This window comes from Indicator indicator, chromosome 15 (assembly GCF_027791375.1).
Source record: "Indicator indicator isolate 239-I01 chromosome 15, UM_Iind_1.1, whole genome shotgun sequence".
Taxonomy (NCBI): Eukaryota; Metazoa; Chordata; class Aves; order Piciformes; family Indicatoridae; genus Indicator; species Indicator indicator.
Genome location: NC_072024.1, coordinates 12,391,912 through 12,464,000, shown reverse-complemented (window position 1 = coordinate 12,464,000; position 72,089 = coordinate 12,391,912).

Here is a 72,089-nt window from a genome sequence, read left to right as displayed (position 1 = left end):
TTACTTTCAGCACAAATCCAAAACGTAGCTTCATACTAGCTACTACAAAGAAAATTAACTCTATCCCAGCCAAAACCATCCCAAATGTCACCCTCATTTCACATGCAAATCAGCTGTCTGTTTCACTCTGATTTGTGTCTGACTTTGATGAAGATTTGAGTGTTTACACAAATAAATATTTGAGAGAATAAATCTAGTGTCCAATCTCAAAAGCAGTATATTTTAAAGCCGAAAGAGAGTATTTGAATAATATATGTGTAAACCAGACCATTTTATACCTTCCCAGTAGTTCTTGCAGTGAAGGGAATGAATTTTTTCCCACCATACAGGTGAATGCTATTGAGTTCAATAAGATCTTGTTGAATAAGAGTGTATCTTTCAGAGCACATCGGGTCTCTAAGAAAAGACTCCAGGTGATGATAAATGCATCCCTTCCCTTGACAAAGTGTGCTAATGGTTGTTCTCCACTGGTGCAAAGTGAAGGTATAGCTCCTATTGAAGGTGGTTTTCAGTATCATTATTAGTTAGCTTTTCATACTCAAAAAAAAAATAATCAAAAGAATTCTCCTTTTAGCTCTCCATGACATTCACAGCTCCCTCAGCAGACGGTCTAGTGAGTAAATATAAAGTAGCAGACTTTCTAACCACACTATTTACTTGGTTCTTTGCAGTGGCTCTGAATGAGCCATTAAGGACTGTTGTGTAAATATAGGATTATGGGCTCTTTAAACACATGCTATTCACTTGCTCTGCCATTATGGGGATCTCTCACTAGCAGGCTCCTACTGACAAAGTCTTTGTTAATCCTCCTTTCATAGGAAAGACAGCAATGGCTCTCTGCTCCTTGCTTTGCCATGCACCTGCGTAACAGCTCTGGTGCTCAGCAGGTCCATGCTCTGGTTCTCAGCAGGTCCTAGCTCTGGTTCTCAGCAGATCCAAACTCTAGTTCTCAGCAAGGTCAAGCTGTGGTTCTCAGTAAGGTTAGGCTCTGGTTCTTGACAGGTCCAAACTCTGATTCTCAACAAGGCTGAGCTGGGGTTCTTCGTGGGTCCAAGCTCTGGTTCTCAGCAGGTCTAAGCTCTGGTTCTCAGCAAAGCTGATCTCTGGTTCCCAGTAGGTCTGAGCTCTCTTTCTCAGCAAGTCTGAGGTCTCTTTTTTGGCAAGTCAAGGTGTTCCAAGGTCTCTTTCTCAGGAAGTATAAAGGTCTATTTCTCAGAAAGTCTAAGCTCTACTACTTAGCAAGGCAAACTTGATTGGACCTATGTGATCTTTGAGGTCCCTTCCAACTCAAACTATTCTATGAATCTATATGAAACTATGAATCTATGAAACTGTACTTCTTAACAAATCAGACCCCTACTTCTTAACAAGTTTAACCTCTACTTCTTAATATATTGAAACTCCTTAACAAATATAACCTCTACTTCTTAACAAATATAACCCTACTTAACAAGTTGAACCTCTACTTCTTCATACATTGAAACTCCTTAACAAATATAACCTCTACTTCTTAACAAATATAATCTCTACTTAACAAGTCAAATCTCTACTTCTTAGCAATGCTATTAGATTCTACTGGCTAGCTACAGACCCTCTGCACTCTTTCTAGGATGTGCTGCACTGCAGTCCAATGTCATCATCTGCATCTGCACGTTTGGAGCTGAAGATGCAGGTGGGGCAGTTGGGTGTCCTTGGTGCCAGGAAAGCTCAGGAGTCTGCCAGTGTGGGCAAAGCGAACTGTGGGAGCAGGAACACACTGGATGGAGGCTATCTGCTGTTTGGATTCTGGGTAGTGGTAGAAGGAAGAGGGCCTTAAGAGCAAACTTCTTGCTGCTTGCTGCTTTGACAGGCTCTGGAAGCTTGAGAGCATCTGGTCAGGTGCTGCCAAGACCAGGAGCTGCCAGTCCCTTGGTGGGTATGGTTATCGCAGGTAGATATACTTGCGTGTCCCCTGCAGACTTGGGGGTCTTCTGACTTGTGAGGGTTGTGGAGGGATGTTTTCATTCAATTCAAGTGCATCCAGGGCTTTCCTTTTGACACCAGCTTCTCTCTTGCACTTCTCCAGGAGGTGGGGATGCTCTCGGTTAAAGCTAGGGCTGTAGTAATAGCGTTCCTAAACCAAAAAAAGAATAATCAAAGGAGAAGAGTTAGTTGACACCATTTCAAGACTGAAAGTCCCAAAGCTATGAGAACTGAGTTTCAAGACATGAACATGGATACTGAAAAGGATTCTGAGGGGCATTTGAAACCTAAAGCTTAGGGTAAAACATTTAGTGATGGTTCTGCTCAGTCACCACCATATCAGTTGTTTGTTTGTTTGTTGGTTTTTTTTTTCCTGCTGTCTGGGAGCAGAGCAGTGCAGATTTTCAAAAGCATAAGAACTCCTTTCAAAAGCCAAGTACCATGACTTTTCAGCAACTTCAGTGAGGATATGAGCATGTACTTAATGCTATATGCATCTTCAGCATTCAGCAGGTGTCACAGGAAGGTTTCAGATTTAGTACAGTAGCACACATAACAAAGATGTTAAAAAAAATTTGGTTACACTGAGTGTGTCTCTCTGTTTAACAGGTTCAAACTGAGCAGATATAACTGACCTGTATTCCATTTGTATTTCTACTAGTCAGAAAGACAACTCAAACCTTCCTGGAAAGACCTGAGAAGGAAACTAAAATCATATTTCTTACTACCATCCCCATCTCTCCTCTGTTGCAAGGCCTGATTTGATGTAAAGGTCCATTTTTATCCCCAAGACTGTTGTGTTGGTTATGTGCAGAGCAACTGCTGCTGTACCTGGCTGTGAGCAGAATATGCTGCTTCTTCAGCCAGGAATTCAGGCAAAGAAGCAGATCTTTGGGAATCCTGCTGTATTTCAGTGAATCCATAGAGCTTCATCAGCTTGAGGAAACTCTTCATGCTCTTCTTGGCAAAAATCTGTGAAGGTCCTTCCCTGCCTAGGACTTCCTCTTTGAAAAGTTCTTCATTGATTGCCACACATTTTCCATCATTACTCCACCAAACAGACCGAAACTGATCGCTTTCCAGCATTTTCCATAGTTTCTGAGGAAAGCTGAAGGATAAGAATGATTCATTTGCTCTGCCTTGTCTGTTGTTGGAAACAGAAGGGACCTCTCTGGTCTCACGTCTGTCACTTCCAGATTGGACATCTGACGACTCCTCTATCATTTCTATGGCAGTTTCATGGGGTGCTGTTTCCCCCTGCCCTGAAGTGCCAGCAGAAATCATGTCTGCCGACTGCCAGCTCATCCAGAGCAGAAAGAGATGGAGTTTCTGCAGGAAACTGGACTGAAGTTTCCCTCACTGGCTGTTGCCCAGAGGAGCTGGACCTTGTTGCTCTGGGGAGCCAGACCTTGTTGCCCTGGGAGCAGGACCCTGTTGCCCTGGGAGCAGAGCCTTGTTGCCATGGAGAGCCACACCTCGTCCTGCCAGTTAGCAAGCAGAGGCCAAGTTGCACCAGTGGGATACTCTGGCATGTCACGGTGATGCTGCATAGCGCTGACATCACAACATGATGTCTTGATGATGTTTGAAAATGATGTCTTGGCAGAAAGAAGCAGCCAGAGGAGTCATTGCTGAAGAGCACTTGTTGCTTTTCAGTCCCAGAGCCACCAGTGGTGTTGAACAGCTGTAGCCAATGTGGACCATGATGTCTGGAGGCATCCAGGCTGTGGGTCTGCAGGGAGAAGCAGAGAAGGCTCCAGCATTGGGCATCCCAATGTCTGTTCAAGAACTTTTTTAGCTGGATACTTGACACTTGAAGCAATGTCCTTATACTCTGTGTTGTCATTTCACTGAGAGGGTGTCTGTAAGGAAATATGATTCAAGATATTTTAGGTAGCTAATTTGTGCAATGTAAATGCAAATCAATTCACAATGAATTTTCTAGGATGCTGTAATTTTTAAATCAGTTCTATCAAGTCAAATCAATAAAATCTACTAAAAAACTAAAATCTTGTAAAGACAAATTCACTCTTTGATCTTCTGTTCTTATTCATTCTCAAAAAAAATACACTTTTACTAGATGTGCTACCTTTTTGTCTGGGCTTTACATCTTACCAGCAGCAGTGGGAAGACACAGATCTGACCAGCTGAGTACAGTGAGGAACAATTCTGAACACCAAAGAGAGCTGGGAAAGCTCTAGTTATTAGGAAGGGTAGAGGGAACATCATGGACCCCAAAACAACAGGAGACATTCCGATGTCTGACATGACATTTTGGCTTGTTAGTCCGTCCCTTCACAAGAAGATTTCGTTTTGGAAGAGGATGGAGAATGAAAAAAAAAAAATATATAGGCAAGTTATACATAGTGTGAGAAAGGGATATAAAACCAGCTTCCACCATCTGATGACACTGACTCTTTTATACCTTGTGTTGTCTAAACAGCAAGGCAGAACAGAGAACATTCCACCACCACTGCAGTTCAGAAAAAGTGCAAGGTCTCTAAAGAATATACACAGCATGGGAGCTTGTCCTTAACCAAGATCCCAGAAGGCAGCAAGTTTCTCTATGCTGTGTGCAGTAGGAACTGCAAGCTACATGATCTCATGTTAAAATATCTCATCACCTGAGTAAATCACTTCCATTTCTTCCCTCCATTTCTGGAGTGGTCCTGAGTTTCCTGAGCATAAAGTAAAATGCAGGCCAACAGATCCCGTTTTTCTCCCTTTCAGTGATTCAAATATTTCAATGGGAATGGTAAGGCTTATGCTTCACAGGAGCCTCTCACATCTTAATAATAATCAGATACTGAGCTTCTAAAAAGACATGCTAAGTCTGAGCCTGGGGCTGGCTCCAAAGGCTGATGAACTCAAATGAAATATTACAGAGATTTGGATTAGACGCTCCACAGTTTGACAGGCAGGAGAGAGAGGGGCTAACTGTTCCTTGCTCTCCTACAGATGTAAATTATCTCGAAAGGGAAGTGAGGATAAACCCACTATTTTCCTACTTTCCAGGTCAGTCCTTTGACCTGGTAAATAACACCCTGGGACAGCTAGGGCCATTTGTACCTCACAAGGTGATGTCTCCTGATATCTTGTGCATAGGCCAAACTGGGGATGGAAGTATAAGCCTTAGAGGGTGTGGCAGTTTAGGCTGGGTGCCCCCTGCCACTGCTGCATGAGATACACCTCTGGTGTCCCAGGTGCCCACCCAGTAGGGGTGGACACAGGAAATGGCGTATTTCTACCCTTAAATCCTGCGCCCTATAAAGCCATCTGCAGAGTCATTCTCTTGCTCTTTCTTCCCTCTCTGCTCCCCTGGGAGATGTCCTCTCTTATCGGGTAATGCTGGGGGGGGGGGGGTATCTCAGGCCTCTTAGGCCTGTCTAGGCCTAATGCCCGGAGGAGAATGGAGGGGGGGCAGTCTCAGACCTGGCCAGCCTGAGACTTGCCTAGCAGTGGGAGGGGGGGGGGGGGAAGGAAGAGCCCTGAGGGATTGGGTAGACCCTCAGGTGGGAGGAAGGGAGGATTGGGAAGCTTTTGGGAATTCTGTGAGGGGGTTCTGTATGCCTTAGGATGTTCTTTTCCACTATGCTTTGTAGTTTGTAGTTTTCTGTAGCTTCACCAATTTGCTTTTCCATTTAAACTTTCCATCACTCTCCAATCCGTTTGTGTGTGTCATTCTTTCGTCCCTTTCGGGGCAAGAGATGTTCTGGCTGGCCTCAAACCAGCACAGGGGGTTTTATCTTCAATATGCTGGAGGACCATGAAATAACTAGTAACCCTCACTATTGCACCTGCTTTCACCTGTGTCCAGGAAGGCAAATTTCTTTTCTGGCTCTAATTTACCAAGGCTACAAACACCAAGCCACAGAAGGTGCTTTACTTAAAGGTAGCAATTAATAATCCTACTGCTTTTACAATTTCCTCTTTTAAGTCTTTGAGTCCTTTATTATGTGTCCTTGGCAGATATTTCAAGGTTTTTGTCTTAGAGATCTTGAGGTATACAGAGATTTGAGCTCTCTGTGGCATGAAAGTATGTAAACACACAAGCTCAGAATAACACATCTTTTTAGTTAGTGGCTGCATAATCCATGTCATCATTTGAACTGTATTCTTACCCTGAAAGGTAATCCTTGATGTCCCTTCCAACGTGGTATTCTATGAATCTATAAATTTGTTTGTGCTTCTTATTGTATTTCTGGTGGATTGTAGCATGTATGTAGGGTGTAGTACCTGAACTAATAACCTCCAGCTAGCTGAACATCACAGTATCTAGCCTTAGCTTCAGTTGCTTTGGATAACCTATCCAGGACTGATGATGCTGGTGTATGGTCTGTCCATGGAAAAGTGGTGGCTAGGATTTTATACATAATTGAGTCTTTTCTTAGGGGAGAAGCAGACAAAAAAATATATTTATGAAACATGAATGTTGATTAGGTTAGATAAGATTCTTGCTTTCATGATACCTGCTGGGTGACTTCTAATGGCAAGACATGCTCAGGATGTCTCTTTTTCAACATAACCTAAAGATAGTGAGGCCAGATATTTTGGGATGATGCCAGGCTGATGTATTTACCTCAGGCTCAGCCACAATCCCTTGCAAGCTGTGAGCACCACGGTGGCATTTGCCTACAGTGCAAGATGCCACTTGGAGCTCTGCAGAGAACTTGCTGGGACAATACCGATTCTCCCACTAATGCACTTGTTTGTTTAAAACTATTTTGGCCTGACTTTGTCAGCCTGTTTGCTAGTGGTCCCAGCAAGGATTTGGATTAGATAAGAAGTCTGGCTGGACTTTTCACTTTAGCTCAGTGACTTGGCAGCCTGGCATCTAAAGGAGTAAGCTCTCTAACCAGCCAGTGAACAGCATGCTTTGTGTCACAGGGAAACCTGACAACATCACAGCAATTAAAAATATCTTTGTGGCTACACTAAAGTTCCATCATAAGACCTATTCAAGCTTTTGAAAACAGCTCATAAATTTTACAAGGGAGGAACAGCTGGAGTTGGCATCAGGGAGTGCTGTTGTTTTGGCTCGCAGATACAATAATTCCCTGGTAATAGAAAAAAATAAATAATCTGCTACACACACTCGCTAGTCCCGTGAATATGTTTCCTCACTTCATTTTTTTTCATGGGTGTTTCGATTTTCTGTGATTATTCTGGAGCTGAAAATGTTTAAAAAGTAAAAGGGAAAGAAAAGGTGATTTCTCCATTGTATGGTAAATAATTTCTGACCCTAGGAAACAAAAGCACAAACAAAGCAACACAAAAAGCCATGAACGCTTTGATCTACAGAAGAGAAGACTGCCTGGTATTTAAAGAAGAAGGAACATAAGCAAAGCTCATTCTCTAAACTCTGATTAAAAAAAAAACATTTTCTGTCATTCTGAGTGCTGTGTCTGGAGTCTCAAGAGCAGAACTATCTGTATGGATTAAAAACAAAAAAAAATTAAGAACTTACCTATTTTAGGAATAAGTTAGGGATGGAAAAAAACCCAGCTGATTTGAAGTATCATATACATTATTTGGAAACATTCATTCTTACAGAGTATTTTTGCATTTTAATAGGGAGCAAAATAATTGAAAAGAATGCGTAACAAAATAAATTGATTCCTGCTCAGGATATAGTTCCATAGGTCCTATCTAGAGGATCCTTGAAGACATGGATGAGTCACTACACAGAGAAAGGGATTAGCCTGCAAAAAGTAGAACTTGTCTTGCATAGAGAGTTTCTCCTATCAAATGATGTGTCCTGGGATGTGGGTTCCAAGTCACACAGGTGTGGTGCAAGATATGGTACTTCTGATACATCAGGTAATCTTTTTACTTCCAGGTTGCCTGGCCTGGTGGTTTGCCTGGCCTGGTAGTTGCCAAGAAACATATTGTAAGCCCAGCATCCCATCTCTGGTGCTGGCCAGTAGCTGATGCCTAGGGAACAAGATAGAGGCCACATAACTACCTTCCTTCAAATGCTGCCCTGCTTTGTAGTTCAGTGAGCCCAAGGTGGCTTTTTCTAGGCAATCTTTTGCACCCATGTAAACTTTCAGCATCCACAGCGTCCATGTGGATGTCTGTGTTCTGCAGCTCAGCTCCACATGAACTGCAGAACCACTTCACTATTTTTATGTCAAATACGCAACCTAGTAACTTAGTACTAGGAAGAATTATTGACCCCTGCTCACCTTCTTCAAGCCACTGGTGATTTGGTCAATCAAATCTGGGGTTTTATGCTTCCAGAAAAACTGACTTTTCAGACAAGACATAAAACCGGGAATCTGTCTCAGGTGGTCAAGGAACAAACTGAGATGGGAAGTCTTCAGAGGGCTGCTGGAGTTGAGTTGTTTATGTCTCCTTTGCAGTCTCCTGTCCTTCTGAAGCTATCCCACTCTGGCGAGAGAATAGGTCCTGCTCGGAGAAATATCAAGTCTAAGATATGGATGAGGCAGAATGCACAAAAGCTGAGGCAAGTCTAAGTAGTGATGGACCCTGGACTTTTGTGGACAACTGAAGGAGTTCTGGGAAGATATGGGGCTGATTATCTTTCAAGGAAAGGGATGAGCAGCTGTTCATGTTGAGGGAAGGTACGATCCAATGGAAGGTGCTTCAGTCTGAAGCTCCAGGATGCCTAGGATCTCAGCCAGCTGTAACCCTGGCTGGCTGGATTGAATGGGCTTTCACATTTTTTCCCTGGGGGCAAAATAGAGAGGCTGATACTGATTCACCTTCAGAAAGTGCTGCAAAAGCTGTAGATGAAAAGTGAAATGGAAAAGTTAAGCAATATTAATTATTACGAAGCCACAAGGTTCTCTAAATAGAAAATACTACAAAGTACAAAGTGCTATCATATTTTTATTAAAAATGTTCTAGCCAGGTACTTTCCTCCCTTTCACTGAATTCATCCAACTTCCTTCCTCACTGAAGGAAATTGAATCACTTGCAGTGTTTGGTACTGAAATCTTTTATTATATTCTAAAAAAACCAAAAAGATATTAATAATATACATCCAATAATTAAATTGCCACTAGAAGGTGATAAGTCATGAATGGAACAAACAAAGAGAATAAAAGGGAAGAGGAATACAAAGAAACGTATTATATGACCAGCATATGGAATGTTAAAAGGAATAAAGAAAACATAACCCAGATAATAAAGTCAGAGTAATGACTTTGACAGTTTATGTTCAAGGCACCATCTGGGCAAAGAAATGCTTCCTCAATTGCTGGTGTAACTCCTGCCCTTCTGAACTTCAGGGCAGAATTTTCCTCTGATCTGCATTTTCAGAAGTTCTCACTTCATTGCAGCTAACTACTGCCCCTGAAGGTATTTTGTATCTACAAATTTCAAGGAGGTCCTCTTGTGCATCTTTTGCTTTATCCTGGTTTACTTCTGGTTTTGTGGGAGAATAGCAAAGAGGTAAGGAAGTTTTAAGGGCTGGTGGGATGCCCCTAGCTCTGTTCAACCAGTTTTCAGGCCCTGGTGCAGGAGATAAAAGGCAAAGGGCAGGAGGGCAGTGCTGACAAGATGGGCTGGGCTGCTAGTGTATCTTGCTGTTGTGCCTTGAGGCAAAGCAAGGCAAGGCAAGGCAAGACAAGGCATTGGTCCTATTGTGGCTCATGCTAGAGAAGGATTTTAGGGTCAGATCCTTGCTTCTGGGCAGGTTGTGCTTGCAGCAGAGACAAGTGGCTCTGGGTTACTTTGATACCTTTCATAGGGCTAGTAGGAAAAGGGAAGTGAGGCCTGTTTCAGAGCATGTGTTATAGCAGCTTCAGGATATTGCCAGATTTCCAACTGAAACTCTGCTGGGGCTCTGCCCTACAAGTTGGAGCAGTAGGACAGGCTGGTTTTGCTCCCCTTTGTTGCCTCTTGTCTGGGAGCAATCCCTTTGTGCTTTGAGACACAGCAGCCAATACTGCAAAGCTAATTTTCCAGCTCTCAGTCCTTTGCAGATATTCCCATTAAGTTAGGATCCTTAGCTGACTGCTTTAGGGCATATTTCTTGCTACTTTAGGCTTCTTAATCTTAGTGCTTTAGGCTTCTTAACCACAGCAGAAAGGCAGGAAGAGGGAGCTGGTATTAAGGATTATTCAGATAACCACAAGCTGCATAAATCTCCCTTCATCGAAATGTTTTCTTCGACGGTTTTTCATCTGAAAGCTTATGGAAGTGGCTAGAAGTAACTGCTCAAATGCTTCCTGTTGCTCAGATAAGCCCTGTAACTCACCCAGGTTTGTAAAGCACATCAGTGGTGATGAGCAAAGTCTAGACTTCAGGTTTTCTAGATCCATTAGGATATTGTGCTTTTGCTTGGTACATGAATGTGAGGGATGGGCTCCCTTTCAGTTGAGACAGTGCAAGGCTTATAGAGCAAGTCAGACCCTGGATTTCCAGAAGCCCATTATTATGCTGAAAACTGCAAACTGAGAAGCAGATGTAAAGCAGCAGTGCACACCAGCTTTCTCTCAATGGCAGCCAGGAGTGGTGCTACAATTTGGTACTTGGCACCACAGGTGATGTGGTGGGAGGGAGTGATGTACCTCGGTGTCCTGTGTTCTGCAGCTGGCTTTGCAAAGCAAAGTGGGGCTGCCCCATTCACCTGGGTGTGGGTCCTCAGCCCTGCCAGCTGTGGCTGGAAACCTTCTGCAGCAAGTTTTCGCTTGTTTCAATTTGTGTTTGAGATTTGAGGATGAAAGCCAGGAAGATGAAACTTAACCACAGGAGAAACCACAGGAGAGCCTACAATGACAGGTCACGTTAGCTGAACCAGATTGCAAGGCTGGTGTCAGGTTGGTTACAGGGAGCCAATGTCGTTTTTTCCAGTGTGGCAGACAGTAAATGATGCAGGTGGCTGTTTGCCCAGGCAGAACTTAAAAATAACAATCATTCCCAAATGTGTCTCCTTCCACTTGTGCTAAGATGTTATTTTGCCAGCATGTGAGAAAGGCACAAAGCATTCAGACTAGATGACTTTATGACCACAGTTTCTCTTGGCCTTCACCCTGACCTGAGCAAGTAAAAAGCCACTGAATTCTGGAAGGCAAAAGAGAAAAAGGCAAGGGAGAAAAAGGAAAGACGCATTAGCTAAAGTGCTTGTGAGGTATTTGGTCCTTTGAAACCCTTCTCCTGAGAGGAGCTATAGCCCTAGGAGGGCTGGGATGTATCTGTTTCTGCTTGTGCTGAATATCCCAAAACTTGGACACAGGAGGAGGTAAAATTGTTTATGTAACAATTGCAAGCCACAAAACACCATTTGTTTTCCTCATTACTGAGACTTCTGAGAGCAATATAGGTCTTGGTACAGCCTGTGCTGCACACCATGTGCTGTCTTGCTTTGTTTCCCTCAGGCTGTCTTTGGGTTTTTAGGGTGGAGCTTGAGGTGGTATGAACCTGGACCCCCTGGCAGGAGGGGCAATGCCATCCTCTGGGTGCTCACTGCCTTTGAACACCCTCATGCTCTATCCACTGTGCTGCCTGCGTCGGACAGACTTCAAGACCTCAAGGTCATGAATCATCCATGGAGGGGACAACGACACAATGAGACCCCAGCAAGTAGATCCCTCCTTAGAGTCCATCTGTGAAGACTGTAGCAACATCAGGAGACCCAGAAAGTGAATCTGGAAGCTGGTACTGCTAAAGATCCAAACAAAAGGCACACTGCCTCTGCAGCCTTCCTTGCATTGGCAGGGCTCTTGGTAGTGGGAGGCAACTTCTCTGCTAACTTATAATAAATGATACTTTTAATTGAATTTGGAGCAATTTCTCTTTAAGAGAATTCCCTTTTAAAAGAATAATAACCCTTTTTCCTTTTTTTTTGAGCTCTGAGTATAGGCAGAGAAGGCTGGGCTTGTTTTCACATTTTAACTCTGAAACAGTATCGGGCGGCACCATCTGATTCCTTTTCTTACAATTCTTTTGTGTCTTTCCTTTTGTAAGCAAAAATGAACACATTCAGGCATGAGACAAAGAAGTAAAATCAGATTGTATTACACATCTTTGGCTTATATGGTGCAATGCAAGATTTTTCTTTCCCCCTGAACTCCTGAAATTTCAGATAGCCTGAGGAAAAAATACCAGCATGGACAAAAAATGAGACTCAGCTTTCTATCTAAATGCTATTTGAAAAAAAAAAAATCCCATAAATGTAAGTAGCCTTTTTTAATTTTTTTTTTCTTTTATCATTCCTCAGCTCTGTTTTTGGGTCTTCTCTTCTATGAACTTTCAGATGAGCCCCTATCTTATGAAAGTGATGTGTTGTTAATGGAGACCATCAGCAATTCTAACAGCAGGAACTAAACTGAGTATTTCCTTCCCCCAAACAGCTCTGCTAATTTACTTCTGTCTAAAGGAAAACTGAACAGATATTCTTTCAGTAAATTGTAAATTCATCCCAAAAAGTAGAACTTCAAGGGAAATAAAACTGCTCAGGTTACACTGAGAAAATTATTTAAGCTGAATAAAAAGAACAGAGCAAAGCTGTATGCAAGTGTGACACACTGCATTTCAACACCTTCAAAGGGAAATAAATAGTTGGAAATGTTGCAATGTTTCATTCTGAAGTTATTTTTAAGGGTAACATTTTTGTCTTAAAATGGCATTTCCCATTAAAAATGAATCTTCAACAAGTCTTAAAGAAATAAGGGTCAAATGTTCAGAATAATTTGTTGCAGCTCAAATGCAGCATTTCAAGTTTGCTCCCAAATGATTTTTTTTTTCCCAGAGTGTTGAATCCTCCCCCCAGCAAATGCTGTTTTAATTTGACTCATGCATACTTTTCCCTCATGAAATTTTAGATTTTGCAGCATAACAGAAAAGCCACTTTTTATCCTTCCACCTGCCAAAGCCTTGGTTATCCAGCCCTCACACATGCACACCAATGCTGAAGCCTGGCCAAAATCATTCTCTGCTTCTTCATTCCCCAGCACTCCAATGAGCTTTGCCAACACGGCATAATGCCAACCTGTGCTCCACCAGTTTCCCATTCTTCAGTCCCAGGTGAAGCTGTTCCAGCGACCTCATTCCTGAGCTGCTGCCCATTCCCCAATGATCAGTCCCAGCACATTGCCTGCAGCACGATTCCCCTGTGCAAATGTGTTTTCCCATACTCAATCCCATGCACTTCTCACCATACAAGAAAGTAAATGTTGTTCACAACAGCTTCACTGGTACCAAAGCTGAGTGATGCCATGTACGGGATTCAGTGGTTTTGTGACATGGGGTTAAGAAGATACCCCTATGAAGTCAAGGTCCCTTTGACCCTCTAAATAGGACCTCTGGCTTTATTCCAATCATGGGACTCATCCTGCCACTGCTGCATTCCCCAGCCATTTCTTGCCTCTGCTCCAAAGGCACCACACTGCACCCCTTCACTCCAGCTGAAAAATCCATGCCCTTTTCTAGTGCCTGTCAGCATCGCTCTGAGTTCTGGACAAGTCTCACTATGGGGCAATATGCAGCTCAGCTGCATCTGCTCTGATCCAGCTGAGATCTGGTCCTTAGAAGGGTGAAGGGTGTATATGTGAGGGTATGAGAAAGCAAGATTAGTCATTCTAATCATAGTTTAGGAGCTGTTCTTAGGATCTAAGACAACATCAGCATTTTAACCGTGCTCATTCTGAAGTAAAATTCTGGCTCTTTCTAAAGCACCTTTATGCTGTAGTGATGGTGGTGTCTTTTTCTCTCTCTTCCCTGGTTCATTCTAGGCAGGTATCTGGCATTTTATCTCCTCATCAGCACATCAGCAAAAGTGTGGGGATTTCAGAGAAAGCATGAAGTAATTTTTAAGTTGTAGAAGTTTTGCAGACATAAATTTTTCCTTAGTAGAAAAACACGGTATTTTTCAAACACAAAAAGTAGTTGCTCTCAACCCAGGGGGTACCTTTTAAGAGCCACTTCCTAAGTTTTCCCATCTCTGATTATACAGTCTTGACATGAACCAGCACAGTTTTCTACAGCACAGTCTCGCTTCAGGTGGCAAAGGGCAGTACACTCGCTCCAGCATTGGTAGAAGTTTAAGGGCAATGGTTTTAAGCAAGCACATTAACAAGCAAGGAGGGCTGCTCTGCCACACACCAGGATAAAGGGTTATTACTAAGGCTCTGGAGATAACAGTCATGCTGCATTTTTTAAATTTTTCTTCTTCCCCCCCCCAACCTGGATGCCCACAAGCAGCTGGAGACTCTCCAGTTTGGGGTTTTCAGGGAAAATATAGATTCTAGTCCATTGTGAGAGCACCCCAGCCAAGTCTTATCATTACTCTATGACTCAGTTCCCCCAAGGGAATAGTGTTCTCTGATGAAATGATATAAAACAAAAGCTGTAGAAGTAGCCAAATGAAAAATTAGTGAGAAAGCAACTTGTAAAAATGAATCTGAAACTCCATTACTATGTGCTCTATGGCTTATGCTAGCATTCTGTGTGGTGCAAGGATCAGGTAGTACATCCCACCTGATGGGTACCTCGGTGATGCTCTAAGAACAACTGACTTCACCTCTGATCTAGTTTCTTCAGTCTGATGTTTCAATCCTGCTCCTGATGAGAGAAGATATTCCCAGCTCTAAGCTTTAACACAGCTCATATCATTCAAGAGATGCTGCTGTGAGATTGCTACCCAAGATGAAAGAAATCTCACAGGAACAAGTAAACCTGAGAGACTTCTGCAGAGCAAGGCAAAGCCCCATAAATAGTTGGGTGCTGCAATGAATCAAAGCTGCACTCCTCATCCTGTTCCCCCCTGATCAGTAAAACTCAGCAGTGTTAGCCTGCCTCTGATCCCAGGGTGCTTCTGCTTGACAGTAGCTGCGTTCACATCATTGACATGGAAAGCTTGGATATGAGTAAACACAGTAGTCTTGGGTGCACCTTACGTTTTTAGTGGACACTTGCAAAACCCACCATGTGTTTTCACATCCTCCTTCAGCAGGTGAAGATTTCTCTGGCTTCACAGAGGTGGACAAGAAAGAACAGGGAGTGAAAAATTCTTCCCAGCTACCCCATGTCCTTTCACAGTAAAGTGATAAAGAGAAGCTAAAAATAAATCCCTCTTTTTTTTTTTCTTTTTCTTTTTGCATTTTTATATTTTTCCCCTGTTGAGAGCCAGTCACAGTCCAGGAGAGAGAAAAGCTGTTTGCATCCCTTCCAAGCACTGTGGTCTTATTGTTCATGCTGCACTCAATGTCCAAAATATCAAGGGGTCTGGCAAGGGCTGCTGAAGGCAACTTCTGTGCAGAGATCAGCAGCAGTGAAGCATGAAGGAAGAGCAGCCTGCACTGGCCAGTGAGGCAGAACACGCCAGCACACCCCTGACAGTGCCCTCCCTGCCATTATTATCACACAAGGGGAGAAAAAGATTTCTGTCAGCTGCTCAGAGGAGAATGTGAGGGCTGTCTTTGCCTTCTGTCACCTGTATCCCTTGGTTTGGGCAGGTGGTGAGAGCCTATTTACTGATGGAAAAGAGAGATTAGTGACTGCTGCTGATCCAGGAACGTTGCTTATTGATTTTTCTGGGGTACCTGGAGGTGGATATTGTGTGAGCAATGGTTTCATTGAATAGACACTGTTGTGCATTTGCCATCCTGGAGCACTGCTAATGAAAAATGTGTTGACAGACTGACTGCAGGTGTGCAGCCACCTTCATTGTTGGATAAGAAGCTTTCTGGAATTGAAATAAATAAATAAATAAATAGATAGATAGATAGATAGATAGATAGATAGATAGATAGATAAATAAATAATATTGTCATGACCAGAAGTTCTAGACATTTTGGGACTCTGGAGACGTATGCTTAATTTAGCCCTGTAGTAAGTCCAGGTTGCATGCTACTACAGCTGACTGATCAATGGGGGAAGCACTTACACATGGAATGACAGTCTGTGTACAAAGCAAGTGTGCAATTGTGCATTTGTGTTGTAGGTGGATTTGCACATCTCTAGTACTATTCAAGTGCTTCAGTGATATACCAGTTCCCGAGCACACACACGGAGGCAGATGTTGTCTACTGCCACCATCCACAAACCTGGTACTCAAACTCCTGTAGCCCCAGGTTGGTGAAACCTTGCACCAAGTTTTTGTAATGGTCTATACCATACAAGCTGGCACCTGTAATTCCATATCTATCCCTATCTGTGTACAGATGTCTTTCTTTTGTGCTTTTTAAAGAGCTGAACAAAATTAATGCATTGAATTGGGGTGGAAATCTTCCCGCTTTGGTCTACTCAGCCTCTGTGACTGTCTGCAAGTGGTACAGGCACATGGTATCCCTTTACCCATCTTGAAGTGCAGCCACCCCCAAGCCTGGGCTTAAAAAAATGTTTTCTCCATGCATTACAACCCTGCACAAAAGTGTAAGACAGGAAATGAGGGACGTGCCTTCCAATTTATCAACACACTCTGTTACAGGAATGGTAGATGGTGAAGGGGTGAACTGATATATGGCAGGAATTGAATTCCTCTCCAGAAACAGGCAAATTAAGTCAAAAGGAGAAAACTTGACCCAAACCTTGTTTCAAAATCTAAACTTGAATCAAATATCCCCCCGGTTATTTTCCACATTCACAAGTTTTCTTTCCCTGTCTGTTTATTCTGAGTGCTCTCTGATGCACATAAAAAGCAGTGGAAGCCAGTGAACACGACTGCCAGGAGCTGTGCCTTTCCAGCTTCATGACCAAATCTTTTGAAAAACCTCAGCTGAATGGTCCCCAGCAAATCCTTTTCAAATGCTCTGCTTGACTCCAAGCCCACCGGGGTAGGATGGAGGAGTTGAGTAAATGCCACAGGGATATGCAGTGCAGAAGGAACCAAACAAGAAAGCTGCAGACATCCTCATCAGCAAGCTACAGAGGTCTGATTAAATCCTTCCAAGCAGCCAGAGATAGTAACACCATGAATAGAGCTTCCTAATTTCATTTCCCCAGCACCATGGAGCAGGTATATTTCTATACACAGGTGCAGAACCATTGCTGCACTGGCTTTAATAATCAGAGGAGATGAAGGCAGAGCTCACCCTATGTGTCACTGAAAATTTGGGAGTTAAATTCAAGAGCTACCAAATCCTTCTCGCTGGTGCTTCTGCAGTGGCACAAAGAGGAGGCTGGTGGACACTGAAAATGATTGATGATATTGCTGACTAAATGGAGAATGATGATTTATGGACAAGCCACTGTCCAAGCCATGCATATTATATTGGAGAAAAATAAATGGATTCAGTTTCAGACCTCTTGGAAGGTGCTGGCCAAAGCCTTTCATTTAGTTAGCCTCTTGGATGTGGGCTGTCAAAATATTTTAACATCTGCCTGTGACCTCCAAGCATTTTCCTTTCCCTTCACTGCCTGTTCCAGCCCCAGACCTCCCTTGCAGTCAAAACTGACAGCATTAGCCATTAGAATCATTCTTTGAATTAATTACCCAGAAATATGCTTTCAAATCTTCCACTCCATGTAACAGCAAATTAAAGGGCAGCCTTGGTGGGGTTTTACACATCCTGCTTTAGCTGCCCCTTTCCAGCTAATGTGACTATTAACACCCTGGTTGCGTGTCGGCTGCTGCTCTCCTTTCCCTGTTCCACTCTTGATGAGAAAAGAAAAAAAGAAAAAAGTGCTTTTATTTCTCAAAATTTTAAAGTAAGTTCAGCACAAAATTGATGAAAGGACTAGAAGGATGGACCAGGAGACAAAGGTCCCTGCTGAAACAGTGCCTGGCCTTGTATCTGGGTAGAGACCCTGGGATATTCATTTCTGTCATTCAGGTGCCCCTGCAGTGACCTGGCAGTTTGGTTTCCCATTTCTCCATTCCTCACTGCCCTTCAACTTTGCTCTAACTAGCAAAAAGCATGTCAGACTGGTAACCAGGCTTGGCAAGGGTGATTATGTGACCAATGCAAATGATCCTGTAGCAGCACTGAGGCCTCTCCTTTTCTGCAAGCACAGGGACAACGCTTATCACGGCTGCCTCCGTCCTGTTGGCTGTTGCTTGTTGCTCAAAGTTTGTATGTCTCTGGAGCAATACACAATGACACATCAAGCTCTGGCCTTCTCCAAGTCATTTCTGTCCCTTCAGTCACCACAGCTGAAAGTCCTGTCCCTTCAGCCACCACCTCTCTGCTCAAGGCTGGAGGCACACAAAACATGCACACAAGTAGTGCCCAGGCATGTATGAACCCAACACTAGTTCTGTGTTTGCTCTTCCATTTAATATGCATTTTTCCTGTTTTAAGGATCAAGCTAAGAAACCTGGCAAGTAGTTTTCATCATTAATTTAGATGCTTTGTGAAATATTTTGCAGGTATTTAGAATTTTTTAAGGGAAGCGTTTAAAATTCAGACTGAGTTGAATGCCTAATTTGTATAAAGAATTACCACAGAATTGCCACAGTTCAATCCTTACCCATTCCTGCCTATAAAATTAGCAAAGATCCTCTCCAAAGCAAGGAACCTGACAGTGATTGGCATGCTTTTCCTCTCTGTGCTTTCTTGAACCACTGAGATCCGTTGCACTCTGCTGATGGTTCAGACACAAACACCACTTTTGTCTGAAAGTGGGCAATTAGCTTTTCCTTGGTGGGTAACTCTTCCCCCACATGCTCTGCCTGAGAACCTCTATTCCCACACAGATCCAGTAAAACCAGTCTCTGCCTCAGCAAGGGGGCTCCAAACAGGGGTGGAGAGGAATAGACAGGTACCTGCAAGCATGGGCTGGCCTCAGGGAATTAGTGGAAACCTTTGGGAATGAGACCTGCAGCTGCAGCAACAGAATAAATGAAGGGCATCACTCCTGCCAGTTCTGCTAGGTGATGTGATTGCTAGATATGGTTAAAATAAATTTGGCCCACTTTCTTCTTCCTCACATTCCCTCCACCCTCAATTTTTGTTTTTCCTAGAGCAGACTCTTGCAAACAGTCCCTCTGCAAACACTTCCTCTGCAGAGCTAACGGAAGGGAGCAGGGCTCCCTGAAGCAGAAGAGAAATCAAAGGAGTTGGGGAGAGAAGGGAAAATAAATAAATAAAAGGGCTTGTTTATCTTTTTATTAATAGCAGAGCAGTGTTCCCAAGGGGATAGGCCAACTGTGACTCTAATCCAGCCATGCAAAGCTTCATCCCTGACTGTCTGGTTTGTGTTTCTTCTTTTCTCTTCTCTTTTCCAGGGTTAATTACTGGGAAATACAAGTGAGACATTTGATTTTCACCTCCCCAGATCTCTCCCTCCTTTCCCTGTGAACCAAACAACCTGAGTGTTTGCCCTCAAACCACAGAGCTAGGATAGAGCTGTCCCAGTAACTGCTGCACCTGTCCAGGCTCTGTGACACTCCCAGGCTATATGTGAAGGACAGGGCCAAATCCACCGCATTGCATGGTACAGTTGGTTAATGACCACAGTGGGTGGTTATAATTTGTGTTTTTCTGAAGGAACATTCAGCTGGGTCAATGACACTGCTCTGCTCTCACCCAGGGAAAATGCACCTAACCTATGCATTCCCTGGCAGTGAGATGGCCTCCTGACATGTCTTGAAAGGAAAGCAGGAGGAGCTAGCTGTAATGGGCTGATAGGCTTTGAAATGCATCTCATTTCAAAGGGAGCATAGGAGCCACTGATATTAATGGGAAAAGTAGCCCTGGCCTGCTGTATCTTTGGCAGCAGTGCTGAATGCTGGCCAGTTTAATGACACTGTCCTGCTGCATTGATGTCCCCCAAGGACTTGCTCACCATCCCCAAAGCACTGCCACAGCAGGACCCTCCATGATGGAGTTTCTGAAGCATTTTTTTTACTTGGGCTCTGGCTTGGGAGCTAGAAACTTTTATTTTGGGATATCTGAGGGAGGATTTTCAAAGGCTTTTCTCATCAAAAGTCAAAAGGAATGAAGAACCTGACCTCCTTGCGTGCAGCTCAGCCTCTCTCCCCAAGGTGCTCTGTCTTCCCTTTCAGGATGGCAAAGCCTCATCCATCCTGCTTGGTAATGAATCTGGTTTGTAGTCATAAGGGGGTTTCTTGAAAGAAGCATTCCCAGTGGTCACCTGCGATGTCCAAGTCCACCTTTAACTATGGCACAGCTAGAAGCTGCAGGAAAGTTGATGTGGTAGAGACAAGGTCAACCTTGAGATGTGTCACAGAAGTTATATTAATTAAAGTAGCAGTATTTCTACCAGGGTCTCACAGCATCCTCCAATCCACCTTTCCTCAGGTGACCAATCTCATCACAAAGCCCTGTGGCTTCCTGACCAGATTATCAGCATCTGACCTTCTGTGCAAGCACAGATGGCAAGTGGTTTTGAATGAGCATTTCCCAAATATGCAACGGGAAGCACAATTTCCCCCAAATCGTGGTGAAGGGGGAGGAAAGGGCTGGTGCAAAGTCTTTTATAAAGCTCCTAATTGGGAAAAGAAAAAAGCAAGGAAGGATAAGTGTCCAGGTGGGGAAAGAGGAATGAAAAAACCGCGTCTTAGTTCTTGGGATACAGTACATCTCTGAAACTGCTGAGAGGGATGTAGTCGTCTCTGCAAATCAAGATGAGCTGGCTGGCCAATGAAGCATGCCCAGCATTTTATTTCTCATATTGTTTGGAGATATGGATTCAGCTGAGTGCATTCAGCAAATAAAGATCAAATAACCTGCTGTGAATAATGTTTTAAACCCGGGTTCCTATCAGGATCTAGTTATAAGCCCATATACTCCGTTGGATAAAAAATAAGTTACACATGGCTGGAGGCAGTATTACTTTCTATGGAAGATGAAATCTGTTTAGAAATAGAAAATGCTTAGTGATTCCCCCCTCCTCTTTTTATTTTTTTGGAAGGGCTAAAACACATAAAGCTGCCTGACAGAAAGAGTGGAGGAGGGTCCACCAATATTTCACCCACCACCTCTGGATCCAAAGCTATGGATTTATGCTAAAAGAGGGGGTGAGCCCCAGGAGAAGAGGTGAGGTGGAGCCCATGTTACCAGCCAGTTTGGCTGTTTTGCCTAGAATCAAGCTAACCTCTATTGCACTAAGCTCCTTAGCTGTGCAGAGAAACAGGCCCCTGATGAGCTGATCCTTTGCTTGTGTGATGATAATCAACATCTTGGCTGCCAGCCATGGGGAAAAACCACTGCTTGCTGCTGTTCTCTCTTTTTCACATGCACACCTGAACCAGCTCATGGCTTCCTGGCACAGGGGAGTTTCTGCTGAGGTGTTTGGGCCAGATGCATATGCTGATGTTTGCTTTTGAAGAGTCTTGCTTACATGAATGAAGGCATTGATGGAGAAAAGTACTTTTCTGCAGCAGCACGGCAATGCAGCCCCTTCTCTTTTCAAGGAGAGTCAACCCCATTGCTGCACATGGAAAAACATGCTAGAAAAAGAGAAAATGGCTACTGACAATTTCATAGTTATTTCAGAACTGCTTCCCTTTGACCTTGCTCTTTTCTTTGACTTTCTGTGTCCTTCTCCTTTCTCACGAGTCGAAGCTTCTGCCTTCTAATGGGTCTCAAAGAGTTGCAAAAATCTGCATAAACTCTCAGTATTCCCTCTTCAATAGTCCTTCAGCTAGACAGATGGTTGAAAATTTTCTCTATAAACTGTTGTGTTTTTTTTAAAGACATGTTTATTGTGTGAAGTATCTGCTTTCAGCAAAAACTTCAATTATTCCTCAGAAAAACAAATATTAAAAAATGAAAACATTTTGACTACAACCCTAAATACTTCAGCCAACAAAAAAGAAAAAAAAATTCCAATCCCCAGTGTGTTTGGGTTTGTATCTCTATTAAAATACTTTAATTTGGGAATGCTGCCACACAGGGGAATTTGTCAGAGCAATTCTCATTCTTATTCCCCACCACCGACCAGATGCCCTAAATCTGCTGCCTCCTCTGTGGTGGGCCCTGGCAGTGGTCCTGGAGGCATTGCATCCCCTCTCCAAGGGAAGAAACCCTCAGATGAGCACGAGCAGGAGGTCTCACCTATAAAGACAGTGAGAGCCTGAAGTGGTTGAAGTCTAACTTGCAAGGGATTCCACAGGGACATAATTAATGTGAAACATCTCTGCTTCAGGGTCTGATTCTACTTTAGAATACTGAATTTAGGAAAACCTCACAATTTATGTTTCCATTGAAGGAACAATGCTTGGCTAGATTTAGTTGCCATGATTTCTGGTTAAATCTGTCTCTTAATTTAATTTCTCAGATACCCTTTCCACCTTGAGCCTAGGGATTCAAACGTGGGTGACCAGGATGTGTTTCCTTTGTTTCAAGAGCAGTGAGGGAAGCTTAGCCTCTAACCGTCACATACCGCTCTGCAGCTAGTGAGTAATGACTCATGGAGTGCTGAGAAGATGGGGAAGATGGGACATATTCCTGCTCATAAGAAAGTGATCATATTTTGCATATGCATGAAGTTCAAAGTGTTCTGCAAAAAAAGAAAAAAAAAAAAAAAAGAGAAAAAGGAAAGATGGACAGTTTTCAAGTCTCCTGCCAAGTTCTAAGAACACAAGTGGGAAAATGGGACACATTTCTTCACTCCTTCCAGACAGTGTGACAGGTGGGAAGGAGACAGGGGCTGCAGGTGCACTTGTCCCTACTGACACAGGTTTATTCTGCCCATGCTCAAAGATGACCAGCACCCATCTCACTGCAGTACCCTGGCATGGAGCCCAAGCAGCTAAATAAACCCAGCCTGCCAACACAGTGCATTAGGTCTGGCCCAGTGCCATGGTGATGTGGTCATGCAATTTCTGGTCAGCTCAGCATCTCCTCAGTGCTTGCTTGCATCTCCTCAGCAGACCCAGGGCAAGCTATCTTTCATGCTTTGCTCCTCGTCTTTCAGCCCACAAAGGTTTCATCTGCATATTTACAAGACAAACTGACTTTCCTGATTTGCCATGAAATAAGTTTCCTGATGAATAAATGGAAAGTGACTTGAAAAATTTAAGAAGCCTCAGAGTATTTCTCCTAATGCAACTCAGGCCTAAAATGTTTCTGTTGGGGTAAGTGTAGATGCATCCTTTGCTTCTAGTCTGCAAGTTAAAAAGAAACCTCCAATTTTCCATCAATAGAGAGAGCTATGAGGCCTGGAGAAGTACAGCACTCTTGATTACAGCTTTGCTGAAAAACATTGTTCTGAGATGCCTAGAGACCAGATAATAGGCACTGGTTTAGTTTAAAATAAGAGGCATTTCATGAATAAAGCTTCCCAGCATGCAGAGACAGGGGAATATTGAAACTGTCTGTTGGTCCTCTCTAGACTTGCCTGTATGGATTGTATTGCCATTATGTTTTCCCCAGAAGTCCCACTTTTGGAGAAGCAGTTCCATCAGGCACTCACTGCAGATCCAGCCAGTCAGTAGTGCTAGCTGAGAGAAACTTAAATACAGGGAGAAGGAAAATTACTTTTTTAGGTTTGTTCCTTGTATTACTGGGTTAAGTAGCGTTTTCTTGCCTTTCTTCACTTGCCACTGTGTTGTCTAGTTAGACATTGTAAATGCTCACTTCTGTGTGCATTTTACCTTCCAGTCTGTTTTCAGCATGAGTGGTTTGATCCTCAGGCATGTTTTACTGCAGGAATATAGTTTTTCATAAAGGTATGGCAGTGGAATAGCTTGCAAGTATCCAACTTTCTCATACTGCAGATCACCTACAGCCTGGCATAGTTTGAGAGAGGGTGTTGTAGAGGTCCTGAGAAGAACTGACTGCTTAATGAAAGGAAAGGTTTTTCCTGGCATGCAGGGAAGTTTGGGGAAAGAATGTCCAACGGTCCTGGGGTATCTGTGACTCCCATGGAGAAGAGGTTCTCAAGTCTCCAGCTGTGAAACACTGAAAAGAAAAGAAGTAGAACCTGATCCTGGCATAAGGTTGAGCACAGAAAGCAGTGAAGGCCAAGCACATAGCACCTCTGTTCCTAAACATAGATATCTCTGGGATTAAAAAAATAAAATTTTTTCTTGAGTCAGTAATAGAAGTGACTGTCAGTCACACATCCAATATTTTCTACTGAGCTTCAAGTGTGAAGATTAAGAAGCCACCCTCAGCCTCTGAGGGCAGAAGTCACCACTTTAGGTGCTTAGAAACATGCTTAGAGACAGCAAAAAGCAAATGCAATGCAAGTTTTGGTACAATCACATGTACCACCAGCTTCAGCCAGAGCTGCTTCATTATTTGTATTGCACTGGTTTTGCTGCATGTGGATTACTCAAACAGACCTTGAAAGCTGCTAGCAACCAATTGCATTTGAACATTTCAGATTTAATAATGAGGATCTTCTGCTTTTCATTAAGGATGTGCAGCTTCCAGACTTCCTGATATGAATCCAGAGAAGCTGGCAATAAAGGGAAACCAACAGCCCATGCATAATGGAGCTGGGGTTTATGCCAACACAGCTCTCTCATCTGTATTTTTTGTGACTGGATATAGGGCTCCCAGGGGACTAATCATGTTGGACAGCAGGTTCTCTGCAACATTCATGCTGCTTCCCCATGCACTTCATACTTGACCAATGTCAGCCTCAACAGTCCCAGTTCTTCTTGTCCCGCCTGAAAGATTCACTTCAGTGCCTCTACATCCACTGAAATTGCTCACCATACAATTTTCTCACCTCTAACACAACCTTCTGTCCCTCTAGTTTGGACTCTGAATTCCTTTCTGAGTATGCCAAGCTGCTCCTTTACCTTGTACCTGAGCTGCCCCAAGAACTCTTCCACAATATTACTCCTGCCTCTTCTCTGCTAGTATCTTGCTGGTTTTCAGCGTCTAGGTAAATATGATCTCTTGTGCTTTGGGATGAGGGACAAGATCCTGACTTTGTGGCCTGGGGAGGTGGTGAAAAATACCTTGTTCACACTGTCTTCTTAAACTATCCACTTCAACAGAGAAATCTCCCAAGTGTGTGTTTCCCATGGAAGAAATTTATGTGCTTTGTTTTGAACATGAGGTTTCATGCTCAGTTCAAATGACTGTGGTTTAATGCCTTGCCCACAACTCAATGCCTGTGACATTGTAGTTTCTTTCTTCTGAGTTTCCAATATAATCTAAACCCCATGTTTCCCTTGCCAAGGAATTTTGGTCTTCCTCTCAACTCAGCTACGATCACGCCACTGCATTATGTGAAGACAGAGCAATTGAGAGATCAGAAATTGGGATCTTTGCTCAGCTTTTCTGCTTACTGGGTTGAGTGACTATTACTATTTTGTGGGCCATGCCTTCCTCTCTCTCTGCAATAGAGTTCACATCTCCTTTCCCACGAGCTGCAAGAGTGACAAAAGAGCATGACAGACATGAGGATACCTGTTAGCCCATAGCAGGCAGCCAAAGAGGCACAGACACTTGCTTGGAGAGTCCTGAGGAATCACAAAGCACTTGGGCACCTATCTAAAAAAATGCTGATGCCCAAAGGATTGTCTCTCTTGAGGAGGAAAGCAAAAATATGACCCTCAGTTTCTGTATTCAGGGGGTTGGATTCATCTCACTTTTACAAGGCAGACATTTCCATTTGAGCTAGGCACCCCAGGCTCCAATTATAGCCAAGATGAGACACAGGCACTCATCCTAATGTTCATATTAGGATGAGATGAACTGCACTTTAAAAAGGCTATTATTCTTTCTAGCCTGTAAAATAAACCTAATACAAGTGGATCAGTTCTCTGGATAGGAAGATGAAATGAATCCCATCCCAGATTTCTGGCTGTACCTGTGCAGCATTGTCCACCCTCCTACAGTCTGATACTGATTCTGTTATTAAAAAAAAAAAGAAAGAAAAAGAAAAAAAAATCCACAGTTGTTATAAACTGGATTCCTGAATTCAGCTTCTGGTTTTTGTTTTTTTTTTTTTTTTTTTAAGCCAGATCAGGCAGCTGGTGATATAAAATACCTAGTAGATGTCTTTATAGATTAAGGCTCTTGGAGCATTTCTATAGCTGTCTTTGTTGTTTTGTTTTTCCTGCCACAAACAGCAGGCTAATTTTTGCATGTGAGCTAATGCTACATCCCACCTCAGTTTTATAAACCCCCTTACATCTTGAGAGACTAGTGGTCATTATGAGAGACAGGGATAGAGGCAGGATTTCTGAGATTAATTTATCATGGCCTAGGGTATGTACCAGCCCAAATGTACGTTCCTCAGTGGGAATGAACTGCTGTGTGAGCCACAGAGCAAAACACACCCTCAGTCTGATACTATGCATTACCTATTGAGAAGTAAGTCCTATCTCTGTCCTTGGTCCATGTGGTACCCCAGTTCTGGAATCTACTAATACTCCAGGGACGTCTTTAAGGTCTAGAGACTTCCTGAGTCCAGGAGTCTACAGATCAAAGGCTGAAACCCATCATGCCAGGCTAACAGCCTCTTCTCAACAGATGTCTCTTCTCAGTACCTTTCTGAGTTTAGAATATTTTGTCTTGACTGTGAGTAACTATAACCTGTACAAAATAGCCCATACATAGTCTTACCAGTGCCTTGTACAATGGCATCAGAGCTTCCCTGTTTCTCAGGGAAACATTTGTTCTGATAAGATTTCTTCTGTTCTGACTAATAAATCTGAGCCTTCCAACAGACAGATGTCCAAAGGACAAAGGTCCCCCTTTCTCTCCCTATCTCTGCAGTAGAAAAATCTTACTTCTGTAGCACCCAGCTCCATAACTTTGCACTATTTGTATCACATTTCCATCTAGTTTCAGTTTGCTTTCCATGTGTGCAAACAAGTTCCTGCTCTGCTCTAGCTCCTGTGCTGCCACAGCTCCCACATGCCAGATTTTGTCACCCCATCAGTTCTTGGCCACCCTATTGGTCCTTCCCCATAAAAACTCATCAGAATCCAGCCTGCAGCCACAGAGTTAATTAGTGACTGTGGCAATGCAGGAGTTAATTAATCCCACCAAGCCAACAGCAGGAGTTTCCTGATTTGTCATTGCTGCTCTCAGCACGTCTGAGGAGATGCTCCCACCAGGACAGACCCCATCCTGGCCAGATGCCACTAATGGTGGGGTATTCACCTGCCTCAGTGCAGAGCTGACATTTAAGCTCTTCCTCCCCTCTGCTCCCTCATGCAGCTCTAAATTAAAGATCAAGGGCAAGAGGGGCATCATTAAACCTAACCCTGGAACAAATGACACACATCTCTCACTGCTGAGCCCCCACATCCTCAGCCTTACTGGCATTGTGTCAGGTCTCACAGCACTTCTCATCCCCACAGAATTCACTCCTCCCACTTGAAAATCAGTAGGCACACAGTTCCTGCTGAAAAGCCTGTTACTGACACTGTCTGCATCCTCACTTGCCATCAAGGGTATTGGTGTATTTGGATTTTAGCCATTGTGCATCTGTAAAGCCCTGAGGATCACCAGTCCATGGTGAGCTGCAGAGACTGATAATCTGCAGCTCCTGAATCTCCTCTTGCAATCTACTGGCTTCCCTGGCAACAAGAAAAGGTGTTGTATTGAAAACTGGGAGCAGTAGAAGGACAGAGACCACAGCAGAGGAAGGAGAGTGTGGGAGAGCTGTCACAGTGCAACCATGCAGGCAGGCTGCTCCCCGCTCACTCTGTGCCCCCAGCTTTGGGACAATAGAAATCTCAGAATCCTAAAACTGTTGAGGTTAGAAGAGACCTTTGAGATCATGAAGTCCAACTGCTCACCTAGAGTTTACAATCCCACCACTACTGCTAAACCACTACCACTAAGCCATGTCCCTAAGCACCACATATTTTAAATATCTCCAGGGACAGTGACTCCACCATCGCCCTGGGCCTGCTCCATTGCTTGATAACCTCTTCTGTGAAGAATTTTTTCTGAATATGCAGTCTTATGCAATCTGATCTTGCTCTGAGTTACTACCATCTCAGGTCCCTGAATCCAGTTTCATCCCTTAAATCTACACTTACCCCCTGCTGTCTGTTACAGATTTACAAAAGTTTCCTTCGTTGCACCTGCTTTCTAGCAGGTTTATTACCAGCAGCTGCTAACAAGCACTGCTGGCTTGGTGGCTTGTCATAATTCCTGTGTTTATTTCCTTGGATTTTTGTAGGGCTGCCATTTTGTTGGCACTAAAAAAAAAATCCTGATTCAATCCATTCATTTGAGTAGCTGGCAAGGAGGACCAGGCAATGCATAAATTCTCTTTGAAAATGGAAATACCTATGCTGAAAAAAAATGGAGTTTTTCAGCCTGTAACCCAGGCAGAGCATCTCTGTGTTAGCTACACCGACACTGAAGATCAGCTCTGGTGCCCATTCATGCAGCCCTGTTAGTGAATTTGGGATTGTTGGAAAGAGCCCTTAGGATTTGTTTAGTTATCTTCCAGCCGAAGTTGGCAATCTCAAATCTGTGAAATTTCCCCTAATTTATTGACACTTACGGATCTTTCTGTTCTGCAGAAGCACTGCTGGTTTTAATTAGTGCAAATTAATCAATAGCAGGGGGGCCCATGCAGAGTTCCAGTGGAAGGCAGATGAGGAGCACCAGTTGCATGCTAAACATGGTGATGTGTAAAACTGACAACTGGAGACAAAGCATCGTGGAGCTGCAGCGTGCAGCAGGGCAGGTGCAGCAGGCAGGAGCAAGCACAGCTCTGGGTCCACAGCTCAGTGTATGCCACTCTTTGCTTTTAATTATGATTTTGAAACTAATAATGTGTGTGTGTCTGTGTCTGTTCTCCCCTTGTGCCTGCTCTGCACAGACTGAGATGTTTCACATCCTGCTTACCATGGCTTGGGGTAATTTGGGTGTTTTTTAACCTCAAACTGTAGAGCTGTATTTGGTCTTTCTGGAAAGTGTGCTGCAGCTGGGTTTGTGAGCCAGAGAGGGACTGTTACAGTCACACTTGCAAAAAGTAGATGTGCATGCATGTAGAGGTCTGTACACGTCCCTGGTCTCCGCTTCCTCACTCATCCCTGCTGCTGCTGTGCCAAGTTCTGCAGGTATTCTCGCAACCAGATGTCCTGGGCTCCTGGGCTTCCAGGTCCCCTAGAAAACCTGATGACTGTTGACCATTTCAAAGCACAGCTCTAATGCTCACTGCCAAATCCAAGGGAGTGATCACCACATCACTGCAGAGCTGCCAGGGGAGAAAATCAGGGAGAGTCCGTGGGAAACAGTGGAGCAAACACTAACCAACTGAAAATGCATAACTTGTTTGAATTAACACATGCATGGCTTATGTACTTTTAGATGCCTAGTCAGATACAATTCCTGGTTTTCTCTACAGGTCACAGAGCGAGCTCGATGAGTAGCACCCGACCAGGAGAAGCCTAACTTACTCCCTTACTCCATTCCTATCTTACCTGTGGTATGTGCAGACAGGCCTTTGCCCATGGTTCACATGGACCAAACATTTCAGCTGTTTCCAAAGCCTCCTCAGATGTTTTGCAGCCTCTGTGAAAGCTGCAAAATGTGCTGAATGATGTGATTGAAACACCATGGCCCTCCGTCATCTCTGTTCCTGGATGTCATTGAAAGGTCAATCCCTGGTCTTGGTTGGCAGCAGTTTCCAGGATTCATCACAGAAATCTAGAACAGATACCACAGAACTATCCTCTCTCCAGGGCTTCTGGTGTTCATTTCCTTCCTGTTTGCAGCCAAGAAGCCCACTTATTAGATGTTTTCTAATCTAGAATTCACCAGAACATGAGAGATCCTGCTGCCACAATCATTGGGTTGCAGCTGTTCCAACTTTTCTCTGATGGTTTGTTTTTGGATGTCTGTATTGAGCCACAGCTACATCCACAGGCCTTGTCCACCTGGTGCCCTCACTGATAAGACACACTGCATCTGGATGTTTTGGGGTTTTTTTTGTCTTTTTTTCCCCCCAGGTCTTAATGATAAAACCACTACAAACTCATATTCCTGTTTGCCTTTCTTCCTGCCACATCCCTAGCAGCACAAGCACTAATCATTCCAGGATCAAAACCAGCTTTGTGTTATCCAGCTTTGGTTGATGATGATGTATAAAGAAGAGAGAAAAGAGACAGTCTGATTTTCATAGGTTAGGTGTTGACCCTGCTGGGCTTAGTGTAGCATGAAACTAGTTTTGACTGGTAAACTGAATAAATATGCCAGGGAAGCTGTAGAGGGGCAATATATATGCAACACTAAGGTGCCATTTTTACAGAATTACTTTGATTCATCAGAGAGCTAAGCTGATGCCCAGTGCCTTAAAAATCCTGTGAACAGGAGCTCAGGGAAATATTTCAATTCATAACCTGTTTTCAGGAAACAGCTTTGTCTCCTGATTCAAAATGTGAAACCATTTGGCAGAGCAGCTCAGGGCAAAAAACATGGGACATGGTGCTGCCGTGGAATGCAGCAGTAAGGTGAGCAGAGACATCTCTGCTGCATTGTCAGATCTACAAGAGCCAAGAGAATCACGAGCTATGCGGATGTGGCAGAAAGAGTGAGAGCAGGTTTGTTAGCAATGAAGCCTGCGTGTCCTGTGAAGTTCAGTCTGGGTAGAAGCAGCAAAGTAAATGGTTGGAACTTAACAGAAGAATAACAAAAGAATGATTATTTGGGGATTTCAGCCCACAGACACTCTTGCCATTCGGGGACCTGTTCTACAGTGCTCAGTGCTCTGGCAAAGAACTTTGGTCAATCTTTCTGAATCTGTGTCACAGCATCCATTCATGGTAAAGGAACTACACTTTGATAAGTTTAAATGTAGGTATGACACAAGTCATGAAGTATTTCCAGTTCCAGTTCTTCATCCCAGAAGAATTCAGAGAGATCAGAAGCTGACTCTCATCTACTCCAACCTCAGAGTGGACAAGCCAGTGACTCTAGTCTGAACCTACCTTAAAGGGCAAACTGTTCTTTATCCCATAGAAAGACATGCAGGGAAGGACTCATTTACAAGGATTTTGGTGGATGCACTTTGAAAGAAACAGAGATTCCCAATCAATATACTTTAGAAGCACATATTCCCTGGCAGGAGCCAAGATGGCCAATCCCTACAACTGTTCCAAGATGGTCAGATGTAATCCTGCTCCAGCCTAAGAACCATATGGTCATTTTTAACAGGGTGCTTCACTCTCCTTGGTAGAAGAATTTCCTAGAGGATTCTAACACATCTTAATGAATTGTGTAGCATTTTCCTTTAGTTCCTGCAGCAGCAGGCAGTAATAACAAGGAAATGTCCTCATTTACACTCCACTGCTTCACTGTGATTTTTGGATGCTAATTGAATGTGCAGACTGGGAATTCTACTATCCAAAACTACTGCCCCTACATGGTGAGAGTTCCCCTCACCATGCTGGGTTGAGCTGGATGTGAAGGAAGAGGAATTAGCTTACTTGTGCACAATATGGTACGTGCCTGCTCATAGGCAAAGAACTTTGGCTTAAGCACAAGCAAAAGAAAATCAGGGCTGTAACCATTGCTTTCTTAGGCTATGGACCATAAGCAGCTGGGCTGAGGCCAGTGGATTTGTGGGCAAAAAGAGACTTGAGACCTTTGATTCATCACTCGTGGAAAGATAAAACCTCTTTTTGCCTTTCCTTGAGGCATTGATGTCTCCCACTGAGGAAAGAGCAAATATACTAAAGAAAATCTTCTCATATTGAAATACATTTTTCTATTAAATATTAGAGGGCAAAGGAGAAAAAGTTAGAGAGGAAGAGATCCTGGGAAAGGTTTATTTAATATAAGCTACAGTTATATTTTTTTGTGAGTTACAGGACATAAATTGAGCATTTTAATGCATTCCATAATGCTGCAGAAACCTGACCTTGAAGTCAGCACAGAAATCTATTTTAGCTTCTATTTAGCAGCTTTGTAGCCTTTCAGAATATAAGCTTTAATAGGAGTGGAGTTAACAGCCAATCGTCTTCACTCAGGCATGGTCACAATCTGATTCATGAACGTATATTTTCTCTATTACTATTTGTTTAATTTTCCATCCTTTGAAATAAGTGCTCAAATCCCTATTCCAGCTCCAAAATCAAGACTTGGGGTCCTTGTGCCTTTCATCTGCTTCTGCACAGGAGAAGCACTTTGAAGAAGTACAGCCCAGTTACTCAGAGAGTGTTTGCTGCCCTGATAAAACCACCACAGCCTCCAAGTTACTTCTTCTAGAACTGGATCTCCTGGAATCAAAGAACCACAGAATAGTAGGGGTTGGAAGGGACCTTGTCGTTTGCAAGAAAATAAAACCTGAATTTTCTTCTTCTGAAATTCATTGAGATGTGTTTACAGCTTCAAAAAGAAGTTATCCACAAAATATTTCAAGTTGAAAAATCCAGGACTTTTTTTTTTCTTTACTGGGAAAAAAGCAACTATTTAGGAGACAGATTTCAGTAGGAGAAAAGTATTGTGATGAGAGAAATCACACTGTGCAGTGTGTCACTACCCAGCCTGTATTGTACCAGGATGAGAGCAGCCATCTCTCCTAACAACAAACCTAAGAGAACTGGGAATGAGTAAGCCCTTCTCCAGGCTGCTTGCTGGCTTCTGGATTGATGGAGAGATGCATAAGCTGAGGAAAGAAGAAGCACCACTCGATAAGAAGCATTTCATTGCTAGGTTCCTTATTTGCCTGACTGGAGGCAAGTGACAACCCAGCACACAGTCCTGCACCTGCGCCACCAGGAGTCGCAGATGTTGTTTGCTCAGCGTCATGACTATCACGTCTGAAAGCCCCATCCAGATGTCTCCTGCACTGCCCCTCTCCAAACCCCTTTCTTTGCTGCTCCTGAGGTCTGCTGAAAGGGGCTGCCCTCTCTTTCAACTTCCAGTCACCCCCTGGCAAAGGAAAGACCAGAAAGATAGAGGAGGCAGAGGGGAGGAGGAAGAGGGGAGGAGGGAAGTCGTAGTGAGTGGTGTGAAATGAACAGAGGACAAAGAGTTACCCACCCAAAAAAACGAATGCAGAGTGAACGTGGCTGACAAACTGTCACTGCCGGTGTCCTTCACTTCCTTTGCTGTCATTTGCAATTCATCAGAAGCAGAGTGAGGACTCAGAATCATATCAGGATGGCATCTTCCATCACAAGAAACTCCATTCTTCTAATTAACTTTCCCACTGACCCAGAGACAAACATTGTGTGTGTGTGTATATGGTGTGCCGAGAGAGTCAGAAAGGGATATTGCAGTCTGATGTCTCCACATTTACAACACTGCTGTTTGATTGGTTTGGGGAGAGGGAGGGGAAGGGAGAGGGTGATTTGTGCCTCTAAAGCATGCATGGATAGTCTTTAAATTTGCTTGAAACAGAGGTTTCCTTTGCCTGTTGTGATCTGCCCTTGTCTGAAGGAAAACGTGCTTACCATGCAGCAGCAGCAGTACAGCATGGCAGTAAATCCAGACAATCCTGGAGGAGTTATCTGATTCCTTTTGTGAGAAGAACAGATTTCTTGGCCCCACTCATGTTGTATTTTGGGCTTTACAGAGCTTCAATAACGTTACTCTCATTTTACACCACTTTACCAAACCTGCCCGTCATCCCTGTTACTGGCAGGCAGACTGATTTACAAAAAGGAGCAAAGCTATGCTCCAAGTCAGATCAAAGATCCCATTTTTAACTGTTTTAACAGTTGCCCTGCTGACTTTAACAGTGGACAGCAAAAAATATTTAAGGATCATTCTTAAGAAGTGGCTGGGCAAACAGACATGACTCTCTCAATGGTTTAGCCAATGGTTTGTGGCACAACAAGAGTCTTAGATTCAGAGGACATGATGCCTTTACCTGTGCAGATGATTGAGCTGGGGATGGATCTCAGGAGTCCTGGTCCACAAACACAAGGCTTCAAAAGGTTTCAAGATTTTCCAAAATAACATTGCAAGGTTTTGAAACTGATCTTCTAAAGCCCAGCCAGTCATTGCAAAACAAACCTTACTCTTGAAGAGCTGATTTATTATCAATGCCATGGGATGAAATAATTTTTTAATGATCCTTTTGTAATGGAGCAGTAAGATCCTAACAGCTAATAGCCATGCTGGACCTAAATATTAGAGCAAGTTACCTCAGAATCATTAATTGCCTGGTGCAACAGCCTGGAAATCTTGGGGTGACTTGATATAAATTAACAAGTAGAGGTTTATAATGCATTAAATATGACAATTAATCTCACAGTCAGTGAAGCAGCTTCTCTGTGAGTTATTTTGATGTGAAATTACATTTTATTTTACTCTCCCTGAATCTCCTGGTCTCACTCAAGATGCTATAAATTTTGTATTCACAAAACCAATCAGCAGAGTAAAAACTGCTAAAAAGGAAGGTGAAAATGTAGTCAATTAAGTAGACAATAGTTGGCTACAGCAATGCCATATAGTCTACATCTCTCAAACTCACTTATTACCTTCAAAGAAGTTGAACCAGTGGCCTCATAGTTTATGTTAAGCCTGTCCAGGCTGCAGGCTGTTTCCTAGTGTGTTGCAAACAATTCTCTAAGTAATCCATATGCTCTTACATCAGATTAAGCTCAGCCAACAGTGCTGCCTCTGCCATGAAGTACAGAGAACCTTATCACAGTTATTATGTTCAATTAGTTTTCCTGTCTAGTTTGAGCAATTACATCTGAGGATCCTTTTTTTTTTTTTTTTTAATGAAATATGCTTACAGTACATCCTCCCTTCCAATTTCTCATGGTATGGATAAGATTATTTCTTCATACCATGTATGTGGAGATCAATGGAAAGCTGAGCACACTGCAGAGCCCACCATGTCTTGGGAAGGCACTTTAAGAAGTTTATGAAGGCAGAACTTGTCATTTGACTGGTCATTTGCAGAAGATATATGAATCCTAGTCAGGAGAGCAGAGAATGATCTGTTGTTTACTGCAGGAAATTTTATGAGTCCTTCCATGGAAAGAGGTGTTAGGAGTAGGATAACCTTGGGATTCATAGGTCCTGCTGGAAAGAAGTAGATGCAATTAAAATAGTTGTCAGTATGTGTGCACATGCAGATAGAAATATTGGGGCAAGCCAGCAGAGCTCACTGAGAGTAGGGGTCCTCTGTCAAGATGGATAAAGCAGATAATTGAGGTGAGTATGATATTTACATAAATTTGACTTCAGGGATTGAATGACATATGATTGATCGATTGATTAGGAGTTAGATGAAGACAGATCCTTACAATCAGAGTTCTCAGCACCCTGGTATGAAAGGTGGTGTCTTTTAACTCATGCACTGGACAGTGTTTCTGGAGGACCAACATTCAAGCTCTGGCACCTAAGTGCTCTTTGGGGGTTTCCAGGCTGTTTAATTCACTCAGCTGGAAATAATCCTGGTGTTCAGCAGGGCATGGCAGGGTATCTGGTGAGAGGTCATGGATGAATTTATTTAGTCTATAAATTAGGAAAAAATACTGGCCTCCAATGTAAGTAAGACAGATGCTGAGGAGAGGATTGGGAGCCAAAAACCATTAGGAAGAACTTGCACACACTGTAGCTGTGTATTAGCCTTGAGGTCATCAGAACAAGGTCCTGGAGCCTTCCTGCTAGCTGATGTGAGATGAAAAGCTCTTCAACAAATGAACCCTGATTTCACCTGCACTCAGCTACCAGGGGGGTTCTTTCTGAGTGGCCAGGTGTGGCCTTTAGCCCCAAGCTTTGCAACTTGCACATGGCTGAATGAATCTGCTAAAATGATCAGCTGGGAAATAGGTAATATCATTAAATACCATTTAAGCTGTCATTTTTATGTGTAGAGTCAACACCTCTTATGATGAATGGGTCAGCTCATGCCTCAGGGAGTGATCACTGCAGGTGTGTTGCTGCCTTGGAAAAACATCAGGGTCTTGGTTTGCCCTGGCTTGTATTTAAGACTACAGCACAGGTTATGTAAAGGCAAGACTGGGCCCTGAGGAATGATGTCTGTCATAAGACACATGAAAAAGAATAAAGGAAGGAGCCTGATGTCAGATTCTTGATTTTGCTGAAGTTTCAGCACAGCACAAACTCCCAAAGCCCCAGGAAGGAGCACTGAAATGTTCTTTAGCAGACTAATGATGTTGGAGGCTATTTTTCTTGTTGCAGACAACTGCACACCAACAGCAACAAAAAAAGAGCCTAATGAACCTGCAGAAATGTATGGCCCTAATGAAGATGAAAGCCTCTCTTCCAGCTACCTTGCCTGGAAACACACACAAAAAGGAGGAAATTAAAAACCAGAAGACAAGGTGCCAGCTGCTTGGAGAGATTTCAGAGGCACAATTGGGTCTGCAAAAAGGAAGAAAGGGAAGAAAAAGGTTTTTCCCTAGGGTACTTCTACAGGGCCATTTTTTATTGCTGCTGAGTCTGCATTAAATGGCACAGCTGGTTGGAAGAGGAAGACTTCTGGGTGGAGGGGAATACACAGAAATATATTTTTAATGGGCTTGTAAGTTCCTGGAGAGGGAAATGCAGAGCAGTTAAGCTTGTTGAGCTGAAAAGTTCTTCTGATTCCAAGATCCTCAAGTGTTGCATTGCCTCTGGTGATTGTCAGCTCTCTGCGATCTCCACTCCATTTGTTATTTTATTTGTGTGAGAACAAATAGTCTATCACCTGATAAGATTTATAACTAATGCTCAGCAGGATTGTACAGAAAATCCTGAAAATTGTACTGTAAGGCTTGTTGGTTTTTACTGAGATCTGTTCCAGGATAGCAAGACATTAATAAAACAGCTGTCTCCTCTGGAAGCTGCCTTCAAGGCTTGATTTCTTTTTACTGGTGAAAGAAGTTTGTCCTTTTATCTCTAGCCACTCATGATCTCTTGGGATGACAGACAGTTTCAGGCCTGGGGCTCTTTGACAGAGTTTTGGGAGTAGGCAAGGCTGGACTGGCAGGAGATGTTGCATGTCACATCTGAGGCAGGTTGATGGAGCTGAGTGGGAAATCTGCCCAAGCCCATGTCCATATCCTTGCCAGTGCCACCACACAGAGCTGGCATTTCTAAGAGCTGAGACTTTTCACAATACAGCAAAACACTGATTCAAAATGCACACAAAAATCAGTTGCTTGATGGATATGGTTTTCTGATGATGGGGCATAAAAATTATCATCATCAGGCTAAAATTTTGACTTCAGGTCTTCTGTTAAAAATCTCCAGGTCACCCTGAATTTCAGGGCTGAATTTGAGACATTATTTGTAGGGAGTAATTTTGAATAAGGAAAGCTCTTTAAAAGGTTGCTTGTCCCTACCCTGGTTATTCCTTGCATTGCAATTGTGCCTTAAGATTTCAATTTTGGACAGGGAGAACCTGTGCCAAGTAGTGTCCAGACACAAAGCATCCTATGGTTGCCCAGCTCAGGAGGGTAACACATACTTTAAGAAGGAGCAGAAAAGTCTCACTTGCTAAAAGCAATGAAAATACTTTAAATATTTTTTTTTTTTTTAAAGAGAGTCTATCTGAAAAATACACAAATTAAAAAGACAAAGCTCCAGTGCTTACAGATGTTTCAAAGGCACAGTTGGAGTTGCAGAAGAAAAAAGAAAAAGAGCAAAAGAAAAAAAATTTCCTGCTTTATTGGGGCTCTGACTACAGGGTCACTCTTCACTGCTGCTGCTGCTGATTCTGCATTAAAAGGTGTAGCTGATTAAAGATTTGGTTTTGGGGAGGGTTAAGGGTGAGGGAATACATAGATATATATATTTTAATGGGCTCGTAAGTTATTAGAAGGAGAAATGAAGGGCTGTTTAAGTTGTGTGGATGAAAAGTTCCCAGGACCTTGAACGTTGCAGGTGTTTTACTAATTGTCTTTCATCTCTGCAATCTTTACTCCTGTTCTGATTTGTATTTGTGCACTGACCAACAGGAGCTGTCCTCTGTTAGTTTGTGACAGATGTTCATTGCTCACCTACCTCCAGTACACACTAAAATATCAGACAGTATCCTACACCCTACACCTACTACTGATGATATCTATAAAACAATTTTTGGTTGATACAGGTCACTTTGGCATGGCCACTTCCCACCATACCAATGGACTCTTACACCTCTGATTAGATGATACAATAAATCCAGATTTAAAGCATTCATTACTGTAAGAGCCTGGTACAATGTAGCTGCATAATGCAAAACACTGATTTGGCCAATGCTTGCTCTAATAAGTCAGATTTTGCTCAAAACATGCTGATGATGCTAACAGAGCAGCAGCTGGCATTCTGCAAGACCTGCTGTTACAACTTATCCTGCAGTCAGCCTAAAACCTGAAGAAACTTTACATTGCACTCTCCAACTGGTTTCAGAGAAAGGCAGCCCTGTTTCCACACCAGATTCAGTTCTGTTCAGACTTTGAGACCGAGCTGGTCTTGCACAGGCCTGATGTGAGTGGCCATGAGACCAAGGGCATAAAACATTCTCTTGTGAACTCATCTGTGTCTGGAATATATCACATCAGCAGGCTCCCCACAACACAAACCTGCACGGCTACTTATCTTGATCTATGCACCACGTATTGTTGCTTGCTCAAGACATAAAGAGGGGGTAAAATACATCTTGTAGTTGCATATTTCTTTCTCTTTCAACTGGTAAGGTGTTTCTGGTTAGGAAGGTTCATGTGCTGAGAATCCCAAACTCCAGTGTATCTTTTCCATCAATAAAAAAAAAAGGATGACAAGTTTCTTCTTCCCACTTCTCCAGCTCAAGTGGTTTACTGTGATTTAAAATAAACAAAGATTGCTACACAGCAACCTCTTGACCTCTTCCTCAAGAGCCAGCCTTTGAGACAGAGAGAGTGGATAGAAGAATCATTAGAGTGTGATAAATAAACCTATCATGGGGATAACAGAAGTCCTGAGCTACACATATCAGGTAGATGGGAAGAGAAAGAGGTCACACCAGCAAGGTGAAAGGACAGGGTATCATGCAGCTAATGCTTCAAAAGGAATCAGTTAAACAAACAAACAAACAAAAACCCACAAACCTCTGAGTTAAAACAATCTTCAGAGAGGTGGTGAAGGGGAGAGAGGAGAAGCAAAGATATTTATTCAAGGCAAAAGTTACAGAGCTATTCCAGTGAGCCAGGGTAGAGTGACTGCAAGTGTAGGCAAGACAGGGGTGAGCAGATGCATGCTCCAGCTTCAGGCACAGCATCTCTAAAGGTTAAGGATCACTGCCTTGAGAGGCTGGGGATGCACAAACAGGCAGACAGACGCAGCACAGCACAGCATTTTTATGGCTCTCATTGGAGTCAGATTCAGGCTTGGTAATGGCCTGATGTACTGGCTCAGGAGCTGATGAAAACAGGATTTACATTTTTGTTCTAAAAGCAGGAAAAATAGAGCCCATCGCAGCAGAGCCAAAACCAGAGCAGCTCCTCAGTCCTGGCTGAAATGTGGGTGGTCCCAACAGCAGACTGCTTCAGCCCTGTCCCCAGCTTTTCACACATCCTTTCTCATGTTACCTGGGAACATGAGTTTCAGAGGTCTGTTGTAGTCTGTGGAAGAAGCAGCAGATATCTGAATACACAAATAAACTGCATAACAAGTCTTCAGCAGCAGAGGCTCCTGCAGAGGCCATGGCTTACTAAATGTCCTTGAGATGAGCCTCTGATGCTTTCATACCTGTCCAGACCTGGCTAGAAAGCAGTTGGATCCCTGTAATTTGATAAAGAATAGGCATAGCGGTGCAAAGCCTCTGCTACCTTTAGTTAGGATGGAGTAAAACCTGACATTTGTTTGAAAATACATGCCTCCTATTCAGAGAGGTCCAGGGCCATTAAACACCAGTAATGGAGGTTCCCCAAGGGTCACCATGGGATGGGATGGTGAGGGGAAGCTGTGCCTGCCTCTAGCATGTGTGTAAAGCAAAAGCACACCTGCTCTATGAGCATTTTCCACATGCAATAACTTAAGATCCAGCATAAGAAAGCTCATCTCAAATCCAGCAGCAAGATTGTGGCTACAGTTCTGATGTTGGTGAATTTATTTGAAAGGATTCCTTTCATTTCAGAGGCCAAGTCAAGGACAATCTTACCAGAATAGTTTCTTGATGACTGGCCAGCTTTGGTGAAATCCTGCTTTACTCTTCATTTTATCAACTGAGATTGTAAACACATTTGACTATAAAGCAGAATTTTTTGGCTATTGTTTCTTTTTTAAATTGATTTTTTTTATGTTTTAATGAATAATAGGAACAGGAACACCTTGTTTTCATTCTTCTTCCTCTTTCTTTTAGTGTTAGTAATGCACAACAAAGAGAAGGGAGATGAGATAGCATTACTATTCTTAGATCCTAATGTAGAAGCTTGTGAATGCTGGAATAAAGACACGTGGGCTCAGAAAGTCTTCCCCTAATTTACACATTTCTCTTGATAGAAATTAGAAATTAATTTTTACCTTTGACTGGAGTCCTGCATTTTACATTTAATTTCCAAAGTGTTGGGGGTTTTGGACTACTTAATGTTTTAAATCCAGCATCACTCTCTTTCTTCTGATGCAGCTTTTTTTAGATCAGAAACATCACTGGGGCAGTGCTTGACACAGTCTTCAATCTGTTTCTCCTTTTGCTTGCCTCACTTTCTCTCTTCCAGACACTAGGTACCAGTTCATGACACTGTGGGTCACAACATCGCTGTGTTAGTTTTACAGCAAAAATCTGCAGCAATCTGCCTCATCCATGAGAGAATGAAGCAGCTGCTGACTTGAAGAGCCTTTCAGTGGAACTTGTTGGTCAGTTGGGTTCAAAAGGGTCAATAGCTCTGCAGGCCTCTGCTGCAAGTGATCACATTGCAAGGTTGGGGGATGTGTAACGACAGAACAAGACAGAATCCAAGGGAAAATGGATCAAGCCAATGTCTGAGATTCCAAGTGAGTTTTGGATTAAGTCCAGAAGAAGACTCTGTGAATATTCCTTTGCAGCAAGAATAGGTGGCTTCCTTCTCCCCACTACATGATGCAAATTCCTAGCACATTGTGACTACATTTTTATTTGCATCTCTTTGGGGAAAGTGGAGAGCTGACCTCCAAGAAAATAAAGGTTCTGCTTCCTTACAACATCATATTAACTGCATGCCAAAAGGGAGATCAGTTGCTCTTTAGGGTGGTCATAGATCTAAAGAATTACCCAGAGCCAATTCAGAAACTAGCACCTGCTTGGAGAAGTGGTACCTATTTCACCAACAGAGAAGGAAGGTGTTAAAAATCCCTGTGAAAATCCCCTCTGAAATCCATCACACTTTAAATGAAGATCTCCTTCTAGCACTGATTGCTTGTTATTCCCCCCAAGGCATGATCACCAACCTTTATTGTTCCAGAGCCATGGGCAAAGCACCAGATGAAATCTACTGCAAAGCTTTGCTAGTGAATGGCTTTTGAGACTCACAGCATTTTGTTTTGTGGTTGCCAGATCTCTGTGCTTAGAGGTCATCATCTTCTGCCCTCGATAGAACATGATTAATAAAGAACTGGTTTAATGTAATTTTTGTCACTGACCTTAATTGCACAGGTCAGAAATGAAAGCAGCTCACCATATGCCAGGCATTAAGGTCCCAAGCAATTCCCCTGCAAACGTTACACTCCCTGGATTGGATTGGAGCCCAGCCAGGCTGTGCTCATTGAAACTTATAAATTGCCTTTATCTTGCTGGCAATGTAAAATTAAATTGGTATAAGGGATATTGCATTGTTGATGAAGATGTACAAGGCAGAGTTAACTCCAATAGAGTGAACTTATCACGAGGTATGAAAAACATCTTAATTGGCTCAGCACCTTTCTTGTGTGGGCTTGAAGAAGCCCAGTGTTCCTGAAAACTGCAGTACCACTAAAGGAAATAGTCTTTGTTCACTCTCTTTGTGAGTTTGAATTGTACAGCTTTTTCCTATGAATGGCAGAGCGCAAAGCAGGATATAGAGCAGTTTAGATGATACTGTAGTGAGCTGTGATTGTATCTAAAATGTCCTTTTCTCATGGTATATTTATGGCCTGTAATCCCTCCCTTGCTACAATTCTTTCCCAAGCTCTATTTCAAACCATTGTCCATAAAGGGCTCATTTTATCAAGTTTTCTCATCTCTAGCTGTAATGACTATTGCATGATGTAAATGTAGGAGCAGTAGGCTAGAGATGAACTCTAGTGAACATTAACCCTTCTGGGCTCTCTCAACGTTTGGATCCAGAGTTTGGGAGTAAATGAAAATTAAGATCCTTCCAGTATTTTTCTCTTCTCATTAATTCAATCAGAGAAATTAAAACCAACCAAGACCTTTGGGTCAGTGTGTCCTGCTTCCCTTGTGTCACAGTCTTCATGGTATCTGTTACCTCTCTTTGAGAGAAGATTGGGATGTTATTGCATTACTCACTTGTTACAGTCCTAGAATTATAATTATATTAATGTAATTGTGTCAAACTGAGGCAGACGTTTTTCCAGAGAGCAGGATTTAGGAGGACAGTTTTCAGAGTCTCAGGAACTTACATTCTCAAATAGCACAGCTGAGCAGAGATTGCTGAGCAGCAGTGTGATGGGACTGTTCAACTAGGAGGCACCACATAACATATCAGAAACGCCCTTAAAAATCCCAAAGGCTTTTCCCACTCCTATGATGGATGTGCATGCAGATATGGAATTGTGTTGCACACACATTGCATTGCCAGCAATGATGTGTGTGCCTGATCACAAAACTGGAGTGTTGTGTACACCACTATGAGCTATGGGGCTTTGAGCTATGGAGCTATGAGCCCTGGAGAAGGGCAGCAGGCTTCTGCCAACTACACCTGCCAAAGGAAAACCAAGTGGGATGAGTGAGCTAAAGACGGGACAGGGAGCTCCGAAAGTCCTTCAGTCAGCTGTCCTTGGCCCTGGGCAGTGTGCCATGTGTATAGCTGGCCAGAATTCCTGGGTCCTGGATGGCAGAGTCATTAAGGGATTTATGCCCTCAGTTAACGCTCAGACACTTGCCCAGTGTCCTTGACATGAGATCCAATCTTTCATAAAGTGTGAGGTGGTTGAGCTTTTCTCCTTTGACTCTAGAGAAGGTTGTGGCACTCTTGAGATCAATGTCACCTACAGTATTGTACCTGGAGTGAGTCAGTGCACCTTGCATGCTCCTCCACTCGCATTTCTGCTAACCAGAATGGACCATATGCAGTTTTAGAGGGTTGCCATAGAACTCTCCCTGTGAGTTTGGAGTTATCTTGAAAATTGGCAATCTTCTAAGTGACAACAGTGGACCTGGTGCACGGTCAGTAGGGGGAGGGAATATCCCACAAACCCTCCATCTGGACACAGAAGGAATCAATACCTCTCAGCCTTTAGGTGTTAGGGTGACAAGCTCTAACAAATGCAGCAGATGGGTGTTTGGTAGAGAGTCTTTAGTAGGCTGGCTGAGTGCCTGGCAAACCACAGGGAGAAAATCACAATATTAAAAGAAGCCCCATGCAGAAACGCACTGAAATATTGCCAGCAAAACAGCCAACCAGCTCCTGAAAGGGCTTCCTGCACAGTGGAAGTCAAACCTGCTGTCTCTTTCAGCCATCTCCTTCTTTTTTCCCAATCCTGATGCCATGAAAGGGTCCTGAGCAACTCACCAAAGCAGCCATCTCCCACCATGTCTCTTCTTGTTTTCTCCTAGCACCACAGGGACACAGCAAGCAGCATCCAGGTTGTATATGGGCCATGTCTGGAAGTTTTTAAAAAGAGAGAGATTTCAGCAGAACATATCTGTTAACTGGCTTCTTCACCTAATTACTTGTGGAAAAGTCACCAGATGGACACAGATTTTAATGATGGCTTCATTCAGAGTCTTGGAGGAGTGTGTTGGATATAAGAGATAATTATCTTGACTTTTAGATGTAAAAGGCTTCTATTTTATTCTGCATTTTTTCCCCTCTAGTTCATTTTTAATGAAAGAGAGGAACAGTGAAATTCAAAACATCAAATAAAAAGGGAAGGTTGACAATCCATCGTTTAATCTCTGCTTAGTGCCAGCCCAGAGTGACATTTCTAAGGATTGGTTTGATGGGAAGATTGTTTGTTCATAAATTGCCACAAAATGGCATTCTGGGTTTAGCCAGGGATTTTCCCCCTCCCCTTTGCACTAGAAGGAAAGTTAAAACTATCTGATTAAATGCTACAGGGGAAGGAGGTGTGTTTTCATGACACAGAAAGAAATATAGATAGAAAATGCCTCTTTCACACCCATTTTCTTTCCTGCACTTCAGGCACCTCTGCTCTTATGCTATGTTCAACAAGGGGCATGAAGATGAGACCATAAGAGCACACCCACCAACGTATAGCTGCCCATCACATTGTTGAAGACCTCAGGGGGGCTGATTGGACCCTCCTTTGGCACAGAGACAGAGCTTTGTTTGCAGGGCAGGAGAGCTACTGCTGGTGAAAGGGTGTGGGAAGATGGAGAAGGTGGCAATCAAAAGAGGTAGAAGAAACTGAGAGGTTAAAAAAGAGCAACTCCTCTTAGAATCATAGAATCATAGAATCAGTCAGGGTTGGAAGGGACCACAAGGATCATCCAGTTCCAACCCCCCTGCCATGGGCAGGGACACCTCACACTACATCAGGCTGGCCAGAGCCTCATCTAGCCTGGCCTTAAACACCTCTAGGGATGGGGCCCCAACCACCTCCCTGGACAACCCATTCCAGGCTCTCACCACTCTCATGGTGAAGAACTTCTTCCTCACGTCTAGTCTGAATCTCCCCACTTCCAGCTTTATTCCATTCCCCCTAGTCCTGTCACTACCTGATATCCTAAAAAGTCCCTCCCCAGCTTTCTTGTAGCCCCCTTCAGATACTGGAAGGCCACAATAGGGTCACCTCAGAGCCTTCTCTTCTCCAGACTGAACAGCCCCAACTCTCTCAGTCTGTCCTCATAGGAGAGGTGCTCTTCATGGGTGCCGAGGATGAAGTTCACTTCCCTGTGTGCCATCTGGCTTCCTCAGCCTCCTTCCATCTGGCTGTGGGTAGGAGAAAACTCAGGAGTGACTTGGAGCACCAGGCAGCTGCAGGCACAAGGGGAAGTTCTCTGAAGGTTTTCAGGAGTTAGGATTAAAGAAAGGTGAGTTTGATCAAATCAGCAGCAGCCTAGTGAAGATGTGTGTCTTACATGAATGCTGTGTGTAGGTCTGGGGTGTGCTCAGAGGGAGCACACATGGCATGCTTTTGGTCATGTTTATCTGGGTCCAGTCAGAGGCTTGCAGCTGATGACTGAAAATGAATTGCAATTAAAATCTTATTACTTAGTTCTGTAAAAACTGGATGCTCAAACGTGTCTCAGGAAATAGCCTTTTCTGATCTGGTTTTTTGAAGGGAATCTCTGCCTTTGCCAGCAAATCCCTCCATGCCCACCAGTGCTCCCCAAGCATTTAGTAGGAAAGCAGGAATACAAACTAGAATAAAAACATAACAAATTCCCACATTTCTTTTGAAAGCAATCTGATGGCTGAGGATATGCAGTATATGGCTATCAAATTTGGCCAGTGTTGTCAGTCAAACTGAATGCAGTCTCTAGGGACAGATTTTGCTCTCCAGTATCACAGTGAAGGGCCTGCTAGTAGAGCACACTGGTGGAAATGAAATATATATAGGCAGCTGGATAAGTGGATCATCTTATGCATAACTCAAATAACTGAGACATCTGAAGTTCATAAAATGAAGAAAGCACTTGAGAACATTGTTGGAGAGGCTTTAGCATTCGCCCCTCCTGGGTAGCCCATGAGACCATCCTTTCACACAATGCCAGCTCTCTGCAGCTGATGCACAGATGAACAGCAGAAAGTCTGCAGAAATAGAAGCTGATGGGGAAATTCAAAGAAGGCCACTCAGAGCTCTTGCAATGCCCCCCTTTCCTCTCACATTTACATTAAAAAAAAAAACAGACAAGGATGAAGAGGAAAAGAATTTTAAATTGTTGTTGGCATTACTTTACTATCATTTTCCTAAGTTACCAGTAACCTTGTGTGGGATATGGATCCATGAAATATTTGAACTTTGTTCCCAAGCTTTGTATTAACTTCAGCTCAGAATCTTCTTCCCAACCTGAGATTTGTTTGGGACAAACTCCTGTGTCCATGGTGAAAAACACAACCCTTTAACTAAGTGAGCTGATCATTAATCACAAGAGAGGTTCTGGACCAGTTGTAGCTGTATGTATATAGAGAGACAGATGCCAATATGGACATATGTATGCGTGATTGTGTACAAAGTTCTTCAATGGATGCTGGAAGGTGCTATGATGACTTTAGAAGTGTACAGAAAAGTTGGGATAATAAAATAATCACCCTGTAACCAAAAGAAATGTCAGTGTGTCATTAGAGAGACAGAGTAGAACCAGCAGGGCTGGAGCTAAGCAAGGCTCCTTGGGCTTGTACTGCTCCTCGGGCTTGTACTGCTCCTCCTTCAAGTGGCACGTTGAACATGGACTCTCAGAAGCTGGTATCCTCCATGTGCCTCTCAACAGAAAGTTGGCCCTTTCACTAGAGAAGTGTTTCCTGATGATTTACTGGAGGTCTTGTTTAACATGAGATCAGACATAACTTCCAAACCAGCAAATTGGTTTTGGCATTGTGATGTGACTACCATTTTCATTCTAGTTTTCCTAGTGGCTTTATTAGAGTGTGAGACTGGGTTTTGCATTTCAGATAGCAGTAAGTGTGGTAGTCATCATATTGAGCTGCTGGTATTCAACAGCTGCCCTAACTTTTGGAGCACCCTGAAAGTCCAGCTTGCTTGTTTATTTAATTAGCTGATAAAAAGTAGGTGAAAAAGTCTCTGTGTTGCAAAGCTCAATCCATCTTTGGAAAGAATCTTAAAGAGAAAAAAAAAAGTCCAATATGGAACATATATAACTTCAAGCTTTTAAAAAAATGAAACACTCAGGAGATTAGTGTGGGGCCTTTTCTGTTAAGCACCAAAAATGGTTTAGATGAATTCAATCAATAGAGACTGGGCATGCTGAGACAGTCCCTAGCACTGCTCAGAGTTTTGCAGCATCTGATCACACACTAGAAATGCCATGGTCAGGTCAGGGTGACCAAACCATCATGAAGTTTCAGCTATACCATTAGTGATGTTGCTTGGAGTGGGTGATGACACAAATATTTTCTTGTTTTAGCTGTGCTTTAATATTGCTCTTTTTTTTTTTTCCCCTCCCATCCCCTATTTATTTACATGGAGTGAGGCCATTGGAGTGACAAGCTGAGTTAACGAGATGGTTCATCATTTCCTTTCTCTGTAATTTTAATTCAGCAGATTGCTGCCTTGCATCTACATGTGTGTCAGTGCATCTCACACTCCTCTGACACATCACCTTCCCAGGGCTATCATTTTTCATCTAAGGTTATGGACAGGCATTTGGAAAGTGGCCTCAACCAGCGAGGCGAGGAGAGCTCAGATCATTTTTATAAACCAAGGGGTAGAGTGATCCCCTCTATATGTCAAATTAGAACCAGCACTTCACTGTGAGAAAGACACCAATTAATGTGTTCCATGGGTTTGGATTTAATAGAGCAGAAGATTTACCAGCTTTTAAAAGCTTAATACCAGCACCATTTATTGGGTGAAATCATTTGTCAGTGGGTAAGATCTTCCTGACTTCCTCAGTCCCTTGCAAATAGCAACAGTCATAGCTACAGAGATTGACAGTGGTATGCTGTTCCTTCCTTAACTTTTTCCATGGATAGAGCATGGCTGGAGGATGGGATGCTTTTTGTGTATGGAATTTGAAGAATTTACGTCAACATTGATACAAATTTATCTCTGTGGCTCTGACCTGAGAAGGAAAATTCCAGAACTGTTGTGTTTTCCTGTATGAACCCTATAAAACCTGATAGGAAGCATGTTGGAAACCCTCATTGCTTGTCTCCAACTTCCCATAACTCTGACTTTTCAACAGGCTTGTGCCTAGATGGCACAGGATTTATCCAGGTTTCTGAAAAGAATCTTTTTTCTTGGGTGTATTCAACACTGAGAATGTTCTATGGTGAGCCTATCTATGGTCATCAATATCACCATGGCACAAAGTCTACTAACCTTAAAAATTTATTATCTGTTCCCTAATCTTTGTAAACAAGGATTGTTTCTTAAATTACTACTGATTCCTTAATTGCATTATGTTTGTGGAAAAAAAAGCATGACTGTGCTTTCTCAGATATTATTCCAACATATGAATGCAAAGAACTATTAAAAAACCAAACAAAAAAAAACCCACAAAAAACCCACAACCCCCCCCAAAACAAACAAGAAAAAAACCCAAGCAAACAAACAAAAAGCCCCACCAAAAAAAACCCACAAACAACCCCCCCTAAAAACCCCCCAAACCCAAAACAACAAAAAACCAACCAAGCACAACTAAAACAAACAACTAGGGAAATGGAATGTAAATAAAGGAGAAAGGCAAAATATTTGAACTTCTGAAATTCCTCCAGGGCTTTTTTAAATTTTGAGAATGGATTGTGTTTCTCCTGCAAAATTGCCCTTGCAAACAAAGCAAACAAAGCAAACAAAACAAACAAACAAAAAGTGGTGAAATTTCAAGGACCTCAGGCTAAGTAAGACTTTCACTAAAGAAAATCATCATGATAAAACCACTGTCTGTGTTTTGCAGTGTCAGAAGGCTTCAGAAGACCATTTCTTGGAGCCTTCCTTCAAGTGAAAGCTCTCATTACCATAACATTGCTGTACCACCTATTAAAACAAAACAAAACAAAACAAAAAGGTCACACCAGGTTATTTGAGTAAATCTCTACCTGAGGTCACTTAAAGTCCATATTTACAGCACTGCTGAAAAGAAAAAAAAAAAAAAAAAAAGATGGTGCAAGATGTTTCCACAGCCAACGATGGAGTTTTTTACAGCAGATTCTAAAAAGCTTACCCAAGTTATCTTCTGTAGTAAGATGTGTAGGTGAAAAGAGAGAAGTCTGCATCAGCCCTTTGACCCAGGAAAGATCTTTGGGGAAGAACAATAATGGAGATGAATCTTGTTGAATTTCATATCTGTTTGTGTAAGCCCCACTGATGGAAATAAGAATGATGGCTCCTCTCTAGAGGACTCCAGAGCAGCGTATCGTGTTCTACACTGTGTTCCTCAAAGAACTGTAGAAAATCAGAATTTTAATCTAATGAATCTGAGAGGATGTCTCCTGAAGGTGTAAATTACCATACACAATGTTTTCTTTTATTCTAAAGCTGTAACTTTATTTTACTCTTCTACTAATGATGTACAGTGAGCCGTGACTGGGGGAGCCCCAAGAAGCATAATGATGGTTGTTTATTACAGCAATATTTAATATCTTTCATTAATACAGAAATGTTTTCACAGAGGACAGTGGAAAATCTGTTGCAGAGCAGGATGAAAAGAATACTTATCTATGCCATGTGCCATGCTCAAATATATGCCATTAATTTCCTCTTGGCTTTCAAAACCAGCCTTGATTCAAACGGTTGGTTAACCTCCTCAGCAGACAAAGAGGACACTGAAATGTCTTCTCCAGGGCTTGCTCTTGAGTGGACTAGAATATAACTTACTACAACACAAACAGAAGTGAGATTTTTGGAGGAAATGGTGGCAAGAAGCCTTCCAGTGAGGCTAGTGGTCCAGTGGAGAGGGTTTGATGCTGAAGGATGCCTTTCAGAACTGCCTGGTGGCAGTCCGATGTGGTCCTTCCATTTGACTTAATCCCTTCAGTGACTTGCAGTCCCATGTGGTCCTTCCATTTGACTTAATCTCTCCAATGACTTGCTCCCAGGGAAGCTCACTCTGTGCAGGAACAACGATGCTTTTAAATGGTAGCTCTCTCCACTGTTCTTTATATTGTTCCATAAAGCTCTGCTTAGACTGATATTCCCAAGGACAATCCTGTTCACTAGTGACTGGAAGGAAGAAATTAGATACGTGATGAAAAAGCAGCAAGAGATGGGGCCATGTCAGCTCTTCCTTCCAGCATCTCCAGCTCCACTCCAGCAGTTGTGCCATAGCAGATCTGTGACAGATCTGTGGCTGTGGCATGGCTATTGTCCAGCATTCCCAATCCTCTCCATCTGTCCTTCTGTTTTATCCCTTCCCCATGGACAGCAGAGAGTTTGGATTAAGAATTGCTGGGCTGTGAGGATATTCGGCTTGCAGGAAGGGGATGCACATTGGGTTGGTGGAAGCCTATTCATTCCTATTGGAGAAATGTCAGGACTGTGGGAAAAGGGGTAGCATCATCAGGGTGTGACCACCACAGAGCAGTGGAAGGAAGTAAGCTCTGGAACACTGCAAGAAGCAATGGTGCTGGAGTGGAGTTAGTTAGCAAGTGCTGTTAATAATAACAGCCACCTGTTTCATTAGCCATGGCTTCAAACAGAAAGGATGTGGTATGCAAATTGCAATGCAAAGCAGGCTGGCAGAGACCAGATAGGGGCAGGGAATAGCCAAAGGCTCTGATAGCAGCTGAAACAACAGATGTGTTGCACCAAAGAGTGCCAAGAAGGGAGCAAACAGCCATGGCTGCACTTCCCCTTGGGCAAAGCAGACCAGTGAAATTGCTCACTGGCAATATTTCAGTTAAGTCTTCATATGGGTAGTTGACCTTGATTTGCAAGGCTGATACATTAGGTGCCCTCCAGTTGGCACCTGCCATATTAGCCAGCTCCTAAAGAGGTGTCAACATGAAACCCAGACATAAAAATATATCACAGTCTAACTCATGGAAGGTACAGGAACTTACAGTGCACTAACATGTTAGTGGCATAAACTGGATCTCCTTGCTTTTTATAGTTTACTTATACACTGTAAATTTTGTAAGAGAGAAAGGGGGCTAAGTAAGATTGAATAAATGCATAAAGAGAAGTTCCTTTTCCTTCTAGCTGTACCAGAAGAGCAGTTGCTTCCCTTTGTCTGTAGGTGTGAGCAGTAAGGATGAGCAGTGGATGAATTTCAAAAAATTCAAAGCCTTGGCTTGGTTCAGATATGGCATCCCTCAGCCATATTGGCCAAGAAAATGTGCAGAAACCAGCCTGGCTGAATATCCTATGCCCCTGGAGCTCAGCTCTCAGTGAATGTGATCTGACTGTTGGAGGAATTTAGGATGAGACTTGACTGAACCTCTGCCCAGATTTGTCAAAGATTTGAAGAAGGAGAGCCTTTTGAGATTAAGAACAGCTATGCTGTGTTTCTGGCTCTGCCTCATACTCCTAGGGTGACCCTGGGCAAGGCATTTAATCATGCAAAAAGGAATACCAGCTGTAGCCTCACTTTACAGGGCTGGAGGGGTAGTGAGAGGACAGATTAATTAAAGTTTAGAAGAGACTCGAACAGAACAATGACAAGCCCTACATAAATATCTTGCTGCTAGAGCTAATGGGAAATGCAAGCTGCAACCCTGTGTGAATTTCTGACATTACAACATTTGTTTTTTGAGCAGGTTGGTACAAAGTAGACAGCTTTGGCAAAAGAAAGTGTTTGATAAATTCTATTAGGAAATATCAGCGTGTTTCATTTTGGTTTGTTTCAGATACTTTCTGGCTTTGAACTCCTTTTCTCAAGATAATCTATCATACCAGGGCTCTTAGGATGCCTTGTGGCACTGTAGTCAGAGGAGAAACTCTTTCTCATCCTGACAGAGGTAATTTGGCTGCAAATCTTGTGGCAAAATGCAAAGCTCCTGAACACCATCTTTTTCAAATCACTACAGAAGTTCTGCTGCTTGTGAGATCAATCTAAAATGTAGATTTGATTCAGCAGATCATAATATTTGACTTGAGGTCCACCACCCCATCTCTTACAAGTTTTTCATTTCTAAGCTTCCCATCTCAGTAAAATCAATGTATATTTAAGGATGGATTTTTTTTTTTTTTTTTTTTTTGGAAACCATATGTTGTTGCTACAGGAACACATTGATGTCATATTGCTTGCTGGCAATATGTAGTATATAGTGACTGCTTCCCTTTTCCAATTCATGCTAAAGCCCTTTGTGCTGCTTTATTGGTATATTAGAGCAGAAAACTACATCATTCCTTGCAAACCTAAGCTGATTTATAATATCACATAAAAGGTGAAATAGGAAGGGTTTTCTGCTTTCACTATAAACGAGGCAAAAATTGTTAATTCAGCCAAGTACTCCACCTGCTCTGTAAATAAACCCAAGTTTATCCATAAAAAATAAAATGGGCAAGTTTTTAATCCATTAGAAAGAATTTTTTGTTTGGTTGGTTTGGTTCGGGTTGGGATTTTTGTTCGTTCATTTGTATCCTCAACAGAAGTCGGAAACTTGATAGCTGCACAAAAATCATATTGTAGGAACTGTTTTGCTCATCTGTGTGTAAGTTGTTTTGGGGAATGTGTGGTCTGAACATGAGCCAGCAATGTGCCCAGGTGGCCAGGAAAGCCAATGGCATCCTGGCCTGTGTCAGGAATAGGGTGGCCAGCAGGACAAGGGAGGTTATTCTTCCCTTGTACTCAGCCCTGGTCAGGCCACACCTTGAGTACTGTGTCCAGTTCTGGGCTCCTCAGTTCTAAAGAGATGTTGAGGTACTAGAACATGTCCAGAGAAGGGCAACAAAGCTGGTGAGGGGCCTGGAACACAAACCCTATGAGAAGAGACTGAGGGAGCTGGGACTGTTTAGCCTGGAGAAGAGGAGGCTCAGGGGTGACCTCATTGCTGTCTACAACTACCTGAAGGGAGGTTGTAGCCAGGTGGGGGTTGGTCTCTTCTCCCAGGCAACCAGCACCAGAACAAGAGGACACAGTCTCAAGTTGTGCCAGGGGAGGTTTAGGCTGGATATTAAGAGGAAGTTCTTCACAGAGAGGGTGATTGCCCAATGGAATGGGCTGCCCGGGGAGGTGGTGGAGTCACCATCACTGGAGACGTTCAAGAGGAGACTGGATGAGGCACTTAGTGCCATGGTCTAGTCAATTGTTTAGGGCTGGGTGATCGGTTGAACTGGATGATCTTGGAGGTCTCTTCCAACCTGGTTGGTTCTATGAGTCTATGATTCTATGTTAAAAAAAGACTATGCAGAGAAAAATAAAAGAGATTTGTGGGAAGATCAGGAAGGCAATGTTTCACATGAAAAAAAAAAAAAAGAGAAAAGTATTGTTCCACATTTGACAGTGACTTCCAAATTACTCCCAACTTTGCCATGATAAAATGACTCAATTTCCCTCTAAATAAAAATTCAAATCCTTTTTGGAGATAATTTACTGTACCATAAAAAAATCCCTGGCTAGCAAAATCACATCGTTAGGACTTTCTTGGAGGGAAAAAAAATATCATTTTATGAACTGTCATCAAAATGCATAATTTCAGGGGAAATATGAACAGGAGACATCAAAAACCTGAATATTTTGAGTGAAGTAAGAAAACTTTTGTGAGAATTTTCCCACAGTTTCTCTGAATCTCCACAACCTATCCATTTGATCTTCCATCCACTCTGAATTTCCCATAATAAAGCAGCAGGTTTTGGAGCTGGCATGTGTATTGAGCTAACCTCTCATGCATATTCTGGCAGAAAAGGTGTTCTTTGTAGGAGAGATGTGCTAAATTTTGTGTGTACCACCTGCAATGTTGCCACCACTTCTGCTCTGGAAAAGGGTCGGACAGAGCTGTGCATATATCAGAATTGGTAACGTTCCCAGAGCAAGAACAAATCTGTCCTTATGAAATTTCATGTTGTGTGATGATTTTATCTTGCCCACATGCAGATCGTTGCCTCTGTCTATATTAAAGGTAATTTTCAATGGTCCCTCTTTCCCTTGAACTCTCCTCTAGGACCCACCATTAGCATGTCAGGCACATGGAGGAGCATTTCAGCACTCCTGAATGGGTGCAGAGGCATGTGTTCCTCAGGGAAGGATGGCCCATGATGGGGATGGCAGCACAAAATTCTGTGTGGCTGGTCTGTGTGAGATGCTCTCATTTCAGCTGCAGCTTTTGTTCTGAAGAGGACAAACAGGATTCTTTTCTTTGGAGGTGATGGCAAAGTTCATGGTGACATTAATGAGACTGAATTTTCACCCCACAAATGTTTTAAAGGTCTGCATGTGTCCTTATTTTCACACTGAAACTCAAAGCCTCCTGGGTGGTCTGGGAAGCCTCTGGCTCCTACATTAGACTCTTTCTTAATTACAAGCTCCAAGTCCTGTTTCTGCTGCAGACAGTATCTCATCTTTTGATGAGATAAAACCTCCCTCCCTTCTCATTCAGGGGCCCAGGAATCCCTTCCTGGTCTCTGCAAAACTGTGCCACTCCCAAGACAAGAGACACCAGCCTCATTCACAGACTGCATATGATGCAGAGAGTCAATAGAAATCACAGCAGGGTTTTGGTTTTGGTACTGGCAGGCCAGAATCCACAACAAGCTCACAGAGTGGAAGAGCAGATTTAGGTTAGACGTAAGGAAGAAGTTCTTCACAAAGACAGTAGTGAAATATTGGAACAGGTTGTCCAGAGATGTGGTTGAGGCTCCATCCCTGGAGACATTCAAGGTTAAGCTTGATAGGGACCTGAGCAACATGATCTAGTTGGAGACATTCCTGCTTACTGCAGGGGGCTTAGGCAAGATGACCTTCAAGGGTCCCTTCCAAACCAATACATTCTATGATTCTACAAATAATATTTGACTGCTGCCTGCTCCCACCATGAGAGCAGTCATCTGAACATCTGGCACCCCTGCTGCAAAGGAGCAGCCCCTTCCACCACCCTGACAGGCAGAAGCAAGGCGAGAGCCCATCCTTCCATTGTGTCTGTGCCAAGAGCAAGGCAAGAGCCCATCCTTCCATTATGCCTGTGCCAAGAGCAAGTTTGGTGCCACCGATGGTTATCACACCTGTACCTTCTGCAGCTGGTGCCCTGACTTCTTCAATTCCACCTGCCCTCCCTTCTTGCCTGCTTGAACTCATCAGGAGAGAGGAGGGAAGGTGCTTGAAAATTCCCTTTGAAATCTCGCCTGTGAGGCACAGATTTATCAAAGCAACAAAGTTGTGTGTGTGTGTACCAGCCCTGCCATCACATCAAAGGGAAGAACAAGAAGGAGTTTCAAAAGGTTGACCTCGTTCCCCCTCCCCTGTTTCTACACCTATACACACACATGCACATACATGCACTCAGGTGTTTTTCTCCCTTTAGAAAATACTGGGCTTCTGCCAGGGCTGCACTCCATGCTGGCAGGAGGAGGAGATGCACAGTGCCTGAGTGCAGCGTTCAGAGGGTTAACCAGGTAAAGCACTGCACCACTTCCTGCCACCGACCCTGAGAATTACAAGACAGACGATGCAGCCCAAACCAGTGGCTCAGACACGGCCCCTTAAAAGGCCAGGATTACCCACAAAGGCATGTCAGCTCCTCAGCCCAAAGACAAGAGGGTGTTGTCTTTAGGACATGTGACAGCTGATGGGACAGCCTTTCCCATGTGTTCAATAAAAGCAACAGACTCAGAGCCCCTTTCAACACCTTTACCCTGGCTGTCAGTTATGAAGCCTCCTGATGCTGATAAGACACAAGTCAGGACAAACATTGCCCTGTTTTCTGAGGGATGAAATAGTGGCATATGCAGTGAAGTGACTTGAAGCCAGAGTGACAGGACAAATGCACTGTAGAGCTGGGAGCAGAGCTCCAGCGGGTATTTGCAGAGGGAGCCTGAATTTCAGGCTTGGAGGGGGAGAGATGCCTGGTCTATTTTATGGGCTCTGAGCCTCTCCATGGCTTGGAAGAGGTAGGCTCTGGGCTCAGACTTTCTATGGGGTGATTTGGTCCCATTCTGGATCTGCCTGCATTAGCAGTGAGCAACAGACAGACAGGATGACTCCTGACCAACATGGTAGGAGATACCAACATAAGGAAGCTACAGAGGCCATTGTGTGGCCACGTGTAGCACCAGTATCATACTCATGGTTCTGAAGACATTCTGCCTGTGGCTGCCTCCCTCCCTCCTCCCAGAGCTAGGGCAGTTCTATATCTGTCCCCATGCTGCTCCAGCAGCAGAAACAGAATGGGAAAATTCAGCCATGGTCCTACTCAGCCTTCTGCCTGAGTGCTCCTTCTCCACAGGAGCAAAGTGTACCTGCAGAGCTGCTGGATGTAAGAGTGAAAAGCAGGTAGAGCCAGGAGGGAGAGAGGTCTGATTACCCCTGGGAGAGAGTCCTCTGTGTCCTCCCCCAAACTGGGCTCTGCACCACCTGATGATCCACTGGCTTAAAAGCATCGGGCTACTTAGTGCTGATATTGCAAAAGACTGAAGTAATGCCAGTAAGTTCAGAGCTCTAATCTCAGCCCCTGTGGCTGTGCTAAGATAGCTTCACACAAGAGTGAAAGCCCAACACCTAGATGACAGCTGTGAAGCTACAATAGATCAAACTGCCCTGCCCAGCTAGTGCCCAGGGTATTTACATGGGAGCATGGTTTTGTCACAGAAATCCCCACTGCATAAAACTTGGGAGACAATGCTGCCTTTCAGCCAGAGTATTCCCTGGTGGAGGCACAGGGGGCATAAATAGATACCACATGTCCTGTGTTCTGACTTTGAAGACTTTTCCCTGTGCACAGCAACTTTTAGCACTTCCTTAGGCAAATGGATAATGCCTCGGGTGAGTCCATTTTTCCCATAGACCTTGTCTTAGTTCTCTCTGCTAAAGCAAAATGAAATCACCTTAGTAACTCCTTTGCTGCAGCTCTGAAAGACCTAAATAAAGAAGGTGTATATTGAATTTTGATGGGTAGTAAGGTCTCTAGAGGGCCATAAGGCCAGCTCTTCCTGATTCTTTTTTTCACTAGCATGCCAAACTGTTTCCTGGATGATGGTTGGTGCACCTGCAGATGTTTTGACAAAGCAAGGCTGAAAAGCAGCAGCTGGTGGGGCTATTGCTGTCACTGTCAGATAACCACAGCCATGTTCTTCCTTGTCTTTGTCTTGTGGACTATTAGTAAGCCTGCATGCTCTGTTCTCTGGACTCTTCAAAGTTTTTCACCTAACTCATTACATGGGATTGACGAAGAAGTTCTGGAATTGGTTTAATGGAGAAAAGGACTTTCTGTGCCGACCTGCAAGGCATTTGTGTTGCAAGAGAGTAAATAAGTTGCAGGTATTTGGGGCAGCACTGGGCTTCAGTTTACAGAAGTAGTTTTCTCTCTAATGTGTGTAATGCTTATAGAAATTTATTGACAGATCCTCAAGAGACAGAATCAGAGGACTCTTTTTAAATGAATGGATCCCATTTATATTTGTACATGTGTGTGTGAATTTCCAGCCCATAGAACTGAAGGCCTCCTCTTCAGACTTTACATGCACACTCACTAAAGCACAAAACTGCAGTTGCAGTCCCTCCAGAAACTCAGACTCCTATCTTTCCCATCCTTCAACACTCACCACAGCCTCTGAAATTCTGCTGATGAACATCAGTCCTGATCTCTGACATTTCTGCTAACATCCTTCCAGGACTGTTCCCTCTACTGTGCTTAGTCCTGCTGTGAGCTGGACTGAAGGCACTGGCTGAGTTCCTAAACTGTGTCCAGTTCAGAGCCACCCCATGGAAAAGATTTTCAACCTTGAATAACTGATGGAAGAGCTGACTCAGTGTGGGTAAGGGGCTCAGGAAGCCTTCTTTGAACGGGAGTAAGGAAAGGGTTGGGATGAGAATCATAGAATCATAGAATTATAGAATCATAGAATCAGTCAGGGTTGGAAGGGACCACAAGGATCATCTAGTTCCAACCCCCCTGCCATGGGCAGGGACACCTCACACTAGATCAGGCTGGCCAGAGCCTCATCCAGCCTGGCCTTAAACACTTCCAGGGATGGGGCCCTCTTGAGGAGTGAGGAAAGAACAGTTGTTTGCCTTTTAGGACCCAATGTTTTCAGTCTCTCCAGGGTTCCTCATTGCATCTTACTCAGTTTGTGCTGTGCCCATTACCTGTGACAGACACATCCATCTCAGAACACTCCTCCTCACCTCAATCCTCATTTTTCTTCTCAGGCGTGGGCATCCTCCTTTAAACTTCAAGCACCTCTCTTCAGACCTCAGTTTCCTAACTAAGATTATTTATTGATGACCTCTTTCTTTTCTTTTTTTCTTTTTCCCTTTTGGTTCCATGGCTCATCAATTAACTGGAGAGGGTATTGATTGGTAATTGTGTCAGGTTTCCCAAAGGTTTCTGGGAAATGCAGCTGCTGCTGCTGCTGCTGCTGCTGCTTCAGATGATTGCATATGCTCTGTCTTTGATTCACAGAGCACAGCCAGGGAGCATTCTCACTCAATGTGACTTAAACGAGCAACGAGCTCACAATTTACCCTTAGGAGGGTATTATTTGCAGCTCTCACTGGATGGGTGTTTGACATTAAAAAGAAAACAGAAGAAGCCAGAACGTAACTATTAATTCCCACTGACCCAAATGGAAACTTTAAATTGGGGTCCATGGCAGTTTGACATATGTTAGCCTACACCACTAGGCTACCTGGCTGGAAGGATATTTGTGTCTGGCAAGCTAAACTTCCAGTAGTAACATGATTTGTACCACAGTCTGATTCCACCCTTCTCCTTCTAAAGCCTCAGTAAATTAAGTTCATGTTGGTGGCACTCTGTGCAGCAAAAATACTGCTCTAGTCCCTACTGGGTCTCCCAGTGCTAGCACAGCTCCTAAATTTGGAAATTATTTGTTTAAAGAGATCAGCTATTGATTAATAAGGGGCTCTTTTCTGAATCTTCATCTGCTTTTCTACACGCTGGATAATTCTGTCCTATCAAAATTGTAATTCCCAAGCCTGGGACTGAGAAAATGCAGTTGGCCTGTTCAATGTGTACATGTGCAGGTGATCTCCTCCTTTCCCATGCTGGAACCCTATTGATTGCAGTTGAGAAAACAACATGACATTGCCTTTGCTTCTAGGATGATGTACATGGCCTTACAACCTGCAATACATCTCTGGCCTGAAAGACATCATATCCATCTCACTGACAAATGCCAGTGTGTTGCAAAGCAGTTAAGGGTTGCAACACTGACCTATCAGCAAACAGTCTGAGAAAGATTTGCCTTTTTTTAATCTGAATATGGTAGATATCTCAACAGTGTCCCACTTGCACTATATGGTGATCAGCTTCCTCTTGCTCACTGCTATGTCAGGAAGTTCAGCTGCTGGGCTGGGTGTTGTGTTGAGTTCCTCAGTGGTGCTCAAGGGAGGGCTGGGCTGCCCAAACAGTGACACTGGGGAGTCATGATGGTTAATCAATAAGAAGGTCCATTCCCCTAGCTAGTCTGGAGTTCCTGTTGTCTCTGGTTTGTAGGTAATGTCATGCCACAGAAGGGGGTTAAGAGGAAGATGCAATTTTTTGAGTGCCATTATTTTGGCAGGTAGAAGAGGAATTGCTCTGCGGGCTCCTGCCTAGCCTACCTTCTGCCTACAGGAGTTTCTTGAAGTTTCTCCTCACCCATGATCCTTGCTAAACATCTGCTGAATTTCTACAAAGTTAATCACAAATTGCTGAAAAATTGTTTGTACTGACTTAGGATGAGACTTTGCCACATAGCCTTGTGTCTAAGACAAAGCTTCATGCTCTTTGAGAAGCTACTTTACCAAAAGGGACTGTTCAAGATACTCAGACTTGGGTCTTTAACCACTTACATGAAACTTCAGGGGAGCATTTGTTGAAATAAGCTGCTGTTACTTATGTGTGCCCTGAAGGGCAAGGAAGAGGAAAGGGCTGCAGAAGGGGCTGCAGACGTTTTGAGAGTCTCATCCACAATGAAAGTAGAGGTTGATATGGCACCTAGATGTGGTCAGGCATGGGAATAGGTTGCCCAGGGAGCCAGTGGAGTCACCATCCCTAGAGTTGTTCAAGAAACATGTGAACATTGCACTTTGGCTCATGGTGGTCTTAGGTTGATGGGTGGATCTCAGAGGTCTTTTCCAACTGAAACCATTCTATATGTCTCTATTTGCTCACACCATCCCAAACCAGCTCTCAGTTCTCCTGTGTTTCTGGCATTGCCTCCTAGGGCTGTTCAAGGGAGGATGAATTCTTTCCTCAAGACCAGTCCTAATTTCATACTTCAGGGAGTAATAAAAGGCTTGTCAGGTTAAGCTTGTTTTCACAATGCCCCCTGCAAGCATATGCCCAGCACACATGCAGACACACATGTAAACACAAAGGCTTTCTCATTATCCCTGGCTTTGTACTATTCCACTTCCACTGCTGTGTTTTCTCCCACTGTTTGTACATTGACCTGCACTCAATGCTGCATGCCTGCATGTCTTGTGTTTCTCACAGCAGTCATCATGCACATGTACCACTACTTCTACCCATATGGATTATGCATGCACCAGATCTTCACAATCCTCTTGTTGTGCCTGGCACAAGTTCAAATGAGTTGAATCGGAAAGTGGTGACTTCTCCCTCTCTCGTCTTTACAAGTAAATCTTCATCAGATTGGTGACTTTCTAGCATATCACACCCACTGTGTGTGTTTTCTTTTCTTAATCTATTAGCTCAGCAGATAATAAATCATCCTCAGAAAGAATTAGCACTTTGATGATGCCATTATGCCTCACAAGCATCTTTTCCTTTTTTTTTTTTTTAATTAAGGTGACTAGCATTTCTTTTCATGAAGAGTCTGCATGTGAATTTTTCTAGCCACCAGCAGAGCATCTTCTGTAATTCCACACACTGAGCACCTTCATCAGCTTGTCAGATGCTGCTTCTGACTGCTTCTCTTGTGCTTTCACATTGCTCTGGGAAAGCTTCTCAGCCCCAACATGTCACCTGCTTCCTTGCGAATTGCTCCAAAATCACTTTTGAGTCCATCTTGTAGGATGAGTACTTATAGGGGTGGATGAAATAACATAGAGAGTTGGAGATGTGAAGGGTGATAATTGAGTGTGAAGTCTCCTGATCAGGTGGGTTTAATTTGTGTGTTCAGACTTGATGCCATTATTTCCCAAAGTTCAGAACTGCTGGCAGTGGGTTAAAAGGTGGTTTGAACAAAGAACTGAGTTCCAGCAAACAAGATACCGAAGGTTCAAACTTAGCCCATGCAGAAATTTAGTCCCTAATTTCATAGAATCATAAAGAATGGCTTAGGTTGAAAGAGACCTTAGAGATCATCTAATTCAACCTGCCACAGGCAGGGACACCTCTCAGCTACACCAGCTTACTCAAAGCCCCATGCAACCTGGCCTTGAACATCTCCAGGGAGATAAAAGCAGAATCACCTTAAAATTTAAGCTGAAGAAGTGGCTTTATTTCTTCATAGCATCCTCAGGTGTATGATGAAATGCATTCCTTCACCATCAATCACTGTAAAGAACATATTTGCTTAAAGTAGTTTTGAATGAAAGAGATTTGATGAAATCACCATCAATGGTCAGGCTGAGCTCTGAGCTCAGCAGTAGACATCAGACTAAGATGTCTACTGCTCCTCCTGAAGATTGTGTTGAATTGTGGAAAGAAAATTAGTTGACAAAGTCAGGTTTATTTTGCCAGTTACAGACTTCATTGTATTTCCAGTTCACTGCTAAACATGAACCTACCTTTCGTTCAGTTTGAAGCATTTAATGACTTCATAAAGAAAAGAAACCCAAGTTGTTGAAATTTATATCCATAAGTTGCCATCTTTGCCTTATTTTCAATTTTCTTGTGAACTTATTAAAACATTATGTGATCATAATGTATTTATGGGGAGGGGGAAATGAGGTGTAACTCTGACTGAGGCACAATGATTTGATAAGAGCTGTAAAATACCAAGTGCCACTAACATACAGGGAAAAATGTGTGTGTGTCTATACACTGAGCAGAGTTTTGAGCATATATATATTCTATACTTGTTGCACAGAGTTTCTATTCTCCCAACCTACATAAATATTAATGAAACTCAAAGGTATAAAACTCTGTTCAACAGGTTCAACTTAGACTCCCTTCTGCCTTTGAACTACTTTGCCTTTTTCTTTTGGATACAGCATGACAGAGGATATGAGTTTTGGAGCACACTTGATGGTAGTGTTTTGCTGCTAACAAGCACAGAGCCCATTATTATTCCCTATCCCTTTATTCACAAGGGAGAAAGAAAGAAAACTATTAATGGACATGAGTACCTTTCCAGGCTTCTCTTCTGCTCTGTGTTCTGTTAGGTCATACTGCACCTTCCCTGCAGTACCTGAACTCCTGGCCTGTTTTGACAGAGCCAGAGCCAAACTTACCTTTGCAGGTAGAATGCTGAGCACGTTGATTGCAACAGCTCTGGACAAGAATTTTCTTTCTGCTGAATATCTGCACAGTGTTTTCTGTGGGTGCTCCTCGCTCAGGACTGCTATGGCTGTGTTAAGTCCTGCATCTGGATCGAGGCAATCCCAAGCACAAATCCAGGCTGGGCAGTGACTGGCTAGAAAGCAGCCCTGGGGAGAGGGACTTGGGGGTGTTGGTGGATGAGAAGCTCAACATGAGCTGTCAATGTGCACTTGCAGCCCAGAAAGCCAGCCAGATCCTAGGCTGCATCAAGAGAAGTGTGGCCAGCAGGTCGAGGGAGGTGATTCTCCCTCTCTACTCAGCTCTGGTGAGACCCCACCTGGAGTACTGCATCCAGTTCTGGAGCCCCTATTACAAGAGGGATATGGACATGCTGGAAGGTGTCCAGAGAAGGGCCACCAGGATGATCAGAGGGCTGGAACACCTCTCCTATGAGGACAGACTGAAAGAGTTGGGGCTCTGAGGTGACTTTCTTGTGGCCTTCCAGTATCTGAAGGGTGCTACACGAAAGCTGGGGATGGACATTTTAGGATATCAGGTAGTGATAGGACTAGGGGGAATGGAATAAAGCTGGAAATGGGGACATTCAGGCTGGACATGAGGAAGAAGTTCCTCACCATGAGAGTGGTGAGAGCCTGGAATGGGTTGTCCAGGGAGGTGGTTGGAGCCCCATCCCTAGAGGTGTTTAAGGCCAGGCTGGATGAGGCTCTGGCCAGCCTGATGTAGTGTGAGGTGTCCCTGCCCATGGCAGGAGGGTTGGAACTGGATGATCCTTGTGGTCCCTTCCAACCCTGACTGATTCTATGATTCTATGATGCTATGATTCTATGATAGCTCCTACTGTGGTACCAAAGACAGGCTTACAATTGAGAGAGATTGTTGCTCTCCATCTCTGGGCTTTCTATCCATGGGAAGAAGTCACTGAAATGATCAAATTGAAGGCTAACAGAGGGCAGGTCTGAAAGATGTCTGTATTGAAATAGAAAAGGGTCCATGATTTTCTGACCAGAAATGCAGTCCTGTTTTCTCCCCAGCATGGCACAGTTTTGAACCTATTAATCATTTTAGGAAAAAAATGAACCTGGTATAAATCAGAATAAGCCATAGTCTTGAGCAATGCTACTCCATGCTCCAGTGGTGGAGAAATGGCCCAATCAAACCAATGGCATGTCAATCTGAGTGATAGGAGACTTATGTTTCTGTGTGCTAAAAGCAGCACAACACATTGCAAGGGATAGGAAACTGGAGCGGTTCCGACAGAGTCACATATGGCTTCACATATATAATGTGCACATTCATCAGTCAATAATATTGAAACATTTCATAAGGGTAAAGCTCTGCTCTTTAGAAGGGCTGCAGCCCCACAGACTTCAGGGAAGCAGAGTGGAATCAGTGGCAAGTGGCTGCGAAATCCTCTCGCAGCAGTGTTTTCCAGGGTGGTCAAAGAAAAGCAACTTTCTTCCGGGGAGACCAGGATCCATACCCAGCTTTAGTCATATCCAGCTGAGTCATTTCACCCATTTTCCTCTTCCATGTGCATATCTTCAGTCTGGATCAGGAGAAGCTGTCTGTTCTCAAGCAGAGAACTCAAGCAGAGGCTCTGGCCAGCCTCATCTAGTGTGAAGTGTCCCTGCCAATGGCAGGAGGGTTGGAACTAGATGATCCTTGTGGTCCCTTCCAACTCTGACTGATTCTATGATTCTAGATCTGTTATAGCAAAAGAGGCTGCAAGTGCCTCAACCTGTATCTGTTAGAAGATGAGAAGGGGCTTCATCAAAGCTGTAGGAGTTGGTGGACTATGACATCCTTCTAGTCAGGAGAGAGATTTCTAGACAGGGTGATCCCCAGATAATGTAAGGGATGCTAAAGGTGGTTGAAAGTGAGCACAGAGGAGTATAGGTAGAGTTAAGCCTCTGTGGTTGAAGAAGGCCATTTGAGGTCAGGAACAAAAAGCCTTGGCAGAGCTGTGTGGGGAATCCTGCAAGTATTTGCCCTTAGGATTCCTGTCTCCAGTCTGCACTAATATTTGGCTCTTTCAGGGTTGCTACATCCAGTCATTAAAAAAGAAGATGCAAAGAAATTTTCACTGCTAGATGTATCCCAGCAGCATTAAGCTTCATGTTTGCACATCCAAACAGCTCTCTGGCACCAAGAAATGAGTGTCTGGTCCCTCCAAAAGCATATGTTTGTCTTTCTGGGACCTGCACATACTTCATGCTTTGAAAGGCTTATTTTGATTGCTAATTTTGGTTTGACAAGATGCATGGGGCTCCAGAGTGTAGCTCACTGTGCAGACTGCACTGAACTGACAGGATGGATCTGTGGGGACATTTGCTGGCACATGGAAGAAACAAGAGAAAACATTAGCTACATTAGAACTCTTTAAGATAACCCTGAGAGTCCTTCTCACAGAGAGCTCTGCTCCTGCTGGCTCTAACTGTATAATTCCAGAGCAGAAAGCCAGGCCCAGCATGGCTGGTAGGAGAGGGGTTTAATTATTTTCATTCTCCATTTTCATTTCAGCCTTCCTAGTAATTTCTGTTGCCTTTGTTAGCAGAACAAGGGAGGCAAAAGATATTTGCCTTGTAGATTCCTGTAGAAAGCACTTCTTGTCCTAGTGATAGCAGCCTGCCTGACAAGCTGCTAAAACAAATCCCACAAACCCACAGAAGTTCAGCATGGAGCACAGACCCAGGGTGACTTTTCTACACCACAGCCCTCTAAGGGCAATCAAGGAATGCAGTCCTCTGGACCAGTCCTTAGTCTATTTGATGGGGTTGCTGACAGCAAGGTCAATGCAAGCCTAGCCTCAGGCATGTACCATTTGCTCTTGTAGCCCATTCACTGTCAGAAGCTGAGCTGGACCACTAACCTTTTCTCCCTGGATCACCAAAGATGCTCTTGATGGAGTTATCTCGTTGTGACGGCCACAGCAGCTGGTTTGAAGGCAAGAATTGTGGAGTGAATAGCTCTGTTCTGTTACTGAGCCTTGGTGCTTGATAGAACTGCATCACTGTGTCGAAAAGGAAAGCAAATTACTAGCACTAATGGAAGGGTGGATTGTTTGAGACAGTTCCAGACACCCAGGAGACCATCGTGTTTTCCTGTTGGAGTTAAACTGATGGGTGTTGTTCCAGACAGACTACACACAGGGGAATGCTCTTTATTTTCATTTCCAGCTCAGAAAGCTTGTGCCCATCATTTCTCATTGAGAAATCACAGTTTTCTGTACCAGCTTATCATAAAATACAAGGCTGATTGCACAGCATAGCTTTTGGTCCACACTGCTTGTGAGCTTAAAAGTAGCAAATGCAAGACACTGCGGTATCTATGTACACAACCAGAAATCTGTGTGTCCTTTCTGCCTGTCCTCTGTGCTGGCCATAAACAAGCAGGCTACTTTCCAGAAAAACTTAGTAACAAATAATGCTTCCTTCAGAGTTACTGGAGTGCAGCAGTCACCAAGCTTTTCTCAGATACAGCCACATCTTGAGGAGGAAGAAAATAGATAGATCTTTGTCATTAGCTGGCAAAATTTTGGGAGAGAGGAAGAGGAGCATTTGGATTAAGAGGTCATATAAGAATCTATGTGCATGTGAGTGAATCTACCTGTTTGCTTGGGGAAAAAAGAAAAGAAAGGGGGAGCTCCATCAGAACTGTTCAGAGAGGGATCTCTTTTGTTAGAAAATACTAGGATTTTAATGCAGAGATTGCAGCATTAGTCTGTTGCAGGAGACAAATTATGGCCATATACATTAAAAATATTGAATAGGGCTGGGTACTGTGTGGATACACACAGCTGATGTAGTCAGAACACATTCATTATTCTGGAAACACAGGCAGGTCTTGTGCTGTGCTGCAATTCGCTGAAGCTCTGCTTTTCATTCTGTTTGAACCTGTTTCCCTTCATGTTAAATATTTTTTGAGTAGAATTGGCTCTGGTGTTTTTAATGCCCTTAGCAGAGTTTGGAGGTCACTGTAACAGAGCAACTGGTGAAGACAGCAGAATTCCAGCAGCATTGAACTGCTTCCATGAGCCGCTCTTCACTGTGTCCTCTGGACATCTGTTGTGCTTCCTCAATAGGGACTGTTGGCTTTGCTCTTCAGGAAATGAGCAAAATATTCTCCAGTTCAAAAATACTTTGAAGTGCTGGTTAAGTCAGATCTAAACACAGATAACACAAGCAACAAAAGAGTTTGCAATGCTTTGCAGCTCTTAACATTAGTGTATAACTGCACTGACAAAGAGGAGACTGCTGATTATCAACTGAAATTCTCCTTACACTTCTTAAACAGCATGAGTTTCATGTAAGTTTAGATCCTGTCAGTCCCAGGTGACAACGAGGAGGAGAAGTGTTAGCAAAGGGAAGGTGAGGGAGGAAGCTGGAAGGCTGTGGTGGGCATGAGGTTTCTGTGTGGGGAAGCTATCCGCAGCACAGGCAAGGACAAAAGCTGGCTCTAGTTTGTCTGCAAAAAGCAGAGCCTTGTTTGAGCAAGGAAGCATGGCAATACCAGGGCAAAATAGTCTTCCTGGTGGGGCCCCAGCAACAGCAGGTCAATGCACAACAATGATGGGTTCAAGGGCAGGCAGGGAGCCACTGTTACACAGCCTTGTCCCCCAAGGTCACCCAAGACTGTATCTCCTGATGCAATGGAACTGTTGCAGGAACGCAGCACGGTGATTTTCCCCAGCACCTTCTGCACATTCCCTGAGCCAGGCAGGAGGTAGTTTCTAGGGAAAGGGCATTGTTAACAGTGCTTTCCAGAAGTTTCCATCAGCTCTCTGAGAGAGAGCAAGTTGGTCTTTCACAGGAATTTTCTGCCTAAAAACGTTAGAGGCTTTTTTCCTTACACCGTGCTGCGGGCTCCTGCATGTTATGTTGTCATACTTGGCAGGAGGACAAGGGGTAAGGAAGTGTTAAGTTATAATGTAAATTGAGTTTATTGCTGTCTGGCAGAATATTTTGGCAGGCTTTTGTGACAAAGCCTTTGCCACAAACACTATTTTGTGTTTGGAACCAGGTCAAACTGTTAATCTGTGTGTCTGCAGGGAGATGTACAATACTATAGCAGCTCCTACTGTCTGAAGATGGATGAATCCCTGGTTTCCCACTGGATGTGCTCAATTCTGACAATGTTAGAGTTGACAGATTTTGCTAGCAAGAAAGCTTATTGGTGTGGGAGGAAAGGCTCTGCATGAAGCAACTGTTCAAACCAAAATGTTACCAGTTCCTCAGTGTTTCAGGACAGGCATCCCATCATCCTGGAGACCATCAAAAGGGTAGCACAGATAGTTACTAATTTGCCAGTCTGCAAACTTCAAAGCTATGGAGGAAATCCATCCCAGCCTGGCCCTGAGTAGTTCACATTTGGGACTCTCGTCCGTTGCTATAAGTTTTTCAGGATAGACCATTACAGAAAGCTCTAATACACAAGGAGATGTTGGCCAGTGGATCTAGCAAGAGGAAGGAACTAGATGATCTTTAAGGTCCCATCCAACCTAAAAAAAAACCCTAGGAATCTATGACTCCTACATGTCCTTCCAGAAGGGCCTTTCAGTTCACTGTGTCTCTGTAGTATCAGTTGAAAACATCCATTAGGTTATAATGAGTGTTTCTGTCATGATCCATTCTCCATCACTTCATCTGAGGAAGGGAAGGAGAGAAGAATAGTAGCAAAGTGCACTACTTCTTTTTTTTTTCCTCTGGTCCCATGATAGTAGCAGTTAAAATTAATGGGGCTATTGTGTGTGTGCAAGCAGAGGAGAGGATTTATTTGATAGAGTTGCAGTTGGAAGGGTTAACTGGTATGCCTAAAATGGCTTCACTACTCAAATATTTTCTTGGAAGGCTTTGAAATGGGAAGCCTTTGTAGTTGTGGTTTGTTTGTTTTTTTAATTAATATTGATCATTGGCTGTACCAATTAATGCAATTACGTGGTCCAAAATAAAACACCCTATCAGATCTGTGTCAGATGCTTGTCCTCTCAGAAAAACAACTTGAACAGAGCAGACTTGAAGAAGTGGGTTAGCCAAAGAAAACATTTCTGTAAAAAGAAATGATCATTTGTTTGGTTTTGTTTGGTTTTTTTTTAGAAGAAATGATACATTACCTGCATGCAGAGTCATAACCCATTTCCTTTGCAGTAGGAGCTGAACATTTTTAATCACTGTGCTGTCATATTAAGTAGCTATTATTTTTGTTTAAAAAAACCTGAAAAAAAATAAATGTTCAAACCCAGGAAATTGGCTTGATATTGTAATTTTCTCTTGGGATCCAGGTAGGATTTGAAGTTTCAACAGTGTTGGAAGATGGGGCTTCTGCCATGTGCTCATGTCTGATTTTTCCAGCTAATTTCAGTGATCAGAGAAGTTTATAGACACTGTTAGTTTCTCACTTCTGTTTTCAAAGGATATATTAGAAGCCAGAGACATGACCTGAGCATAACCTCCCTCTGATCTACAAGCTATATTAATATGACTGTGGGTGGTGGGGATTTGTATACTTGGATCCAGTATTTTTTTCTTCTAAAGTGTTAATCCTTTACTTGGAGCCCATATACAAAAGACTTGGCTTTTCAGGAGCAGATCATGTGTTTTCCAGACCAGTGGATGCCTTAGCAGATCTACTGGTGGGAATTTGTTACCATCAAACCATCAAACGAGAGCTTAATTCTGAATTTGCCCGAGGGTCAAACTTTTTCCACAGTTCAAATTCACATCTAAATATCAGCACTTTGATCTTCCCTGCTTCGTGGACTCTGCTCTTTTATCCTTAAAAGAAATTCAGACAGATCTGTGGTGGAGATTATACCTCACTTCTTTGTAACTTGACTTGCACAAGCATCAAACCCCACCATCTCTCACCTGTTCCCTCTCACTGGGTGGTGGAGACTATCCTGAGAGGGTGTTCCATTCTGGCCATATCAGACAGTGCCCTCCAGACAAACTCAGAGACAGCAGCAAAACAAAAGTGAGAAGACCTCCGGCTTCAGTCTCCACCCAGAATTTCCCAGGCTCTGGAGGGCTCTAAAGATGGTGCTCATTGGCATGTCCTATCATGATGCTACACAACTTCTGAATGTTCCTCAACTTCTGAATGTTCCTCCAGCACAATAAGCAAAGCTGCTCCTATCTGTGCATCTAATACAATTCAATGGACTTTCTTGCCCGGTTTATGTGTAAGGATACTCCAAACAATCTCCATCCTGTCCTGGACAGAAGAAGTGGTCTCTTCTCCCGATAACTAGTGACAGGACAAGGGGAAAGGGCCTCAAGTTGTGCCAGGGAAGGTTTAGATTGGATATCAGGAAAAATGTCTTTACTGAAGGAGTGGTCGGGCATTGGAACCAGCTTCCCAGTGAGGTGGTGTGGTGGAGTTGCCATCCCTGGACGTGTTCAAAAACACACATAGGCATGGCACTATGACACATGGTTTAGTGAGCATGGTGGTGTTGAGTTGACAGTTGGGCTCAATCACCTTAAAGATCTTTTCCAGCTGAAACAATTCCATGATTCCCTGATTCTCCTCCAGAGATGTCATTTCCTAATGCTTCTCTTTCACTAATAGCAAAGGGCTGGCTTCTGGCTTGCACAACATGTTTAGCTGAAACTTCTCCTGCACATGTGTCTGCTTGATGTGGTTACCCCTGCACCCATCTCAGGAAGCCCAGCAACATTTTTCAGGCCATCGGAGTGGTTTGCAGCCCAGAAGGCTGCATTGTATCAAGTGAAACACCTTACAGATGTTGGCAAAATGGTGGGGGAAAAAATAATTCATAAATAAAAGTAATTCCCTCTCTCTCTCTCCTTTCAGTTCTTCCTCAAAGCACTAATTAAAAAGAGAACAATTCTGGGGTTTATGTATTCTTTGTAACTGGTTTTAAAACATTAAAGAAAGCTGTGAAAAAAAAAAACAACAACAAAGCAAAACATTATTTGCATGTCAGCTTTTTTATTAATCAAAGCTGCTATTAGGAGAGTGATTGGGAGGGATCTCCCACACCTCCTTTCTAAGTGTTCTTTACTATTGCCAGTGCCCTGAAATAATGTTTTTTTTTCCCCCGTGGATCTTTAAAGATCACCTGAGAGAGACATAACCTGAGTATAGGGATGGGACAAAAAGAGATGAGCATAAGGAGTTACCAGTGGCCCTTTTTGTAGGTCACCTCTCTGGGTCATGAGGCATAGAGGGCTTTGACTTTTGTCAAACACATTTTCATCCAAAAGGAGAGATCACAGAAGGAACACAGAAAAGAGGTGGACTTTGTGCTGTGGGGCATTTGCAAGCACAGAAGTAGAGCCGGAGCTAGAGGACAGAAAATCAGGGCACACACTTGGCAAAAGGACTGCAACACAGAAAACAAATGGCAGCAGTTCAGCTGGAAATCTGGGGCTGGGAGGAGTCCCAGACTTCTGCATGAATCCTCCAGCAGCCACCACCTCCAGGGGCTAGAAGCTAGAATCTTTAGAAGAATGAGAGTAAATTAGGGGTGAAAATCAGTGGAAATTCAGTGTGAAGAAGGTGTCTTTGGGGTTGCTTGCCTGCTACTCATCACTGGTTAAGCCACACCTTGAGTACTGTGTCCAGCTCTGGGCCCCTCAGTTCAAGAAAGATGTTGAGCTGCTCGAACACGTCCAGAGAAGGGCAACAAAGCTGGTGAGGGGTCTGGAGCACAAGCGCTATGAGGAAGCAGCTGGGGTTGTTTAGCCTGGAGAAGAGGAGGCTCAGGGCAGACCTTATTGCCATCTACAACTACCTGAAGGGTTGTTATAGCCACTTGGGGATTGGTCTCTTCTCCCAGGCACCCAGTGACAGAATGAGAGGACACAGTCTCAAGCTGCACCAGGGGAGGTTTAGGCCGGATGTTAGGAAGAAATTCTTCCCAGAAAGAGAGATTGGCCATTGGAATGGGCTGCCCAGGGAGGTGGTAGAGTCACTGTCCCTGGAAGTGTTTAAAATAAGACTGGATGAGGCACTTAGTGCCAGGGTTTAGTTGATTAGATGGTGTTGGGTGATAGATTGGACTGGGTGATCTCAAAGGTCTTTTCCAACCTGGTTAACTGTGTGATTCTGTGATTCTAGTTTTAATAGCTAGGAACTCCCCAGAGCACTGACCAGGCTGTTACTGTGTTTGAGATGTGGTTTCCTTTGGGTATAGGTTGCAGAAGTGCATGTCAGCAGCCTGGTCTGAATGCTGCACTCAATTCCAGCACCACACCAGGAAAGAAGGAGTTTAAAAGTAGGTCACAGCTCACAGTAATGTAAACTCTTTCTTCTCAGGTGCATCAAGGCACTCTTTCATGTGCTACTGAGGCAGGAGCAACAATTGCTGAGCATGCTGAGTGCCTGTGATCCACCTCCCACTGAACCCGCTCTGGGGACTCCCGACAGCTGGGGGCTGCTGCCTTCAGTGCATGCCACAGGGTCTGGCAGGAGGTGGAGGATAGCAGGCAATGCACACCACAGCATACAGAGCTTGGGTGACAGTCAATGGTATCAGATGTCTTGGCTTTCACATCTTAGGATACCTTTCCATGCTCCTCAGCACTGCTGACTGCTGCTGCAACGTCCTGCAGCTCACAGAGCAACCCTCTGCTGCTTTACATTCTGTGTCCTGGTTGTGTTTTTATCTCTCTGCCCTCAGCAGGTGCTTCCTGGCTCAAGTACATGAGTTTTCCCGCAGGAAAATACACTTTTTCTTAGCAAAAAAAGGCAAGGCCTGAGATAAACCATCTCAGTACAGCAAGATTAGCAGGGAGCTTGAGAGAAAATAAATGGGTGGTCATCACCTACTGTCAGAAGCTTCAAACAGAAAGGAAGTTGAATGCTTCATTCACCATTTCTCTAGACAAGAAATGAAAAAGCCAGAAGAAATCACAGTTGTCCACTGCCTGGACAAGTTCCTGTGTGACCTACTCTAGGTAATCCTGCTCTGGCAGGAGGCTTGGACTAGATGATCTTTCAAGGTCCCTTTCAGCCCCTAATATTCTGTGATTCTGTTACTTGAAGAAAAAAAATCTTCAACTCATCCCCTCATACCTGCAAAAAATGGATGATAAAACTGAGAGCTTCTGTCTCATCTCTAGATTGAAATACCACC